Genomic DNA, 72089 nt, shown 5'->3' on the forward strand with positions numbered 1-72089 from the left:
AGATTTGCTCCCAAACTCGAAAAAGGAAAGCAACACTGGTCCTCTTACCAGGACACCGCGAACTTGGTTTGCTTTCTTGAGCTCCTTACCATGAACAAGGCTCTAATACCATGTGAAGATAGTGGGAGAGAGGGAAGGAGTCTCACTTGCGGCTTTCTCACATACACAATGGGGAAATACACACACAGGTGGAGGCTGAAAACAATTTTGCTCTTCTTAGTTGTGAAAAGCCAAAAGAACTCAAGTACAAAGAAATAGAAGAACCCTATATGTGGGTCTCAAACCAAACTCAACTAACTAAGGTGGCATACTAACTGAGCCACGAACTAGAGTAAAGCCAAAAGAACTCAAGTACAAAGAAATAGAAGAACCCTATATGTGGGTCTCAAACCAAACTCAACTAACTAAGGTGGCATACTAACTGAGCCACGAACTAGAGTAGATAAGGATAGCTGTCATCTAGCTATTATTCATGGGCGGTGTACCAACCGCATCTGTAGCTAACAAGTCGGTGACATAAATGCACAACGATGGAGCTCGATATCTCAACACTTAGATGGTCCACCCCAATGATGCCGATGGGGATGTCAAGCTTTATTTATGTTTGTTTTGGGACCTTATTTTTCATGGGACAATCCATGCAGACATGTCCTATGCCACAATCTCTGCAGAGTGGTTGGAAAGTAGCTGGGCTACCACGATGAGGGCACTCTACGATTCGGTGATTTTCTCCACAACCGTAGCACTTGATTGGTGTGCGATATGTGTTGGGATGTATTTGATTTGCATAAACTGGTATTAGATCCTATGCACCTTCTACATAGTACACTGGGTACTCTGCTTCATACTCAAATGGCGACTCTACTTCCTTGGCTTGTAATTGATATATTGGAACTGCCTGAGGAGCTGGATTTGGTGCTCTTGGATATGATCGTGGATTCGGATTCCTGAGTAGTTGTGAGGCTTGTGTTCAAACGGGAACAGGATTTAGCCTCGGAGCTAGGGGCGCTTGTGCAAGTGCCGGTTGCCTGTACACTGGCATGGGTGCCACTTGGTATTGTTGCGCATGTTGAAGATGCAACTATTTTCATCATGGCCGCCGACGACGCAGATATGGCACCACAACCTTGGTGGTGGATTTGCTTGTGCAGTGATCCTGGCTCTGAGGACCGGGCACTCATTTGCTATATGGTTTGCCATGCAATGTGAATACCATACATTTATTTTCTCGCCGTGGATATGTCTGAGTTGGCGGCTGAGACAAGTGAAGTTTTTGTTCCATGGCCTGCATCATTTCTTCTTTCAGCTTCATGGTCATGGCCTCTAGGCGATCTTCATTTGATGTTTCGGCAACAGACTTGGATTTATCTTTTTTGGAGTGCTTATCTCGGGTACTAGATCTACCGTCATCATTGCTAGTGTCTGAGTTTGTCATGCCATCCTCGATGTCAATGGCTGCCGCATGAGCAACATTGAACGTTGCATAGCTGCTTATCTTTTTCATATCCTTTCGGATTTTCTTTCTAAGTCCTACAATGAACCATGCCGTGAGGTACTTTGCATCTGGGTGTGGGTCACATTTGGCGATTAATCGTTTCATATGTGCATACATCTTCTCTCCGGCCTTGTTCGATCTTGCTGAGTTGGAGAGTGGGATCATCTTGTAGCCTCTCCGTTTGAAAGCATCGTTTGAATTCTGTTTGAAGTAGGTCCCATGTGGTGCGTTCTTCCACGAGAAGATCTAGGTACCATTCAGACGCTTCATCAATTAAGGCCATGGGAAACCAAGCCACCTTGGTTTCATGGGATTGATCTCCACCTGCGCGGTATGCGGCATCAAAATGCTGGAGAAATCAGGGTGGATCTCCCAGACCATTATATTTGGAAAGTTCCAGTTTTCCCAAGGGGCATCAGCCTTGATTGTTATTATTTCTTCGATTGAAGAAATTGTCAGCCTCGGCATCGAGGTCGATATCCCCATCATTGTCATGACGACGTCCAGCCATGTTGGGGCATGGAGGAGTTAGAGGGAGTGGTTAAATCTCGGGGGGGCTTCGAGGTAGAGGATTGGCAAGGGCGGTTATTGCAGCAGAGTTATATGCAGATGTGGTGAGCATTGGAGTCGAAGGCGTTGGCCGAAACGTAGCTACATGCAGATTGGGTGAGATTTGCCAAGGGTGTCTCTGCCACAAGTGCGGGTGTGGATGTAGCTTTGTTAGGAGGATTAGATTGGTGTTAGTTTGTGTAGGGACCATCGTGTTAATAATGTGCCTAAGATTGTCCTACATGTGTAGAGAAATGTGATGGTGCAGACGGATCATTAATTGGAGGTCACGGCGTGAAGATATGAGCGAATTTATGTGAAATGAGACCCACACGGGGGCACGAATGAGCGAGTGCTAGGGATGCCGAAATGGTGTGCAATGGGTTGGAAAAATACCCCGTAGTGTGGTGTTTTCGTGTGTGAAATCTAGGTTCAAACGGGGTTTAGTTTGAGTCCCAAACGGATGAGTTACGAGGGGTTAAAGAAGGGGTAAAATTTGGGGTTTAGGAGGGATCCTAAGGGTGGTGTGAATGGACTTTAGGTCCAACTGAGGGATTGGAACCAAGTTAATCTAGTTAGGTTGACTAACTATTTGTCTAGTGAGATGCCTAACTGCAAGCTGCCTCTTCTTCTGTACCAGCACTACGATTTAATCTTCAAGTCAATGGACTTCTTGTCAACGTGTATTCTTAGCGAATGACTCATTTTTGTTCATTTTTTATGTGGAATAACTTTTGATCCCCTTTGCTCACTTTCGTCCACTTTTCCTCTTCCCTTGTCCTTGTCTTCAGGTCTCCTTGCAGCATCCAATCCAATTCATTCTTCCACATATTTCTTAATTCTAATTTTGTCTTCTTTGCCCCTCCCTTCCCGGCCCCTCTTTGTGTCTTGTGTCTATATTCAATATTCGTTTCTTCTTATGCTTGTAGGATCTCTTTATCTCATTTCTTGAAGTCTTTTGTATCACTCTTCCTTTTTCAAACTTTGAAGAACTCTCACTATGCTTCCGATTTCTCTAGGTGGTCCTAATTTCAATAGGAGTTTTGTCTCCTTGCTTCCCATCCTGTAAAAATTTTTAAGTTCTTTGTTTGTTCCAACCTTTCTGCTTTCTTATTCCTTTCTTCTTTGCACTTGCTATTTTCATGCTTTCTTTTCTAGATTCTTATTCTTATCTTTGCTTTTTGCGAACTTGTTATTCCTTTTCTTCTCTTTTTTCGATATTATACACCTATGTTTAACCATATTTCTTTGCTATCTTAATGCACTTCTTCTCACTTACTTGATCTTTTTGCTTCTTTTCACGTATCCTTTTACTTACTATGCTATGACAGTTTGTAATTCATGCTTTAATGATGATATATTCACATGTATTTCAGATGCAATCGAGGTTGCTTGCCATGTTTCAAGAGAGGGGTTATGTCACGAGGACGTGATTTCTGGCACTTGCATGTGGGCAGGAAATAAGGGGCAAGGCCTGGGTTGTTTTGTGTGAAAAAGGGGGCTCCTAGGCATTAATTATGCCTTGGGGCAAGTGAAGGGCTAATAGACCCTAGGAGGGGTCCAAAGAGGGCCTTAGGGAGCAAAAGCCCCAACTTGACGTGGGTCTGCCACGTGGCAAGTTGCATGCATCCACCTCTAGGAGGTTCCAATTTGGTTGGAACATGGGAAGCACCTAGGCTACACTGGTCACAGGGGGCAAACGGGTGATCATAAGAGCTCACAGTTGGGTCAACGTACGAGGTGGTATGGATTGCCTACGCCATCGGGGGGGCTCACGGACCTACTGCCAGGATTGGTGAGAGTAGTGAATAGTAGAGGCCATGCAGGGTATGTGAATGACTTACGGGATGTGGATTGCCCTAGATGCAAGAAAGAATGTATCCCTATATGTAGCCTAGATTTCATGACCTCTCACTTAATTAAAGAAACACCGAAAGGGGCAACAAGGTTTGGGGCCAATCCGTGTCTTTGTCTTGGAGCAGGGGCACTCTAGCTCCCAATCTACCAGTTATACTTTTGCAGAATTGTTGATGTAAAAGTGTTGGCTGGTTACTTGTTAGCTTTACTGCCCTTTAACTTATCGAAGGCCAGTTTCATCACCAGCAAATAGGCCTTCATGCTGTCCTCATTGATAGATATTAATGAGCCACAATAGGGCTGCCATTCACAAAGACAAGAATTCAACAACCTCCATCTCAAGGTGCCCCCTCTCGCTAGCCTCCTTCATGTGTGGGGTGCAGTGGGATCCAATTGAGTGGTTTTGGACATCTAGTGCAGGGCGCAAGGCACTCAGAGCACGTGGTAGAGGTGCCCTCCTCCTACACCACCCACATTGGTACACAGCTTCAACTCAATACATGGGCATGGGCCCCCTCTAAGGAGTGGCACTAGCTTGAGCAACAGGTCCCGTACCAAGCTCTGGACCCACCTCTAGATGAACCTCCAAGATCTCATATTTCTTTTGGCTGGAGGGCTGCCCATAGGCCCATGGTTGGAGCGAGTGAGGTGGACGCGGTCTATCATTCCTATGATGCCGAGGACCTTGAGACAATAGCTCTCTGCCTATGGAGTTGTCTAGGGGCTTAGGGGATTCAGCAATGCTCCCTTGAGATGGTGACCAGGATGCAGCATACCAAACGGGGCACAACGGGATGACATGCTTTCTGCATTGAGACGGTCTCTCTATCCTACATGATAGATGGTTTGAGTGTCCTTTGCTTGGATATCCAGGATGCAGCCCGGCCTCTCACTAGAGACAAGTTCTCTCCAAAGAATGTGTTTGGGAGATAGTGGCCAACATTATAGCTTGGAATATCTGGGCAATGTGCTACAGTTTAGAGATGAGGGGACAAATATTTCAGCATGCAGCCCCACCTGTCAATATATGGCATGATATCATTTACACCTTGCGGGCCACTTGGGAGCAGGGCATGGAGGGATCTAACAAGACTGCCGAAAGGCACAGCATTTTTGCAGGGCATGGCCTGCAATTATTTTTACACACTCATAGATCAAGGAATCCTGGTTGTTGGCACCGGCTTCTAGGACACCCTTGGCAATAAGTTTAGATCTTGAGAAGCAGGTTACATAGCATCCGGTTCCCCTCTAGATTGGTCAAGCAACCCATAGATTGCTGATCTGTATCATCTTCTCAAGTTTTCTAATAGAAGGTTCTTTTCTTTGAGGAAAAAGAAGTATATAGATGTAGAGGTGATTCTAATGCTCTCAAACACAGAGGAGAGATTGCCCTCGCAGTGTAAATTCTTGCATTTTCTTTCATAGTTATCCTACTAGCTTTTTCTAGATCCTTATTGGAATTAGACTTGTGTTCAGACCCACCCTCATTGTCTCTTCCACCCATTGGATTTTATCTCTTTCCTCATGTCTGAGTTGAATTAATATGTGTATGATCTCACTTCTTTGATAATATCTCTACTGCACAGTAGTCATAGCTTCTTCACGGTCTAAAACCCAAGGAAATACATCTCACACTTTAACATGCACTAATCATTGAGATATTCATAACCACGATATATAACAATATTACATAGGCAATGACCACCAACATACTAAGAAACCATAACAACAATTATATTACACAATGGGTGCTGAATTGAAATTCTTTACATGACTCATCATAAAGTAAAACGAATTCTGTCATCAAAAGCTATATTTCAATAGAAGCTTGTATTTCAAATCTAGCATCACCAACATAAATCTTAAGCCTAGTTTTGTGTTTCATGAAAACTAAGGACTTTGGAGCTAGAAGAGAGAATAGATGGTTGTTGCCAACCTGGACTAAGAAGCACCTTAAACAAAGCCAAAAATGAGCTAGAATCTCAAAATAATCTTACTAATACAAAACTTTGCAATAATTTAATCAAGCACAAATCATAAAAATTCTATAAGGATGGTGGAGTGTTCGAACAATCAATGGATGAACATGAGCACACACAGATAAAATATAACAAACAAGATAAGCATCACTGATTTTGGAATATTCTATCTTACATTTGGCTGAAGTCGTCCCAGCAGTTCAGCAGCTAATTTTCGAACATCATAAGACTCTAAATGGCCACAGCCCTGCAAAGGCCAAGCCACGGCCGGCATAGCACATGATTTTACACAAGACCACAAACATGATCTTTTGGCATCATAAGAACCGCCTCATTAACTAAACAAAGCAGAACATTTAAAGAATTAAAGAAAAGATATTCAACACATCAACACTCGTGAGAAGGCTCCTAAACTTGTTAACGTAACTACCACTAGCTTATGCCTAACACATCCTAATTCTGAATAAGCCATCACTAATACTTGAGAAAAGGTCGTGTTCCAATAAAACGAATAAAACCCTATAGGATGAAGAGGCATAAGCAAGTAATTCTGTACATATGTATGAAATAGACATGCATGCATGTATGTATGTATGTATGTATGCATGCATGCAAGTAAATGTATAGTATGTTGAAGAAAGTGCAAACCTTGGTAGTCGTTTAGTTATCATGCAACAAAGGGGTTAGTAAGTTGTGGGCACATGGCAGATTGCATGGGCTGCATGATAGAGGTTTGTGTTCACAGCGAGATTCTCTGATTTATCAATCATCGGCTGGCATTTCAACCTTCCTTCTGCGATTTTCTGCTGATGATTAACACCTGCGGCTGTTCCAAGTTCCATATAGATGGCATGTTGGAATATGGAAGCAAGAACTAGAAACTAGAAATGAAATAACAAGATTGAAAGACAAGAAATACCTTGAGAAGAGTGTAGACAAGACACAAGCTAGACAGGTAGATTGCAATGATGTGACCCATGAATATATGGGCCAAAGTACAAGACATAAAGCAAGAGTGCTTATGGGATAATTGTAGAAGTGCCACATGGCACACAGTCAAGACATAAAGACTAGACTAGACTTAGACAAATGTAGACTAGGAAATAGTACACTTAGTGTGCACTTATCTCCAACACCCTCCTTAAGTGGACACTAGGAGTAAGACAGAAAGACAAGACTAGAAGACAGACATAAAGACTGATAGACTGAGAGACAAGATAGAAGACATGACAGACAAAGATCCTGAGACACCCCTCCTCAAGTGATATCCTCATATGGGTCCACAAGGGTAGGGACAAGATGGATCTAAAACAAAACATAGTCAGATTAAAAGACATATAGATAAGACTAGATAGACAGAAGACTGACTGTAGTCAAACAGAAAGACCAAGACACTAGAACCCCTTGACCTACATCATCGGTGGTCAAGGTGGTAGACAAGACATAGAAGTAATCAGAAAGCCCACTTCTCATCATATGAGGAAGGAACAACAGGATCTGTTGATGGAGATGCTACAGCAACATGGGCTGAGGTAGATGCAGGGGCTGATGTAGAGGGTTTGGAGTAGCAGTCCCTCTCCCGGTGATTATCACGGCCACAAATGGTGCATGGATGAGCCTTGAAACAGTCCTTCTCCATATGATTAGTTTTGCCACAATGGGTGCAAGGCTTTCTTACCTTAGAACTTCCTTTCTTTGCTAAAAATGCAGTGTCAGTTACCTTTCGTTGTTGAGTTCTTTCTTCCTCTTGGAGAGCATTGATGATACCCTCAAGAGAAGGATTATTATGATACTTGAAGGTAGTGACAAGAGTAGCATAGGTGTCAGGTAAGCTTTTGAGAAGCACAGCAATAGCAATATCTTCGGAGATGGGAGACTTGACTGACGCAAGCTGAACCATAAGACTGCGAAGATAATTGACATGAGAGGCTATAGTAGCTCCTTCCTGCATATGTAGATCAAAGAATGAGATCGTAAGTGCAATCTTAGAGTTTTTAGATCTGGGTCCAAAAAGGGTATCCAAAGTGATCCATGCTTGAGAAGCAAACTGTATGTCGGTGAATGTAATCATCTCCAAGACCGAGCAAGATGATAGCATAGACTTTGTCGTTTTTGGCATTGGGAACATAAGTGACAACTTGCTCAACGTCGGACTCTTCGGGAGCAGCACGGTGAACAATGTCCCAAAGACCTTCTTTCATAAGATGGCACTTGATTTTGATTTGCCAAGTATGAAAGTTGGACCCATTGAATTTGTCGATAGATATGAGAGAATGAGAGGAAGATGCCATGTGGGAAGGTCTTACCTCTTGCTAGGATGCAAGGGCAGTGTCTATTCCCTTACAATATTGCAAAAATAAATGAAAGGAGAGATCCAAGAAGCCGGTTCTCTCACCACTTTGTCAAGGCCATAGCATATGACAGCCCATCGAAGTAGGAGAAACCAGCAAAAAAGAGAGACCGCTCAACAAACTGAAAGAGGCAAAGCACAGTACCTTAATCCCAGGCAGAGGCAGAGGTGCAAAAAGGGGCGCAGTCCAGGAGGTCGAACAGATGACACAGATCTCCGTGAAGATGGAGCAGATCTCGAACAGCAGCTGGAGAAGTGCGGCCTGTGCAGGTACGGATTCTGTACAGTTGTACGAAACTGCACGGACAGCAGAGTACGGAGTACGGACGGCATGCGGACGACAAGGTATGGAGTACGGCGTACGGACGGCGCTGATCTGTACGGACAGCATGTACGGATTCCGTACAGTCGTACGGAGTGTACGGACACTCTTGTACGTTGATGCAAGAGCGGGTGCAGGAGCGGGAGCTGATGGGCGCAGATCTGTGGCTGAACTACGCAGATCTAGCGCTCAGATCTGGCAGAAATGGTGCGCAAATCTGGAGCGAAGATCTGGCGCAGATCTGGAGCGGAAATACACAGATCTGGCGCGCAGATCTGGTGCGCAATGGCGGGTGAGAAAGAGGCGGGCAGATCTGCAGCGGGGGAGAAATCTGAGAAGAGGCAGACTGAGGGGAGAGAAGAGGGATCAACCTAGCTCTGATACCATGTTGGAATATGGAAGCAAGAACTAGAAACTAGAAATGAAATAACAAGATTGAAAGACAAGAAATACCTTGAGAAGAGTGTAGACAAGACACAAGCTAGACAGGTAGATTGCAATGATGTGACCCATGAATATATGGGCCAAAGTACAAGACATAAAGCAAGAGTGCTTATGGGATAATTGTAGAAGTGCCACATGGCACACACTCAAGACATAAAGACTAGACTAGACTTAGACAAATGTAGACTAGGAAATAGTACACTTAGTGTGCACTTATCTCCAACATGGCATGCTGCCATTGTAAGTTTGATCACACTAGTCTTCATAATCTAACACTCCAACAAGCCCAGTAGAGATCAGGAGCTTCCGTCTTGGAGTCGTTGTTAGCTTTCCTTTGCAATATAGAACTCTTTAGCGCTTTGCATGAGTTGTCTCCTTCTTTCTTTCACTTCAGCTTCTAGTATCTAAGTCATTTTTCTATTATTTTATGAGGTAGCATCTATGCTTGTATGTATATATAAAGGCATTGATCTATCCATCCGTGCATTGCATGCATTCATCATCCTTCCCTCTCTCCAGGCCTCAATGTGCCAGTCCATCACCGTGCACACAATCTAGCAAGGATGGCTGGGAGGCAGATCCTGTCTTGAACATTGAAATATCATGTGATCATTCCTCATGGGGTGCACCAAAAAACCAATATCCAAGGCGCTCCTAAATCCAAGCATCTGTAGGTCGTTTCTGCTCTTCCCTCCGAACGGCTACCAACGGTCGACAAATCCCAAACTCTTGTCTCAAAATCTCTTGCCTTCTGGCACTAGCGACTAAGTGATAGAAGTCACTAATAACATAGAGGGTTGCTACCACATGGGAAGCGGAACTGCCATGGTGAGGTCCTCCTCTGAATATAAGGCATCCGAAATCCTGAGACTAGCAGGGCGACCTCTCCTATGAGGCTCGGAGATCATCTAAACCACAGAAAAGTGGTCTAGGGTAGCAGCCCCAGTAGAAATGCATATCGCACCACCTCTATCCAAAGCCCAATCGTCAACATAGAATTTGTCAATGCGTGCATGAATTGGCATCTAAGGTCTCCTGTTCAACTAGGAAAACTGGAGAGACTGTGACGAGTGTAAAGACACCATCCAAACCAAACATCTCTGCCACTGAACTGAACAAAAAGGCATCCTAGGCTGCTCTCTCCAAAGAGTGAGTACCTCTTTCTCTACCCCCCTTCTCGTCATAAGGCAACTCCACCATGTTGAAGTCAACTCCGATGATCCATGAATCTACAATGGGGGCCCAAGAGATTGGTTTCTTTCATAAAAGGACACAATCCCCTCGATCGTTAGGGGCATAAAGGTTGAGAAAACCAACCTTATGTCCCCTAATTAAAAAAATGACCCACTGAGCTCTGGAGGGAATGATGATACCGTGTCCAACCACTAGGGAGAGAATAGAGTTTGAGACTGAAATGCATGTCCCACCCCAGGCAAGTGACCAGAATGCGTGACCTAAAAGCAATTTACCTGAGTTAGCACAATCTCTGGCATCTAGCTTGTGTTCCTGAATAAAAAGAATGTCAATGGAGTCCCCCGTAACACCTGGATGGAGTTGAGTACGGATAAGCTACTTATGCCGGCGATGTGGTATGCCACCAAGGCCATGTATGTTCCAACTAACAATGCTCATTGGCGGGAGGAAGTAGCATGGAATGCCTTGCCCTGCCTAGTAGTAGAAACAAACCCCTCGATGGGGGAAGACCTCTTGCTCGAAGAGCGAGGAAGAGAGCCAAGTGGAGGAAAATGTATGGGTGAAAGAACTCGTCCACCTGAGAAGGAAGCCACCTTGGGATCAAAAGGAATACCAACCATTGCCTCACCAAAGGTAGAATGCACGAATTCCTCATCAGGAAAGTCCACTAGATCTGCAAGGGACAAAAAGGAGAGACGGGGGGTTTGAGATAGGTACGTTCAAGTATGGGCTGCTAGAAGTGTCATCGTTGGGATGTGTGTTGTTTTTTCCCTGTGTCTTTCCCCTAGGGGATTGTTGATTGGGGACGGTTCTATAACGACTTAGTGTTGGACAGTGGTTGTCTCTGCGAGTTCCTCCACATGGACTTCGTGGTATGGAAGGATAGACATGTTGTGTATTGATTTCGAGTGGCCTCGGCCGCTTGATTCAACGTGAACGATCCTGAGAGATGGAGACGACTTGCTGTTTTCATATGAAGAGTCATGGATTAAGACGATTTTTATTCCTAGATCCTCCTTCAGGCTGAGTGTTGATGTTGTGGAGGTGTTCCTTGCTGTGGTAGGCTGACGGAAAATTCTAGGAAGATGGCCGTTTTTCCTGATAGAGCTAGGCAACCCAATCTAGGATAATTTCTGCCTATATAAACAATATGAGGCGCTCGCTTCCGTCTTGACGTTCAGCTTTATCTCAGCCTCCCCCTTGACATTTTGCGCTCCATCATTGCTGATTCAGCCACATCATCTCCATCCCTTTTGACTTCCCTATTGCTTTGCCTACTTTCAGCCATCCTTCCCTTCACTTGCAACGATCTTCCTCTCTCCTCTACTACTTCTACGCACAAGATATCAGTTATGGCTGAAAGTTTCACAAGCTAGGGAGCAGCTTCACCTTGAGCAAGCTCAAAGACGGGTTGAGAATGATAACATGGAAGGATTTGATGCAAACTTGGATAGATTTACTACCCAATATGATGTGATAAACCAATCAGATGAGGTGGCACAGCTGCTGCAGAATTTCCAAGCATTGTTCAAGAAGCAAATCCAAGACATCGAGGGACTCATTACCACAATTGAGATGAGACAACAATCCCAAAGCCATTCAATGATAATGTTGCACACTGCGGTTGCTGGCTTGACAACCGGTACGTTAGAAAGTGGGACGAATGTAGCTTTGGCAATGATCCTTTTGCAAGGGAAAAGAAAGATCGCACGCCTAAAAGCATGGAGACTTGGTTAAATCAATGTGGCAAGTACACTTCTCCTTTCATGCCTTCTCTCATGCGCATAACATTCAAATGGCCCAAGATTTGTTGAAGGGTAAATCCTTACTGTGATGGCATGAACTTAAAAATAAACCAATAAGGTGGGAAGAATTCCAAGTAGTCTTCAAATCTGAAATTCTTAACTCTGAGGATGAGGTTGTTGTATATCCGCGGAGTCCTAGTGTGAGTAGAGTCATGTGTCCTACAGTTGTGTGGGTGTGAAGTGTCCTAAAGTCAACTTATCCTTTGGGTGGTTCTAGGGTCATTTGACCTTAGATTTGATTCCTTTTGTGTGTGACATCACATGTGAGGTCAGGAGATATTCCTCCACTGACCTCACCTATGATGCAATGAGTGAGGCTTGCCCAGCTTATAAATGAGCATTGTACTTGCAGGATCTTATCAATCACATCAGTGACTTTTGCTTTGGGGAATAGCATCTTTAGTTGAGCCTTATCTTATTGGAGCCTTTTCATTAGTTGGCATGCTTTACCCTAAAGCCTAGGACAGTTTGGCAATCCTGCTGGGGAGGGGCTGAGTTCTTACTCCCCCTCCCCAAATTCCTTATCCTCTTCATTTCCCCTCTACCTTGTGCTGGTCGACCTTACCCTCCACCTCTCCCTCTCCACCTCAGCCTTCTATTCCCACCTTATCCTCCCGTACGTTTGGTGATGCTGCAGCAGGGTGGGCAGGAGCAGCCCTTCCCCCTTTTTGATTTTATGATATGGTAATAGGGTCACCCTTGCTTTTGCTCAGGCAAAGGGGCTAGGAGGGCGAGATCTACGTGCTTGTATTAGAGGGGTTGGGAAGGCACAGCCCCCCTTTGTTGCTGTAACATAAGGACTGCGGGGGCAGGAGCTTGTCTTGGTTCACTGTTGAGCACACAGGTCTGCGGTGAATTACCCCTCAGGCTGTTGTAAGCGCTTGGGGCTGTGGGGATAGGAGCACCCCTCCCCTTGTGGTTACAGCAAGGCTGTGGAGGCAGGAGCATAGAAGCCTTGATTCACTTGAGCCTCAGGAGTCAATGGAGCGGTGTACAGGCACCTCTTTGGCAGCTCGTGGGAGACTTATATCCTTCATGAGGACATGGGACTGCTCTTTATTTTTTCACTTGACCCCTTTTGGGATGTCATGGCATTTTAGACCACCTCCATGGCTTTTTTGCCACATTGTTGAGGCTAGGGATAGAGTACTTTCTCTCCCACCTGTTGTATGATCTGTTTTGAATGGAATATATCACTCTTTTATTTATTTGATTCACTTGAGCCAGCTCCTCCAGCATCAAGAAGCATTGGCTGATGCCTGCAATCTCAGCATAGCTGGCCTTGCATCCGCTCAATTCCAGCTTCATCAGACAGTCGCAGCTGCGAGGTAGGATAAGATGCAGTCATAGAATCAATTCATTGAGCCTAGAGATGAAGCAAGAATCGTCGATGCACTGCTAGAGCTCCAGATCCTTCAGGTGACGTAGGAGAGAGTCCCCCCTCCACCCCCCTCTTCCCGCGCGCCCTTCTTCTTCTTCTGGTGGCAACGGTGGAAAGGCAGCTGGGAATCACCTTGAATGGACTAAAACCAGTTGTACAATGTTTGGCTCTAATATAGATAGATGATTATTTTACCTATTTTAAAGTTATTTTATGTTAATTGCACATTATCTTGTTTAGGCTTTGTTCTTTGAAACACCAACACACAATTGGAAGTAATTTGTTTCAACTATGAACCAGTGTATGCTTTGGTCATCGTGGACTTTATTTGCACTTGTTTGTAGCTTTATTGTTTGCATTGCACATGTTTGATGCTAGTCGTGCATACTTCTATTTGCAAGCCTTGCCTGCAATTATTTTACCACACTTGGTTATATTCTGTTTGTGCAATTTTGAACCTGAGCTATGACTTGGCACTACAAATTTGAAGGGTTTTTCTTCCCTCTGTCAAGGCTTGCAGGGGTTCCCTCTAGGGGTTCCAATACCCTTGCCAAGTTATGCGTCGACTTGCTTGAAGATTGCTCAATTGGGTCTTTACCAGTCTAACAAGATGGCTCTGATACCATGAGAAGAATGGGACAGAGGCTCCTAGACCGTGATGCCCTAAAACATACAGATAATCAAATGCGAACATGCACACGCGCACACACACAATTGTTAGGAGTGTGAAAATGCTGATCGCTAGCTGTAGGACTCTCTTGAACAAGAGAGATGAATTCAAGCAACTGAATACTCTAGCCTGACAGTGTCCCACATCACGAAGTCACGTAAGATTGACCAATAGAATGGTGCTATGTTGGCACATGCCACCTAATGTGGCCCCTGCGAAATCTGTAATCCTGCCAATGATAAACAATCATAGAACGTTCTACCAAGCTGGATGTATGTGGGAGTATGCCACCCAATGTGGCCCTTCAAAAGCTTTAAGCTTGCCAATTACAAACAGTCGCAATATGTTCTACCGACGCCCTAAGGTCTAACCTACAACTCTAAGAGCCAGGATAATCCCAACCATCTAATCACTCCAAGATGAATTAAATCCATTAACTCTATAGTTCATCACTCACTTTTCCAATATTGCCAGTCAATTTTCCAACTCATGTCCAAGTACTAGCAGGTGAACCGGCAACGGTATTGCCCTTGAATCTTGTAGTATTTAGGGCATCTCAGCAACGCATCCCCTCCATCTCCACCTTACGGATGTGGGTGCATAGTCTGGAATCTCTGTTGTGTCATGTGGCTGCAATCTCATGCCTTGCGTCCATCCAAGACCAACGAGGTCCGAAGCTGACCCATGACGATCCGTACTATGTGAGAAAGGTGGATTTACACATGCCTAATCAAAATCATCCTTGCTCAAGTAGAGGAAATGCTCTTTGTAGAAGGCCATTTTGGTGGCATCTAGCTGTGGTGGGGATATCCATGTTTGCTTAAAGTATACCCACCAAAGGTCATCCATATAGTTGTCTTTTTCTTGTTTGTATTGGGGGAGCTGTTGACAGGGATCGGAACATCAAGTGTCTCCAAGATCAAAAGGCAAAGAAGCAATCCCTCATTAGGCCCGTCCCCATATCCCCATCACAAACACTAGGTGGTAGACACAGCCAGAAAAAAGGCTTGAAAGCAAACATGTTAGCATCATCTGCAAAGATCCAAGGTCAAAAAGATTGCGCTGTTTATCAATTAAGAATGAAAGGAGAGGGACATTGGACTGCTAAATTAGTCTGGCCATTGGTAAAAGCAAACTGAGACGGTCTGGGTGAGGACCATCCCGGACGCAGGGAGGCCAAAGGGATCTGAAAGGTGCAAACTTTATGACAGAGAAAGGAATAGCCAGAATTGCAGATAGGGGAGGACCACAGTGCAGCACTGAGAAGAAAGGGAGCTGGCAGCAGCTTTGACAGTGAATTTGCAACCTAGCCAAGTTAAGTCATGAACACAGGTTTGCAGTTGTGGATTGTATTGTAACTAGAATTGCCTGTCGATCAGAAATTGTGTAATGCATGTCTCTTCAATCAAGCTTCGGCCCATGGTCCCTGTGGTGAGAATTGTGTATTGTCAAAATATAATCCAAAACAGTTCAGCCGGTGACTCCTGTCTAATAAATGAGACTAAAGAAGCACAAACCTGTGAACAATACCGTCAACTTCATGAAATACTAGCGTTCTGAGACATATAAGAGATACCTGATTTTAGCCCATAAAGCTCTTTGCAGCTTGCATCATCAAACGACTTCAAGGGAAGAACTCTTAAAACTAGCAATGGGCTTAATCACTGAAAAATGACATTGTCTAAACTTTGTCCTGGTTGACCTAAGTCTCCTTTCCCAAGGTTTTGAACCAAATCTTGACTCAACCTGTGAAACAATAAGAAAGAAAAATAGAGAAAAGCCATCATTACAGCTTCTAGCCTTCATGTCGTATGTAATAATTTGACACAATAAAAAGCATCCTGCATCAAAAGACAACTTCAGTGCTGCCCAAAAAAATCAATGTATATGTGGTCACAAGAGAACTTAGTGAAAATGGCACACCAAATGTCCTTCGAAATGAGAATAACATGAGACGAGACTCCAAACTATTAGACTATGCCGCAAAAAAAAGGTTCATGCACATACAGTTATGCGAAGAAGGGATATTCCTCTCTAATTACTGTGTCATAGATAAACGCTTGAAACATTACCAAGCAGAAATACTTGCCCTAATCATATACAACCCAAACGTATTCTGCTCTATTACCATAGCTTTGAGTTAGAGTAGCATGGCTGGGAAAAGGTAGGTTCCCATGGCAGCAACTCTACACTACGCCACAATTTCATTCTCAAAGCAACCATTGACGAGAACATGCTATCACTTGTGGATTTGAACTAAGGTATTAAACACCATGACTCAACAAATAGTATATTATTGCTCTATGGATTTCAGCAAGGTTTTTGACATCATGCCTCACTCTTGCCTCATCAAGAGGAGAGGAGCTATAGATACTAAGGAAGACCATCTACCTTTCCAAAAGGATATTATTACAACACTAATACTGTGGGGGTGTTTTTTAATTTAAAGTTGGTGATGTTTTTTTTTAAATCCTTTTGTCATTTGACTGGGCACTTTCTTTATAGGACAACAAGTGCTGACATATGTAGAGAAGTTGGTCACTGAGTACTAAAAAAGGATATCAAGAGAACTAAACAAAGGCTTTTAGTTCAAAACAAGGCAGCCCTTTGCACTTCAAAACTGCCTAGTGATCTTCTGCCCCGGCTATGCCGAAAACTAGAAAGAAGATCCAAGCTAAAACTACCTTCTAATTCCCAACGCATTAAAAAACCACTTGCTTTGGAGCCTCTCAAAGGGCCAAACATTCAACAGAAGCGGTTCACTTTCGGTGGGTCACCAGTTGAGATCGTATCCTCATACACTTACTTGGGGGTCATCTTCTCCGGCCCGCCGTTCTTCACGATGAGACCAGCGATGCAGGCCAGATTGAGTAGGGGATACGCCTCACTGGCTCGGCTAGAGAGACAATGCTTCCACTCCCACTTCCACGACCCTCGGACCAAGGCTCTTCTCTTCGAATCCTTGGTCCGACCAGCCGGTATGTATGGCAGCCCTTGTTGGGGACCTCACATGTAAGAGATAGAGTGGACACAGGTGGAGCGCCTGCAGATCCTCATGCCCTCACAGATGATCCGGGGGAAACCATCTGTACCACATCACATCATTCAGGCCGAGTTTGGTGCTTCTCCACTCCAGCTAGACGCAGCCTTTCAGACCGTCACATATCTACACCGGGTTAGATCATATGGGGACTGCACATCAGGGAGACAGAGGTTGCCATGGGGTCATTAAACTCCCCAACCAATGACCACTGTATAGTCTCTTAGTTTTATAACCCAAGGTAGCCCCTAGTAGGAATACTGGCATCAACTGGTGCAATCAGCTTTAGCCTAGTGTCCTAAGTGTATGTCTTAAGTGGACTAGTACATGAATAGTAAGTGCTGATTGGGTAGAGGGTGGGCACGATAGTGCAACCAAGGGCTCCTAGTTCGTACACCGTTGTCAATGGCTACCTATGGCTAGGTGGATATGTGTCTCCGAGCATGTGATAGGTGAGCAAACTAGCATTGTTATCAAAGCTTAATTACTATTATATAGAATAGACAAGATGTGCTACAGCACCTTTCCTCATTTTCGAGCATGCGCGGTGTTTAAGTGCCAAAAAATTATGCATCGGGATACTTATACCATAGGTGTATGTGTTCGATGGTCACATTTGCAAAGACCTTTAAATGAGTAAGGGATTTACTCTTGCAACATATTATAAGGTTAGGACATCATTTGTATGTGGGACATGCACATTTTCTCTCTTTTTTTTCAAGAAAAAGACTTCTATTAAGTATGAATGAAGCCCGCGAGAGCTACCTCAAAACAGAAATACAACATGCAGTGCATGAATTAAAGCCTTAGGATGACCAAAATTTCCTCAAAAACAGGTAAAAAAGTCAAGATTGAGGCTGAAAATGCCACCACAACCCTGTAGAAGACTCCGAGAAGAAAGGGGAGCCTCTGCATTTCCTAAGGAAAGTAACTCTCCTAGCAGAAATTGCTCGGGAAGATCCCTGCATGCCCATCGAAGTGGCCATCAATATATATATGGTATCTGTCCAAAGACTGGTTAAAGTATGAGAGGGGTGGACCTGGGAATGGTCTAAGGCCTCTATGCATCTAGCTCTCCCGATATGCCACGCTAAAATGCTAGCCAGAACCTCCTAAGAGGAATCCTCTGAAGCACGTACCGCTCTGAAAGGTAAGGCTAGAACATCATCTAGAGGGCATGACTCAACTAAGTGTCCCCAGATCGAGAAAGCAGAAGAAGAGTCATGCCTGTCGTAGAATACATGCGCACCTAAAAGGGAAAGCCCAGCCATTGAACCCCAGGTCATGAAGAAAGGGTGGTGGGAAAAGGTGCTGAAAATCCTAGCAATCCCTTCCCAAATCATCCTCGCTTGACTGCAGTCCCATAAGCAATGCTGAACTGGTTCCACCACAGAGTGGCAACGAGGACATGTAGAGTCCGCCCCAAACCTAGATCCCCACAATAAATAGAAAGCCAAAAGAATAGAGTGATTTTTATATTCACGTGGGATTTCTAGAGGCTCCTCCAAAAGATTTTCTACAAATCAGCAGAAATCTGAGAATTCTCTCAATGAGGAGCTTTAAAGGGTCTCCAACCTCTGCAACAACTGATCTGAAACCTCTTGGCATTATTTACAATGTAACAAAAGAAGGGGAGGGTCTTCTCTCGATGCCCTTCATTAATCCATTCCTAATCCCCTAGGTCGCACTGCAAATACTTTATTAGGCCTCCACCATAGAGCCATGATCTCCATGAACCCAAGGCTAAGAGAAGTGGGTTAGGGTCTAGGTACCACTGAGAATCCGAGCCATACTCTACAAAACCAATGACTCTGATAGGCTGGAATGCAATCTCTCATAAAACATCATCTAAAGATCTAGACAGCCTGCCTCCCATCTGTGGACATAAAAACCAAGGCATGCTCATGTGATCATGGCAAAGCAATAACCTAAAGTGGAATGCCCGAACCCAAGAAAGCTCCCATCCAAGTGGAACATGAAATAGGCATATCATCCTTCTCAATCCAATAAACTGGAATGGCTGCATCAATCTGCTAAATCTCCTTGCGCTTCCTTTGGGATAACTTACTACTTGCATTTTACAGTCTTCCGAAAGCTTTTTGAAGGCTTTCCAGGATCCTACAGAGAAGACAGGGCCTCTCTTCCATCTAGACCACTACATATAATGTGAATGGCCTGATGGTTTGCCATGGTCATGAAGTATGTTGTCATTCCACATGACAGGCTTCCTATCAATCTCTTCCAATAAGAAAGAAATTTTATTAGAGTCTTCGGAAGACCGATGGGTCTATGAGACTGAAAGAAAACCTGATACAAATCACATTAAGGGTGGAGCTACTAAAATGAGCATCATCACCTGTGCTAAATCCTAAGTCTGATCATACTAATCAAATACATCTGGGTGTGACAATGAAAAGAAAAAAGATTGGAGCGGAGCAGAATCCTCCGTATGTCATGTCGCCCTGGCTGGTGCGTAGCCAATGATGGGACGTTGGCATCCCTCGAGGAGAGCCGTGCGTCTCAATCTTCTGGACGAGGCTCGACGCAAGACCAGAGCCACCGTGACTCCCGTTGGACGTATCCTCGGTCTAAACAATGACGGAGGTCCCCCAGAGTGACCTGTGTGTCCTCTCGATGTCTCGTGTGTCATGCTGCGGTCGTCGAGTCGGGGTCTCTATCACTTCTGCAGCTAGAGACTGGACGATCAATGTCACTCGATGGAAAGAACTTTGTGATCCTGCTCTCAGAGATGTCTGATGATGTGGCCAAGCCCCGTCGCTTGAGTAAGTACTCTCTGTGTTGGATCCCCTCGTGAATCAAGGTTGCAAGGCATCTCTGATCTAGGTAGGCGAGGAATCTGAAAAGGAGCCCAGAGCCATCTCTGAAGAGACAGTGGAAGCGACCTCGGATCTCATAGTACACTGGGCACCTGAAAATAAAATGCTCCTCCGACTCAACCTCCTGACAGTCGCACAATATGCAAATGCAATGCTCCCTAGGGATCCCCTCTGCTCTGCCGCTCTATATGCAGAGGCGGTGTGATGATACCCGAAACTGTCTAATGGAGATCCGTAGTGAGTGGGGCATATGAAGCTCAATGTACCCCGGTGGTGTGATGAATCCCTCCTCCGAAATACGAAGACAGTAATCTCTATAGAAACTCAACTTCACTAGAAGCTCCCTCAGCTCCAACCAGGTCCTAAAGGTGTGTAGCTGCAGGAGATCCTCTCGAATGACCTGGTTGGTGTGTGGCCCGATCGGGATGGTGGGTGGGAGTACCGGAGGGGCATCTAAACTGTACTAAAAGGGAGATATCCTATCGATGTGAAACCCTAGTCTCACAAACAATCTGTGAGTCCGTGCATACCAGCATCGCTCATCTCCCTCTGCTGCGAACCTCATGAAGGAATCAAGAGCCAACCAAGGCAACCTCTGTCTCCCTGATGTGCAATCCCCATATGATCTAACCCGGTGTAGATATGTGATGGTCTGAAACGCTTGCATCTAGCTGGAGTGGAGAAGCACCAAACTCGGCCTAAATGATGTGATGTGGTACAGATGGTTTCCCTCGGATCATCCGTGAGAGCATCAGGATCTGCAGGCGCTTCACCCGTGTCCACTCTATCTCTGACATGTCAGGTCCCCAACAAGGGCTGCCATACATACGGGCTGGTCGGACCAAGGAGTCGAAGAGAAGAGCCTTGGTCCGAGGCTCCTGAAAGTGGGAGTGGAAACATTGTCTCTCTAGACGAGCCAATAAGGCGTATCCCCTACTCAATCTGGCATGCATCGTTGGTCTCATCGTGAAGATCGGGCCGAAGATGACCCCCAAGTAAGTGTATGAGAATACGATCTCAACTGGTGACCCACCGAAAGTGAACTGCTTCCGTTGCATGTTTGCTCGAGAGGTGTTAAAGATCATGACCTTGGTCTTGCCAAGGTTGACCTGCAAATCATGGGATAAACAAAAAGCTTGCAGTCCATCTAGGTGTCGCTGGAGCCCCTCGGATGTGGATGACAAGAGTTGCCACGTCCTCTGCATAAAGAAGAATCCTAATGATGATCTCGGCAAGTGAGCAACCGGTCCCTCCGGAAGCGCCCATAAAAGTCTCAAGCTCCTCGATGTAGAGGCCAAACAGGGTTGGTGATAAGGGACAATATACCTAGATGAATCCAGGAACATTCCCAAACTCATCCTCTAAAAACACAACATAGTGCAGTTTCAATCTCATGAGAGTCACTCACAAGGTTGAAAACCATAAACTCCATCATGCATAGCAGGGACTAGCTACTATGACATCCCCACTGATGTCATCAGCGCCCAACAGTGGGTGTAGACCATAGTATAAAAATATGCTCTCACACATACAAATCCACACACCCACACATACTTGAGCATCCATTTATACAAAGTCTTCGTACTAAGTTTCTGTCGGCACTCTGGAGGTGAAGGGCAGACTCAGCCATGATGAAGGCTAGCACTAAAGGAGAAGGCTAATCAAAAGGTAGTCCAAAATCTCTTCATTCAAGCTACAACTGCTTGTGAAGTCTAAACATTTTCATTTTAGTCTCTCCCAAACGAGCATCTAAATCTAAATCTAGCTGATAGGGCAATGCACCATTTAAGATAGAAAGAATTATCACAATACCAGCAGGCCGCAACTTGGACGAAAACTTCACAAGGTGAAATTTGCATGTCCGCTAATACGGCAGAAGCATATACCTAGATGAATCCAGGAACATTCCCAAACTCATCCTCTAAAAACACAACATAGTGCAGTTTCAATCTCATGAGAGTCACTCACAAGGTTGAAAACCATAAACTCCATCATGCATAGCAGGGACTAGCTACTATGACATCCCCACTGACGTCATCAGCGCCCAACAGTGGGTGTAGACCATAGTATAAAAATATGCTCTCACACATACAAATCCACACACCCACACATACTTGAGCATCCATTTATACAAAGTCTTCGTACTAAGTTTCTGTCGGCACTCCGGAGGTGAAGGGCAGACTCAGCCATGATGAAGGCTAGCACTAAAGGAGAAGGCTAATCAAAAGGTAGTCCAAAATCTCTTCATTCAAGCTACAACTGCTTGTGAAGTCTAAACATTTTCATTTTAGTCTCTCCCAAACGAGCATCTAAATCTAAATCTAGCTGATAGGGCAAAGACAGGAAGCTGAAAACTGCACAGTGATGGCCTACAACTAACTGCCTTTCATACCTGCTGATGATTCTTGATTTGCAGGAAGACCAATCTGGCCAGGATGCATAGGAGGGCTTGCTTTTCGGATCACATTACTGATAAAAATAATATGAAAAGAATTAAGAACAAAATTTTAGCAAACATAAGCACAAATACTAGAAAAAGAGCCACGTATTATATGAGCACACTCGCATAATTTTTAGGTAACTGTATCTGTATACCTCCCTTTTTAAAAACTTTCAGAGAAGCAAACACAGTGTTTAATAGGCTTGATTTCACCAATCAACAGCACAACTGAAGGGAACAGCATGAAAAGCAGCTAATGCAATCTGCATAACCCATTTTGTACAATTTTAAAGCAATAATAAGCATTTCCGTACAATTATAAAAGCAATCACAAAAATGAGATTTCATTTGCACAGCCCAATATCGATAGGAGGCAAAACTAATGGATAAAGTACACAATTTTGGCCTACTGACAGCACCGGAAAACAGCTTTGAAAGAAGTTGAACAGGCATAAAACCCCTCACAAATCTTCCTATTTGTCAGGTGAAAAACATAACTTAAATTCTGCACAGTGCAGCATCAATGCCTGCAACTAGGCACCCTGCTGCATGACTGAAACTGAGCTTAAGGCTAATGCCCTCCATGGAAGTTTGCACTCTACAAAAAAGATGTAAAGGAATTAAAAATACTTAGGCTCATTTTACGCTTTTCAAGATGAATCTAGTGCTGCAAATTATAAGATCTGGGTTCCATAAGAGTCGCCTGAGGTTCTTCAGGCTGTCGTGCTCAAAAAATCCTCTCTGATTCTGGAAGGATCCAAGAACGATTTTAAAAGTTGTAGTCCTTTTTCTACATTAAAGCAACATTTGTGCACACATACTAAAGACTCGTGCATGAGGATTGCAATTTTTTGCAGTATATGGGTGTTTAGAGGAAGTTTGTCTCATAAAGCACGAAGCTAATAAAAAGACAGTGATATAAGATTATCATGCTAACAGATGGGAAGAAAAAATGCTGCTCATTCAAGAACTAACTGCATACAAATGAGCTAACTTAAAAGTCAGACCTCTAGACATCACCCTGTCTCAACCACGCTTCACTACCTCTCACTCATATTTGGAAACGATCCTGGATGGTGTTGACTATCAGAAGGTCAAAGGAGAATTATCAAGGATCCTTGAACTTGATAGGAATGTTGACATGAGGATGATCATGTCCGGAGAACGTAGAAGGTATAGAACTACAAATAGTTGTACTCTGTAAAGGGAGAGAGCGAGAAACAGCAGGGTTGGATGAGGAGTGGGGATGGGGGTAGAGTTATGAACAATGGACGGTGCAAAGTGGGAGGGATCGATTGAACAAAAGAGGCCCATGAGGGGTGGTGAAATAAGAGAACCCAAGGTGGCAAGGAGCTTGAGGGTGGTAGAGAACCCAGGGTGGCAAGGAGCTTGAGAGATGTGGTAGAGCACGTGATGGGATGTCAAGACAACATCTTCACCTTTTGGAAGGCAATTGATTGGACGAGTCTCAACCTATCACAATCCTTCTTCTAGATTTCAAGAAGGCATATGATAAGGTAGAGTGGTCCTCTTGGAGGGAACTATGCAAAGGATGGGGTTTTCTTATAGATGAATTTGAGGGGTTTCGGCTATGTATGCAGGAAGTGCCAACCAGAGACTCATCGGCGGGTACATGGGGGACGTCTTTTCCTTTCTCGCTCAGTTCGGAAGGGCTGCCCACTTGCTCCTTTTCTTTTCCCCTTCGTAGCAGAGCTCTAGCTATTTTCTCTGTTCCTAGGCAGCAGGTCTCTCAGGGATGTGGCTCCCAATTCGCTAGGAGGAGCTATTACACTCAGAGTTTGCCAACGATATGGCACTCTCTAAAGGGCACTATAGAGAGCATGGAGGGCCCTGGGGGGCTTAGAGACTTACTGCGTGCCCTTAAGGGCCAGAATAAACTCGTCCAAGTCAGTTGTTTTCCTCACGATGACTGACTTGGTCCAAGAGATCCATGAGTGGGGGGTGGCATCTGGGTTCTCATGGATTCTAAGAGGGAAACAACAAGGTATCTAGGCTACCAGGCAAGCATTGATATTTCAATAGAAAGAAAGAAAGAAAATTTATAAAAATCTTCGGAAGACCGATGGGTCTATGAGACTGTGAAAATCCTGATACAACAAGCTATGGTAGTGGAGCTACTAAACGAGCATCCAATACCAATGCAAAATGCAAAAATGCAGAATGGCAGTACTAAGTCCTAAGTACAACATAGTCATGTCGATGGTCGACTATATATCAATCTCAGCATCATCATCATCGGCAGCAGCAAGATATCAGGATGGATGAGGCAATGGAGGCATGAAGTCGGCAATAGAGTGTTGTCGGCCACGCAAAGGTGCGGTCCTGGCACGTCTCCTGGTCATAGCTCTGCATCTGACCAGGGCTACTATGACCCCCGTCGGGCTCCGACTCTAAACAAGGAGGGGATGTCTCCAAGTGTGATCTGTGTGTCGATCCTTTGTCTGAGCTGTCGGGTCATAGGCTTCGGGTCACGGTCATGTCGAGGCCTCGTCTCGTGGGGGTCCATGTGATCTAGCTGAAAGAACTCCGTGATAGAGCTCTGAGAGGGATCGACCAAGGAAGAAGTATGCTCCTGTTTCCATGCTCGGATTATCCTCTCGCGGTGTCTAAGTGCCTCATGAATGAAACCTGCCAAACACCGCTAGTCTGGGTAGGAGAGGAAACGGGTCAAAATCCCATAACTATCCTTGAAGAGGCAGTGGAAACACCCTCGGATCTCATAGTACACAGGACACCTAGAGATGAAATGCTCCTCTGTCTCAACCTCCTACATGTCACACAGTGTGCATATGCACCTCTCCCTGGGTAGTCGCTCTACTCTGCTGCTCTTGATGCGAAATCTGTGTGAAGAGATCATGAACTGCCCAATAGAGATCCTCAACGAGTGGGGTAGGTAAATTTGCATGGATCCTGGTGGGTCAATGAAACCCTCCGCTGTTATATGTAAGAAGTAATCTCTGTACAAGCTAAACTTCACTGGGAGTTCACTCGGTCCCAACCAGGTCCGAAATGTGTGTAGCTGTACTAGATCCTCACGGATAACCTGATTGACCTTGTGTGATAGAAGGGGAGAAAACGGAGCATCCATGCTCTACTGAAAGGGAGGTAATCTATCCATGTGGAGCCCCAGTCACTCAAACCCTCTCTTTGTACGTGCATACCAATACCTCTGGTCTCCTGTTGCTGCAAGTGCCATAGAAGAGGATAGAGCTATCCATGGTAGCCTGCTACGCCCCGAGGTGTAATCCCCATATTCCCTAACTCGGTACAGATATGTGACAACCTGAAATGCAACATCTAGCTGTAAAGGGGGTGACCCAAACTCAATCTGAATGATCTGGTGAGGAATGGATGGCTTACCACGAATCATCCATGATAACATGAGAACTTGTAGCCACTCCACACGGGCCCACTCTGTATCCGACAAGTCTGGCCCCCAACAAGGGCTGCCGTACATCCCCGCTGGGCGAACCAAGGAGTCAAAAAGCAACCCCTTGGTGCATGGATCCTAAAAGCACGAGCGGAAGCACTGCCTCTATAGTTTGGCCAGTGAAGCATACCCTCTGCTCAAGCGTGCCTGCATCACGGGTCTCATAGTGAAGCTGGGTCTGGAGAAGATAACCCCAAGATAAGTGTATGATGAAACTATCTCAACAGGTGACCCCTCAAATGTGAACTGCTCCTAACGCATGATGGCTCAAGATGTATTGAAGATCATGACCTTGGTTTTACCTAGGTTGACCTTCAAATGATGAAACTATCTCAACAGGTGACCCCTCAAATGTGAACTGCTCCTAACGCATGATGGCTCAAGATGTATTGAAGATCATGACCTTGGTTTTACCTAGGTTGACCTTCAAATCATGAGACTCACAAAAGGACTGTAGTGCGTCTAGGTGTCTTTGGAGCCCCTCTGCTGAGGAAGACAAGAGAGCCACGTCATCTGCGTAGAGCAATATCTGGATCAACGTGCCCGCAAGAGAGCAACCTATACCCCCCTATGTCTGCATCACTGTCTCAAGCTCGTCAATGTAGAGGCCAAACAAGGTAGGCGACAAAGGACACCCTTGTTTCTTTTTTTCCCCCAAAAAAGAGACTTCTATTAAGTATTAAAGAAAACCGTTAGAGCAAGCTCCATACGGGAATACGGGATACACCATTCAATGCATGAAAAGCTCAAGAGCCAAAAAGAAAGGATTGGGGCTGATAGTGCCATCTCAATCCGGTAGCAACCTCTGAGGAAAAGGGAGAACCCCTCCAAACTCGAAGAAATACAGTCCTCCTAGAAGAGGCTGCCTGTGAAGGGCCCTGCATGCTAGCCCATATGGCTATCAAAGTGTGAGCCGTGTCACTCCAAATACCCGTGAACACCTGTGATGGGTGTATCCGGGTGTCATCCAAGGCCTCTGTGCATCTGGCTCTCCAAATGTGCCAAGAGAAAATGCTAGCCAAAATCTCCCAAGAGGTGTCCACTGAAACATATGAAGCTCTGAAAGGAATATGTAGTACATCCTGAAGAGAGCAGGGCTCTATCACCTGTCGGCGGATCGAGAGGCCCAAGAAGAAGGCTCACCCTCATAAAACACCTGGGGCCCAGTAAGGGATAACCATGCGACCGAGCCCCAACTCATGAAGAAAGGGTAAGTATGAAAAATGCTGAGTATCCGAGCAACTCCTTTCCAAACAATTATTGCTTGATTGCAGTCCCAAAGGAAATGTCGCACTGACTCCTCTGCAGAATGGCAGCGAGGGCAAGTGGGATCAGCCCCAAATCGTGATCTCCACACGTTCTCTCCACACGTTCACTGCAATCCCTCAATGAATAGAAAGCCAAAAGAAAAGAGTGATCTTTCTAGGGATTTCCAAAGCCTCATCCAGAAATTCCTGCGCAAATCTGCGGTGATGAAGAAGCTATCCCAATGGGGGGCTCTCGAGGGAATCCAACCTCTACTGCTCAGCTGAAATCTCCTGGCATTACCAACCGTGAAACGAAAGAAGGGAATCCCCCTCTCTCGGTGCCCATGATCTATCCACTCCCACTCTCCTGGGTCCCACTGCAAGCACCTAATAGGTGCACCTCCATATAACCACAACCTCCAGGATCCTAGGGCCAAGAGCAGAGGGTCGGGGTCTAAGTACCACTGCAAGCCCGCTCCATGGTCCACAAAACCAACAAACCTGATAGGCTAAAAGGCAACCTCTAGAAGAATATCATCCGTGGATCTAGAGAGTATACCTCCATCCCCAACGTCAAAGACCAGAGCATCTTCCCCAAGACCTCGAAGAGCGATCACCTGTAGAGGAACTGCTGTCCTCGAAAAAGCTCCCATCCAAGTGGTGGAAGTAATAGGCATCTCAACTATCCAATCCACTGGGATGGCTACATCTATCTGCTGAATCCTGCGTGCTACCCCTCTGAGGTGACTCACAGACTATAGCCTCTAATCCTCAGGTAGCCTGATAAAAGCCTTCCAAGTGCCTACTGTGTAGGCGGGGCCTCTCTCCCATCCAAACCACTGCATATAATGGGAAGTGCCCAGAGGCCTGCCATGCTCGTCAAGTATACTATCGTTCCAAATGATCGGCTGCCTATCAATCTCTTCAAGGGTAGAGGGCGAAACCCTTCGAAGAGTGTTCCTAAAGCTCCCCCAAGCTTTGAGGATGGCAGTCATGAGAGGAGAGGCAAGAGACCTGAGAGAGGCGGAAGTAAAAATCCAGCAAGGGCTGTCCACCCAATCATCTCCTACGGTAGGTGTGCAAGCCTGAATGCGTCCAAAAAAGAAATCCTTCCAAGGTTCTTGCCCAAGCATGAGTCCCCTCACCACCACCTTACAAAGCAATGCCCTGCACTGTAAGTCCGGGTCAATGACATTAAGGCCTCCTTCCCAAGTAGGGAGAATAATGGTCTCCCAAGCCACCCACGCTGCAACATCTGCCGTGCCATCAAGTCCACTCCATAAAAAATTCATGACTGGTCTAATGAGCTGAGTGATGCAATCCCTAGACCGTAGACCGGCACTAGCAAGAACACACAAACCAGGCGGTGGCCAAGAGAACCTGGTTCACTACCACAACTCTAGAGGCAAGGTCGAGTTTGGCTGAGCTCCAAAAAATGAGCTTTTACCTTATACTCTGTAGTACTGGGGCAAACTGCTGTACTAGAGAGATGCCCAATCCTACTTGGCATCCCAAATATCTGATAGGAACACCCCTCTGAATCCAAGAAAAGCCAATGTCAACTCCCCAGCCTGGAGTGTCCTCATCACTGATCCAAAAGCCAAAGGATTTATGCCAATTAATGTGTGCCCCTGCAGCTGAGCAAAAAATATCCAAGGCTGTCCAGAAAGAATCAAGTGACTGCGAAGAGGCCTCACTAAAAATAGCAGTGTCATCAGCCAACTCATATTCAAGAAGCTCCTACTCCTGTCTCAAGGGCAATCTCAACCCATAAAGCTCAGCCTGAGATCTAAGGAAGATACTCATAGCTTCTACCACAAAGAGAAAGAGGAAGGGGGCTAAAGGACATCCCTGACGAACTCATCTAGAAATCTGAAACCTATCAATGCATCATCTGACCAAACATCTCTGCCACTGAATCTGAACAAGAAGGCATCCCAAGCTGCTCTCTCGAGGGAATGAATACCGCCTTCTGTGCCCCCTTGCTTATCACAAGGTGCCTCAACCATGTTAAAGTCACCTCCAATAATCCACGAATTTGAAATGTCAGCCCACGAGAGCAACTCTTTCCAAAACAGAACATGGTCGCCTCTGTTGTTCGAAGCATAGAGGTTAAGGAAACCAACCTTACATCCGTCAATCAGAAGTAGAACCCACTGGACCCTGGAGGGGGTTATGGTACCGTGTCCAATTATCAAAGGGAGAATAGAATCTGAAACTGATATGCATGTACCTCCTCTGGTTCCCAAGGCAGGAAGCCAAAAAGTCCAGCCTGAAAGCAGCTTACCTGACTTGGAGCAATCTCTGACATCCAGTTTGTGTTTCTGAAGAAAAAGCATATCTAGGGAACCACCTGAAAAACCTGGATGGAGCTGATTCCTGATCAGCTGTCTACAACGGCGATGAGGGATGCCGCCCAATCCCTGTATATTCCAACTGGCTATCCTCATCGGCGGGAGGAAGCAGGTTGGAATACCTTACCCAACCTGGTGGGAAAAAAGAACCCTCCACCGGAGCTAACCTCCTGCCATACACACGAGATCCAAGGAGAGGAAAGTCCACAGGTGAGAGAGAGAAAGATCTCTCAAAAGGGATGCCGATAATTGGCTCTCTGAAAGTGGAAGGTACAAAATCATCATCTGGGAGGTTAGAGGGGTCCTCCAGAGCAGAAAAGGAGTTCCGCTGAGCCAGTGCTGGGGAGGGGGTACGAAGGATTCCTACCGAAGCAAGGAGAGAATGTAAGACCCCCTTCCCTCTATCCAGCGTGGGGGAGGGAGACCTAGGGCAGGATGTGCCCAAGAGGGAAGAAAAAGAGGGGGCTGCCACATGGGCAGCACCTCATACGATTGCAACCTGCAGATGGCGTCAGCATGGCGAGGGTAGTGGGCAGGTGAAGGGCCTGCAACAGACCCTGATGATGGCGCGGTACAAGCGGGTCAGGAAAGCAAGAAGTACGGATCTGTACGGGCTGCTGTAGGGCAGCGTACGGAAGAGGTACGGCCAGGACAAGGCACCGGCAAAGGGCTGCAGCAAGGCGCAGTATAGTGGGGGTCTATGGGCAGGTCTATGGCTTGCAAGGAGAACTGGCAGGTGGTAGGATAGCAGCAACAAAGGAGCTGGACCCTGCATGGAACAAAGGGCCAAAAAAGGGGCCTTATATAGGGCTGGTTGGGCCAGGGTTTTAGAAGGAGTGAAATTGATCATTGCCTCTACACTAAAAGGGCTAAGGATAATAGCCTGATAATCTTGGCACTATACGTGGATGGTATGCTATTGGCTAGCAAGAATACTTATGAGCTAGATGCATTAAAAGCCAAGTTGCATGAGGCCTTTGATATGAAGGATTTGGGACTTGCAGGTCATATTCTTGGTATGCGCATCACGCGTGATCGGAGTAGGAAATTCCTTTGGCTTTCACAAAAAGAGTACGTTACAAAAGTATTGCAGCATTTCAATATGGAGGGGGGAAGGCAGTGAGTACTCCATTGCCTCCATATGTGAAACTGAGTCATACAGATAGTCCCAAATCAGATGAGGAAAGGGCCATGAACCAACCAGGTCGGTTGGGCCAGCCAACCTGGTCTGTCCAGTCGGCCCAGTCAGGGTAGACTGGTCAGTAATTTTGCCAGGCCTTAGGGCCTATAAAAGGAGAGGCTCAGGCCTCATTTCATTATCCAGCGAGTGCTGCAGACTTAGCTCCAGGGAGAGGCTGAACCTAGACTATCTTCTAGGGCAGAGGGTTGCTGAGATCATCATCTTCTGGAGCAGCCATTCACAAGCACGTTGGAGTAGTGGAACTGTTATCTTGGGGCCTACATTCAGGAGGACCAAGGGGACCTGTGTGCTGCAGACAAAGCTTGGCAGGAGCTACCCACCTAGGCTGATTCACAGGCAGTAAGGTGGAGAAGAACACACTGGACGGAAAGTCTACAGACGCTCAGGGTGGAGCACGCGGGCTCGAGTCTAGAGATAGCCAGCAGATAGGAGGAGGACCTTGTGGTTAGATCAGAGGACCACACCATTGGTGGGACTCTGGATCTATCTCTTTTGTATTGTGTCCATAGTTTTGGACGGAAATATATATTTTGGTGGTTTCTCTATCTGGCTGGTCTATTGATGAGTCTGCACACCTACTTTATGCACATTAAGTAAAGAAGTTTGTGATTCCACACCCCACACGCACACTGTGTGAGCTCCTAGGCATTACTATAAGTCTTCCGCTGCGTGTACCCTCTGTTGGGTATTTTCTGTGCGTACCCTCTGTTGGTCAATTTCTAACAAAGAGAGCATACTACAAAAAGTTTTAACATTCAGTGTCTATAAACACAAGTCCCTATAAATATTTGGGGGCAAAATCAAATGGGTTTAGCCTATGTGACTAGAAATGTTCCAAATTTTCTAAATTAGCTACAGAAACCCAACAAAGTAGGTCTACTCACAAGATCTATTCCATAACTCTGCAAAATTATAGCATGGGTCACTATGCTGCGGCATCCTATGTCACCACGTTAGACCCAATGTGTAACTTCAGAGACATTTTCAGTACGTCCCATATACAAAGTTTACTTGTCACAAAAGCTGACTTTGGCATTTGTCTTCGAACTTTCTTTTTCCCAGGAACTGAGATACTATTGTCAGGTGGAAGCCACATTAGTCCAATCATACTCTTATCGAATAAAAAGAGAGCTTAATATCATAACTTTTAAGACAATTCTTGGATGACACATTTGCCACTGGAATGTAGACCAAATTTCACATTTCATGACTGGTCTTGAAATATTCCACTGAGAATGAACAGAATGAAATATTCCGCTGTTTTGAGGCATGGCATAAAATAAATAGTTGAGCATAGTCACCCGTTGGATCCATGGACCTACAATATTAAAATTGTAGCATGTTCATGATCTAATCGGTGGGTGCAATTGGTATTTTTCACATTAGTAATGTTTTCAGATAAACTGACTTGCTTAGGAGTGTGCCAATGACTAAAATGGCTCCCATTGAGCAACAGTCAACGTGTAAGTTTCTTGAAGGCTGTGGCAATCAACCCCCATCAGGTCAGCAAAACCAACAAGTTTAAAGCAATCCTAAGGTTGACTATGCATCCCTACAAATTACAATACACTTTTAAAAAACAAAATGCTCAAGAAAGTCAACCCATGTAGATAGGAATTTTACATAATCTTGGCTAACAAGAACTTTGCTAAGAAAGAGCATAAAAGAAAACCGTTCCCAAAAATGGAAGAAAATATTAATTGTTTGCTCTCAGACCAAATAGGGACTCTACATAAGACATGCAAAGGCCCCAACTAGAGGTTCCTCCTGGAACTGCATTTAGTGTAGTGAGCAGCAGAACACAACTTAAAAGACGAGTCAAATGAAGCTCACTCAGACCAGTGCCCTAGATTAAATCTATATCCGTGTATAGAACATTTTTATTGAGAAAAACCAGAATTACCACCCAAACAAAATGTACTCATTCACATCCACTTTCGACAGGCTTCTGGTGAGATCTGTAACATGCACCTTATGTTTTGCTGCTTTCTAGGTCAACATGTGCAAACACGGGTGGAATCTCCCAATATTTCTCTCTTTGTAGAATTTAGCATCGTTCGCCATCAAAGATCCTTCTGGCTTATGACCTCACTATGAAATTGTATGCCATTTGAATGTCTCACATTCAAATGGTGAATAGAGCTGAAGAGAGTTATAGCTTAGGCAGAAGCATAAGCTGGAACCATGAGATTAGATCTTTAACCAAAGACTCAGGGCTCGAACATGTGTATGAAAGTGCTCAAAAACTTGCACAAGATGGAGGCTTAAAGCTGAATGTGCAGCAGCAAAATAGGATACGAGTAAAGTAAGGAGCTTGTCCTGTTATTTACGTGCTAGGCAGAGAAAAGATTGGGAAAAGCATCAAAAGGTCAACTGCTTAAGTCTTAAAAGAGAAACATCAAACTTGCATCCCCAAGTAACTCACAGAAAAGTGTGAAAAGGTCGATTTCTACAATCTGAAAGAGAGACATTACAAAATGCACGTCCTCAAGTCAATTTGCTCAAGGTAAGTTTCTGAGAAACTAAGAAGGAATCCTTCACAATTGCCATAATTATATTCCTTCAAAGTATCCTACTACGTTTCTTATTGGAACTGATTGTGATCGTAGGCAATATGTTAGATCATGATTGTGTTGACCGCCTTATGTTTTAATGTAGTTAAATTGTTTTGATCATAGACCCCGGGACCTTCATAAGACTTTCTTGCTTCCAAAAAAATATTTTCAGTGCTTGGAAGGAGCCGTAGGCCCTCCGGTTATCTTCTGTCCTTGCATGGTATAGATACTAGCTTCCATTAATTTAATTATTTTATGTACATGTTAGTCTCATAAGACCTTGCTGGTTTAAATAAAAGGTCTCCTTTGTTGGTCCATTGGCGCTTAATTCGTTTCCTTTGTTCGTTTCGTCCACACTCTTTCTTCTTGAGGATCCCGATAAACACGCTTCAAAAGTTTGCCAAACTTATACAAATCGAACAATTTGTATAATGAACAACTTTGTCCAGACTGCAAAATGTGATGGGCCAATGAATTTGAAATTTTGCAGAAATGGGGTAATTTGGCGTACATGCTCCAATAAGGGTACCACCAATTTCTCCAAGGTCATCCCTCTTTCTGTTGCAATTTCTGCATGCTGAAGAAAGGCCGCGACTGACAAATCCGATGACACAAAAAACTGACAGAGAAAGTGCACTTGTTTCGTGATAAGCATCATCGTAGGAGGTAAGCCGTTGTAGCTCCTGATGTTTAGGAGAAAGCAAAGTGTTGAGGACGCGACCATGACAATCGTAGTCCATGACAAGAGTCTAAATGTGTAAAAGCATACTGTAGCTAGCTAGCTGTATAGACTCACACACTATATAGCTAGTACACACACTCTCCTTTTTTTTTCATTTTGGTTTAAATCCACTTGTTTTTGGCATGCCGCATAGCGTTTATAGCATAGGTAAATGAGTGAAAAGCGAGGAGAGGAGAGAGGTTAAAGAGGGGATGAAGTGTGAGTGCGGACATGAGTAAAGACTCTGATTTAAATAAAGGTTGTGTCATACACTCTAAAAGACAACAGCATTGCATACCTCTCATATAAGGCCAAAAGCTTAACTCTAAACATCATTATTATCAACTAAATTGCATGCTCCTCATATAAGGCCAAAAGCTTACCTCTAAACATCATTAGTATCAACTAAATTACCACTATTCTAAATTGAAACCAAGATTATCATGCACTTAAAAAGTCAGCTTGACTTCTTGAAGTGAAAACTGAACATTGGCTTTCATGAGCCAACAATTAGTGCACTTTCCATAGACCCTTTTTGAAGGTCCAAAAAGCAATCCCCAAGGAGGGGGCTTACTGCCATACAACATCAAAAGATCTCAATATATGACAAATAAGAAAGATAGTTCAAACCAAGCATGCAAACAATCAAAGAACGATTACCGTAAAGGTGCCCATAAGGAAACTTGCTAAGGGGTGGTTCAACAAAACCCTATGGTTTTGGTCCTTTCATAGTTCCATAGTGCCCAATATCATAGCCAAGTAAAGAAAAGGAAAGCTTACCAAAGCAAGCACTAGAAAAGTGTGCCTGAAGATGCTGTTGTTGATAAAACAAGAACTCACGAGTCTTAGGGCAATGTCAAAACAAATGAGGCATAGACTAGCATTGAGACAGACAGAGACAGACACTGGTGATAAATATTTGGACTGGGTGCGATTTGCATGAGCAGAAATCCAAGGCAGAGGCAACAAAACCTTATACAAAACTATGAGATCTACCCACAACAAGCAAGATCATCTAAGTGAAGGGACCAATCCTTGAGACACTATATAATCTCAAGATGTGGTACTTGCTAAATATCATGAAACATCACTGACAATATTTGTGATACACACACACGCACGCATGCATGGACGCACACACTCATTCTTCATGGCAGTTTGATGGTTGGATTTTCTAGCAAAGGCTTCCCCTTAACTCTAAAAATCACCTTGTGTTTGATATTTGTCAATGAGCCTCCCCCCCCATTCAAAAGATAATATGCATGCGGTTGTTGTATTTGGGAATCCTAATTCACATCCCAAGATAGTTGTGTAAACTCAATGGCCAATAAGCTTGGGGGTGAATGTGTTGAAATAATAATTAGGAGCACCTAAAGTGGCTGGGTTGGCTTTTTGAAATAGAGCTCATTGACGTGAAGTCATGGGTTTCAATCTTAAAATCGGTTTAGCATATGAAAACCCCCCTAACTTTGGAGACCTCCCATCATGATATTCCTCTTCAATGATAAAACTCCTATTCAACACGAGCTTGTTCTTTAGCAAAAGCTTGGAAGTCACTTCTTTGGATTTCCTTGTAGAGCCTTGGAAGTTGCTTGGTGTGATTTTCAAGGTGTATTTTGTCTTTTTTAATCTTTGGCTACCAAATTTGAAGCATTGCCTCATTTTTCAATGTCTCTAGTCTTGATGAACAATCTTGATCTCCTATCATGATGTCCCCTTTTGGATCAAAAATCCCACTTGGATTGGTATCACATGCTTTAGCGAAGACTTGGGAGTTGCTTCTTAGTGATGCCTTGCTAGATGAGTGCCTTGGTAGAGGAGTGGAACAACAAAAACAAGAAGCAATATGGCAAATAAAAAGCAATATGCTAAACAAAGAGAAAGGAGAAAAGAAAGAAGAGAAGACAAAATACTACTAGCTCCAACAATCACCAAAGGGAAGCTAGAGGTTGATGACATCAACAATAGCCACAATCGCAACAGATAGTATGGCCATGCAAAACATTGCTCCTACAACAACAACCTTAGCCTTGGCACCAACATTGGCTCTAGCCTTTTGTCCAACATCATCTTAGTAGCAATATCAACTTGATCATCATTAGCACTAGCGTCCATTTTGGCATTGGCATTGGTATTGGTGTTGATAGCAGAGCTAATCTTGACATGCAATCCAAATCCCACCTTGCCCCCTTATGTCCCCTTAAAATATTCCACTTTCTTGTCCCCTTTATTTGTTAGTCATCCACCCTTTCCATCTATAGTTGGCTTCTCACCTTAGGCATCTCCCAGCTGTCCCCACACCCCTCTCGGTCTTCTATCATCTCCACTCTCTGTCCCTATCCCCTATCCCACTCACACTACCCCCTATCATACCCTATCCATAACAATTGCATCTTTCACACTAGACTCCATAATAATTGCATCACTCACACTAGACTCCACCCCAAGGCCTGGGAGCAGCTTTTCACCGAGGTTTAAAACCTACGTGCACGAGAGATGGAGCAGGGTGGATTCATCCATAGCCTTAGTCAAGAGGTGTTAAAACTTTAGCTTACCATCGTAGTGACAGCCCTCAGGCATGCACAAGTAGTGGAGGCACAAATAGCCATCATGCAGTCATGCATCAAGGGGACCTCTAGATGAGTGGACATTGCAAAATGGAAGCTTGCAAAGGCCACCATTCTTGAGCAATAACAACGAGCTTGCAAGGCTCTCAATATTAGAGTAAAGGGGATCCCTTGTACCTTCACCATTGCCATGATGAATGATGTGATCAACTTTGTGGCTTCCACCTTGGGAGTCCTAGAGCATGGGCTTGAGGATGCATGGCACATACGATGGGTCCCCACTCTAAAAAAGCCTCTTATTGTCCAATTCAAGGACATTCAAATTTGCCTTGTAGCACTAAACATGAGGATAGTTCTATGGGACCACTCACAAATCCACTTAGATGAGGACCTCACACCCTTATAGGTAGAGCAGAGGCACACCCTCTTACATCAACAAGACATGGCTCCCAAGCAGGGGAAGTTGGAAGTGGTTCAAGATGGGAGGCATTTGATAGGCCCCCCTCAATGGGAATCTGGGGGTCCACTTGCATAGGGGGATGGAATCTATGACACTCAGAGCACTGAGACCTTCACCTGCACTATTTAAAACTATAATGGTACCTTATGGTCAGATCTAGGGAATTTCTCAAAATCATAGACAATATGAGATATAGCTTTCTCTACAGAGAACCACTAGATCCCAAAGCATCCTTTGCCTATAGTCAATGGATACACATGGGAGAGAACGTGTTGGGATAAGACAAGGATAGGTAGAGTGTGTGGATCGGGAGGAATGGTGATACTATACATGTCATCTCTGATTGGGGATGATCTCTATAAAAATGCATGAGAAACATTCCAATTTGTCCCACTTGAGACCTCACAAATTGCTAGAGATCTCCATGAGGAGGCAAAAACTTCATTATGTGTAGCAGTACATTTAGACATCATGGATTTCTCATGCTGCCAAGAAGTCCTCCTTGTTGGGGACTTTAATGCAAGGATGGATAGGCATTGGTTATCACTTCTTGAGTTTTTAGATGATTCTATTTTATTAATAGATATTGATCTAGATGAGGCAGGTATGTCCCAAGTATCCACAAACATGCAAGCCCTCTTACGGGCATAGTCTCTTGGACATGGGCAAGATACATGACTTTGTCATGTAAATGGTCTAAACTGATGGCCTTCTTTGTGTGGATCCACTTTCTTTCCACATAGGGGGGTTCTAGCATAGTTAACTACCTCATGGGATCCTCTGGTTACTTTCGCCCTGATATCACTGACTTCTCTGTCTCTAGACCACCACCAGGAGTTGACCACACCTATCTTTTCTTTAGTATATCCATCCCTCACCACACACGCTACATATCATGACATCCACTTCTGCCATAGCCTCTTCCTTGAGTACTCCACATGTCTTTTCACCTTATAGATCTCAAGGACGTTTGTAGACAAATGCTACTTGGGTACTCGTGATATATTTCTATTTTGCTAAGTAATAGAAGGACTATGCAAAACCTTAGTAGCAGTAGTTAGAAAGTAACCACTTCTAGAGCGTGTATGCTAGGAGTTGCAACCGATATATGGATGAGGGAATAATTCTCTGATCTATCTTGGTTTAGAAGTTTAGAAGGTCCGAATGAGGAAACATTCTCTATCTGTTGCTGCAAATCCCTATTTTGTCTAGTTTTGACTATGTTTCCTATATGATGTACTGAGTTTGCAACAGTAATGAAATGGATATCAAGCAGTATTACTTATTTTGATCTTTGCTTGTTCCGAATTTAGAATTGAAATGCCCATTGTCGAAAGTTCTTACTATGTTTTCAATGGTACTTTGTTTATTCTAATAGGTAGTTTTTTCCTAAATATGTCTCTACCTATTACATTGGCGATCCTGCAAATCAATTGGGCACCTGGATTGTGAGAGATGTGTGAAGAACACGCATGGTTGCTCTGTGCAAGCATTGCGGTGACAATGTGCATGCTGTGAAGCGTAGCAAGATGCCATCAAAATCAAAGAGGGAGAGAGTCCAATGTTTACAATAGCAAATCCAAGTCTCGTGAGGCAATGTTCAGTGCTCAAGTCCATGCAATAAACATCGGATGTCAAGAGTGCATGCAATAGAATTCAGTTCACCATTGCAAGTTTTAAACAGTGGATTCATAATTTTTAGCAGATTATACGTGAATTTGTTGAAGGTGGAAATCAGGATTGAGTTGCATCCAATTCGTGGCGGAAGACCACAAATTACGGGAGCAGTGAAATCTTATAGCATGTTCATGGAAGCATTGGTAGTGGATGTCTGACGCAAAAGAATCTGAGACATCTCCTCGACGTATTGACCATCCATACTTCACCAGAGCTCCAAGTAAGTGCCTCCGAAGAGGTTCCGAGGGAGCAGGCACAAGATCATGAAGAGGTCAGAGAAGCATCCAAACGCCAACAAGGTGGGACCAAAATCACTAGTAGTTTAAAGGATGAAGATTGGGTTCTTGGCTACACAGCATCAGGTGAAGAACCTTCGACCAGTTCGGGTGGTAGTTCTGAGTACCACGATGCAGATAGTCCTGGAGTCCTTTGAAATTCATGGTCTCCTTCGGTAGCTTTCATTTGTGCAACTTATGGTTATCATGTAGCATTTCGACTGTACGTAGGAGCCCGAAGGCCGTTGTATGATTCACTCCCACCCTGACCTCGTCCAAGGATAATATGACTAGTTGTTCCAAACTTCCCTACAGGCCAACATCCAAAACCCTTGAGTCTGCTCTGCTAAATTCAGTGGCAAATCCAAACAAGACCCTGACAATCACATTGGGCAATTTGAGACTTGATGGGTAGCAAGTGGTTTTGAAGGATAACTTGATGACGCCGTGAAGAAGGAATAGTTGGCAGCCACTTTGGTGGGTAAGGTAATGAGTTGGTTCATTTAGTATGGCATGGGACATTTTGCAGATTATGAGACTTTAAAGAAGGCTTTTCTTGCACGGTTTTGGCAAGAGAAAATACTAGAAGCTATTCTTAAAAACTCTGGTAGTTGAAACATAAAGATATGTTGGTAGAAGACTACACCCAGAAGTTCCACAATTTGAACTGGAGGCTTCTAGCTGCTCCTCAGAGATCGACTCAAGAGCAATTGGGAGATTACTTTTGTAAGGGACTGAATACCAAATTGAGAAATCATGTTACTGGGAGGGACACCCTAGGAGGACCTAATGACTTTGACAATATGGTCGAAGCCGCACAGTGAGCCGAACGAAGAGTTGGTATGACCAATAGAAAATCCAAAAAGAATAGAAGGAAGGAAACAAGGAATTCTGATTCAAACACAGATTCATATGGAGACTTTGGCACAGGCAGTGAAAATGAAGATACGGATTTTGAGTCTGATGATGATGATTCGGATGATTTCGATAATGAAGACAAGAAGAGCAAACGTAAATGAAAGAAGCAATCGAAGAAAGGGAAATCTAAGGAGATCCCGGGCGAAGTCCAAGAAAAAAGTCAAATCCTCTTCAAGAGATGAGAAGTCGGAGAAAAAGATCAAACAGCATTTGAAAAGCATGGTATTGTCAGAAGTCGCTTTCTCAGAGAAGCCTAAATGTGAGTTCTGTGGTAAAAGAAATCATGAGAGCACCAATTGTTGTTATAATTGTTTACAAAAGATGTTGATGTGCTCAAGGAGTAGCATGACGAACCAAAGCTTGAAGATCTCAAGTGAAAGACTCCTTCTAGAGGGTGTTATCCGGTTGGTGAAATACGCAACAGACCCAAACTTAGAGATGCAGTGAACCATGGGAAATTGTTTCACAGTTTGCTGAAGGCTCAAATAAATATCACATTAGGCCAGCTTCTTAATTTGGTACCAGAATTCAAAGCACAACTCTTGCTGAAGAATTTAACAAATGGTGTGAGCAGAGGAGGATGAGGAGGTTTGAGAAGTTGACCCCAAAGTTGATGCAGCACAAATTGAAGATGTAGATTATACTGTTCCACTAATCTAGGTGGAATATAAATCATAGATCATATTGGACTTCCTTTTGGATGGCGGGTTTGGTGTGAACATTCTGTCAGAGGATCTTTACAAAAACATTTGTCTCAATGAGTTAGAGCCAACTCCTTTTCAGGTCAAAATGGCCGATCAACAAAGGGTCCAACCTCTCGGGATACTAAGAAATCAACAGATCGGAGTTTGTGGTCTTACTTTCATGGTCAATTTTTTTGTTCTTCGAATGGAAGGAAATGATAGATCTTATTCCAGGCAGGCCGTGGTTTTGGGTAGCCAAGATTAAGTAGGATTGGGGAGCTGATAGGGTAACTGTTCATAAGGGAAAGAAGAAATTTAAAATGGCCATGGTTCCAACAAGGAGTGTTCCAAAAAGTGTTCAACCCTTGGCAACTGAAGGCATTAAAATGGTGGTCAAAGTTGAATATGATGAGGAAGAGTATTTTCTAAAAAGAAATACCTCTTTAATTCCAATTTTTGAAGTGGATGTGCATGCCATAGTGGACCAATACAAGAAAAATGAAGGGAGCAGTTCTTCATCAAAGAAGGTTCCTGCAGTTTCAAATTTAGAAGGAGACAGCCCGAAAGCAAAACAAAGGAAATACAAAGAACAAAAGTCAAATGAAGTAACTTCAGAACAATGGAATGCTTATTCAGGCAATCATTGAAGGAGAAACAGCATTTGAAGATCACCTAAGAAGGTGTGCAAGAGTTCAGGAGGATGACCTCAAAGAGATGAATCTCAGAATAGAACAAGATCTGAAGGTGGTGCATGTTAGTGCTTTGTTGGATGGAAATTTTCATGAAAATTTGAGACACTTGTTGCTGGAATTCAAGGATGTATTTGCTTGGCGTTATACAAAAATGAAGGGGGTTGATCCATATTTTTGTCAACATAGGATCAACTTAAAGAAGGATGTTGTCCGCGTGATCCAAAAAAGATACAGAATGAACCCAAATTATGCTCAAAAAGTGAAGGAAGAAATGGACAAATTGCTCAAGGTGAGGTTTATTTCCCTAGTGGATAAGGTAACATGGCTTTCACCCATAGTTATAGTACCTAAAAAGAATGGTAAAGTCAGGGTGTGTGTTGATTACAGAAAGCTCAATGCAACAACAATAACAGATCCTTTTCCATTACCTTTCTGTGACACAATGCTTGATGCTGTGGCTGGTCATGAGATGTATATCTTTCTTGATGGTTTTAGTGGGTATAATGAAATAAGGATGGCTCCGGAAGATAGAGACAAAACTGCTTTCATTACAGGGTGGGGAGCTTTTGCTAGCAATGTCATGACTTTTGGTCTAAAAAATGCACCTCCCACATTGTAGAAGTGGATTCAAGAAGTCTTTGCTCCATACCTGACAACCTTTATCATAGTTTTTCTTGATGATTTCTCTATGTTTGGAAGGAAGGAGGAGCATTTGCAACATCTTAGATTATGCCTTGAGAGATGCAAAATTGCACGGCTTAGTCTTAATCCAGAGAAGTGTGCTTTTGCAGTTAAGAGGGGTGTTCTGTTGGGTCATATAATCTTGGAAGAGGACATGGCCATAGATCCAAGAAAGGTGGAAGTTATTCAAAATGCCCCTACACCAAGAACTCTTAAGCAGTTATTACGCTTTATTGGGCATATCAAATGGCATATCAAGTTTTTGTGCTATCTTTCCCATGTTTGTGCACCATCGACAAAACTTACCAGGAAGGAAGAAGCTTATAGATGGGAGGAGGAGCAACAGAAGGCTTTCATTTTATTGAAGAAGATGTTAGTGGTGGCACCAATTCTCAAACCACCTAACCGGAAACTACCATTTCATATTTTTGTTGATGCTTCAGATATGGACATAGGTGCAGTATTAATGCAGAAATTTGTTGTAGGGTGGTTTTAGCCAATATATTATGCCAGTAGAAGATTGGCAAAGGCAAAGCAGAATTATAGTGTTACTCATAGTGAAGCATTGGGAATGGTTTATGCTCTCAAAAAATTTAGACAATATTTGTTGGGGAATAAAGATCTTACATGTGGACCATCAAGCTCTTATCTATTTGGTGAACAACCACAATTGTCTGGTAGGCTAGCTAGATAGATATAACTCCTCCAAGAATATGATTATGACATTGTTCATACACCTAGATTATTTAAGCCGATTGATGAATGGTGAGGCACCTTTGGGAGTTCAGGATGATTTACCTGATGCACATTTGTTTTCTGTCAACTTGGATGGTGGGCAAGATTGGTATGATAGAATGCTTCTTTTTTTGATAGAAGGGATGGTACCTTAGCCATTATCAAGAGATTAGAGGAAGAAATTTGTGTTGTAGAGTAAACCATTTTTGGTGAGAGCTGGAGTTTTGCACAGGAGGGGTATTAATTAGATTATCCGAAGATGTGTGCAAGATCATGAAAGGAAGGCAATCCTCATGGAAGCACATGCTGGAAATTCAGGAGGTCCCTTTTCTGGTGATATTACTATAAAAAAAGATACTGCAGGTAAATTCCTGGTGGCCCATTGTATTGAGATATGCTCATCAATTTGCTAAAACGTGTTCACCATGTCAAAGATATGGCAGGCCAATAGATGTAGATCAGATGCCACATCAGCCTTTCTTACCTTTGGGTCCATTCCAAAAATGGGGACTCGATTTTATGGGACCGATCAAACCTGTGGCTAGGTATACTGGCAATAAATATATTTTGGCGGCTATCGACTATTGCACAAAGCGGGTGGAGGCAGTTGCCTTGAGAGATAATACAATAGCTAGCATAGCTAAGTTTATCTATCACAATATCATAACCCGGTTTGGTTGTCCAATAGAGATAGTTTTTGATCAAGGGGCTCATTTCATGAATAAAGTTATGAAGAAACTAACACACACACACACACACACACACATGATTGTGCATAAGAAGTTAGCTACTTACTATCCATTGGCCAATGGTCAGGCTGAGAATTCCAAAAAAACATTCAAGAAAATTATGAGAAGGACAGTTTCGGAAAATCAGACTAATTGGGATCAAAAATTCCATTTAGCATTATGGGCATTTTGTACAATCTATAACTATTGGAATGACACCATTTCGCCTTGTTTATGGATGTGAAGTAGTAGTACCAATGGAGTTTATTGTACCTAGTCTTTCAATAACAGCTGAGCATAGATTGTCTCCAGAGGAATCAATTAATTATAGGATTCAACACTTGTTGAAGTTGGAAGAAGATGGATGATGTGTCTTCTTTAAATTATGGGTGTGAATGGTCTTAGGACCTCCTTGTATATGTGTGTAGAAGTGAAGAGTGAAAGGTCTTAGGACCTCCTTGTATATGTGTGTAGAAGTGAAGAGTGAAAGTATAGAAGATCAGACATCCTGCAATGGAGAATGGAGTTTCATGTACATCTCCTCTCTTCCCTTGTGTGATGTTTGCTTCTTTAGCTTGGTATGAAAGACAATGAAGATCCCCATGTAGTCATGACAGCTAGTTAGTGCTGAAGGCTAGGAGAACCATGAAGAGCCTATGGGGAAGAACTGGAAAGATGCTGCTGGAGCATCAATGACTCATACGTAAAAAATTGCATTGGGGTGGAATCTTATGGTCTTTGCAGGAGTTTTGTGAGGTCACCCAAGTTTGGAAGGAAGTAGGATGAATTGAAACAATGCTTCATAGACCGGTTGGAGAGAAAAGAGTAAGGAATGCGCACCAACACTGAGGACTTGTGTGAGAATGTAGCACCATGAATGGTCAACTCTAAGAGCCTGTCATGAGCTCATTACAAATGTTAGAATAATTTTCTTGATAGTAGCCTGGGCTCCTCTAATGAGCACATAGCATGCAAAGATCCACAACGAGCCATCATACTCTAGCACACAGCAAATGTGATAGATTTTTGGCTTTTTGGCAGCTCACCTACCATTTGCATTGGTTCATCTAATTTAGAATGGCTATTAGATCATTCAGATATGAGGTCTTCACAGTGATAAAAGGAAAATTAGGGACAACAACTCGATGGAATGGCTACAATAAGGAAATGACAAGAACTAGAGCAATGCGTGGCTAGTTTAACTTAACGATGACAGATGAGTCTTTAGCTCACGCTTCTGGTGTTGATGAGGCTACAAAACTCAAGTCTATTGGATCAAGGTAGTCCGTTGTGCTATAGATTGAGTCAATGTCACAACTATTAAGAGATTAATGGGTAGACATTGCAAGAAGACAAAGAGGAGCTTGGGAAACTCAATGTAGTGTGCTTACTTCTAGGTCTTTTAATCCCCAAGAATACTGATATAAAAATGCATTGCTATTGATCAGAAGAAAATGAGTTTGATAATGCATAGGATATAAGTTGGGTCTCATGGTCGGAGCATAGTCAAATCACGGTCAGACCATAATTTGACTCTAAGTGTCCTACAAAATAGATTGAGAGCAAATTGTGGAGTAGATTGTTGATTCTAACCCACTTGTCAATAGCAAGTACGAGTTTATTGTCGACATACTCATAGTCTTATTCATCATGGTGTGAAACTCGAAATAGGGAAGCTGAGCCACAACACAAAAGGAAAGCAGAGTTGAAGATCTCTCTAGCTATAGAGCACAAAGAGCCATGAAGATACAAGTGTAGCCTGACTTGAACAAAAATAGAGAGGGTCAAATTTGTGTCCTAATAAATTTGCAGAGTTTTTGTCTCTAATGTTTTAGCATTGCCCTCTTATGTGCCAAAGCAGAGTTGAAGATCTCTTTAGCTATAGAGCACAAAGAGCCATGAAGATACAAGTGTAGCCTTAGCTGGCTTGAACAAAAATAGACAGGGTCAAATTTGTGTCCCAATAAATTTGCAGAGTTTTTGTCTCTAATGTTTTAGCATTGCCCTCTTATGTGCCACATGTGGATGATGCAATTTTCACCCCTTGTGATCGTATTTAATGGCCATAGCTATGTGGGATGAACCACTTAATGTCTCAAGAAAGATAGAGCCCTGTTGGTTATTTTTTTGAGAGAGATCATGTAAGTGTTCATTGCTCAGAAATGCACTTTTTTGGTCACTTATTGCTGTTTCTCTTTGCAAGAAAAGTGGCATAGTACACGTGGGTAGCATGGTGGAAGGAATTGCCATTTGGGATAGCATTTGTTGTGGGAAATGCATGCCAAAATCAGAGAATTACACATTAGGAGAAAAAAAGAGTTGAGACTGGAGGTTACAGGCATGGTTGATGAAGTGTTGATGCATTAGAACACTTGGAATAAAGTTTTGCCAATAAATTTGAATTGGAGGATGCATTTGAGGGTGTGAATGCCAAAATTGGATGTATTTGATGCCCAAAAGAGTTGGATAAATTTGGGATTGATAAATCCTTGCAAGTACAAGATTTGGAAGTACTTGAGGGTGGTTTGATGCCTAAATATGCTCATTTACAAAAAGTGGGAGATGTTATAAGTGCATTGGTACATGCTTGAATTGATGCCCAAAAATGGTGCTCAAATTTGATGCTCTTGGATGCCTAAAATTCAAGCAAGTGTAAGCACTTGAAAAGAGGGTGAATTCTCAGATTTGGATGCCATTTACCTCACTTTAAGTGAGTGTGTTTAGAAAAATAAAAGAGGTGCCATTGACTTGAGTTGCATTTGCAAGTAAGTATTGTTAATCAAGCACTCAAGTAGCCCAAGTAGTGGGTGAAAATTTGACAAAATAATTATAGCGCTTGGTTGAATAGATTTATTCATGGGAAAAGGTGCTGGGGATTGATCGCGGGCGAAGAAAATGCCTGGAGTTGCCATGGGATGTGAACCATCGGATGAGCTAAAATTGGAGTACAAAACATGGGTGGAAAAATCAAGAAAAGTATTGCATTAGATATCTTTATGCATTTTCAATACACTCATCCCTCACACCAAGAAGGCTAGCATGCCTAAAGAAGCTTGGGATATCACTCACAAATTATATGGCACAAGCACGGAGGCAAGGAAATTTCAACTCAAGTAGCGACTCCACGGAATGTGGAAAGGAAATAGAAGCATCACCGTCTATGTGGCTGAGATAAGGCAAATAACGGAAGACTTAACCTCATAAATTGTAATGTGGAAGATGATGATTTGGTGTCTATCACCTTGAAGGGTGTAGGCCCTCAATACAAATCTTTGGACACTCCTATTTCCATGCATTGCACTATGCCCGATTTTGAGGAGCTGGTTGCATTATGCATGACAGAAGAGGTAAAGATTGGTCTCAAAGCCTCCACAAGTAGTGACCACGAGTAGGCCATGCCTCTGAAGCTCGTGGGCAATGAGGAAAACCTCATGAATGCTGACACCAACACTTAGGATATAACCGTCCTGAATAAGCTCTTGTTCGCTACAGTCCACTACATATTATCATCAGCATGATAATATGTTGGACAATATTCTTGACCTGGGAGCTCCCAAACATAGCTACGGAGCCTCCTATGTACTGCATTGCAATTGTGGCTGCTGAGTATGATCATAAGCTTACACAGTCAGAGATTTGTGATTGTATTGTGAGCTGACCTTCCCTATATTTGTGGCTCTATAATGGCCAACCTTCACTCAAGCCCTTATGCTTGCCTTTGTTGAATAGCTCGACATGGTGTATATGCAATGTACATGGGGTGGTACATAGTTTCTTGATACGGCTATGGGAGAAGGCATGAGGAGCTGGTAGCTTACTGCTTGCAACTTTGCATGATGTTAGCCTAACTACGCTTTTGCATGATGTTAGCCTAACTACGCTTTGGCATAGTTTCTTGCTCGGCTTCTTACTGCTTGCAGCTTTGCATGATGTTAGTAACTGCGCTTTGGTCACGTTGGTATACTTGCTTGGGTATCTCTATGACTTTGAAAACACTGTGCGTGATTGAGTAGATTCAATTGCCTCCCTCTCACCGGCAGCATGAAGATATGGTTGTTGCAGTAAATTAAGAGTTTAGAGATGAGAGTTGCATTGTCTCCTTAGCTTTTTGTCAGGTTCATTCTAAATTGGAAATTGAAAAGCCTTATCACATTGCACACCCGGTGCTAGTTGCTTCATGGTTTTGGACCAGCATGGCTGTTACCTCATCCTGGTGTTAGTTGCTCCATGGTTTTAGACCAACACGGCTGTTACCTTTTCTCTACATTTCATTTTAAACAAGTTGCGATAGCTTGTCCATTTCCTTACTTCCGTGTGTTACACTGCATCTAGATTGTCGCTACAAAAGGAAAGACTATGATCTGCCCTTTCCTTGATCTTTCCCATTGTGATATTAAATGTCGTTGCACTTTGGTGAAGGTTTTGGGCATACTAGAGACTAGCACTTTGCCTTACTGGTGGATCTACTCAAATTGAGGACTATGGGCAATTTGTGTGAAAGGAGTTCAAGTACTATAACTTTTATCAATTTACCTTACTTGATCTGCTCAAACTAAGGACGATGGGTAGTTTGAGCATGCAAGTAGATGGTGTAATCATATGCTCATGATTTGGATATCCCCTACCCACAACTGGTGCATGTAATTCACGTACACAAGCTTGGACAGATGCTTAGAATTGCATTGTTGAAGGATATGCTTATGTTTGATATGCTTTAAGCGTGCTCTATTTCTACATTGTCATGCCTAGTAGTATGCTAGAACTACTATATACTTTTAGTAGTGTAGCTTTATACTTTATGTGGCATGGCTCTTATCATGATTACTAGACTGTTATGGCGTGGAGTTACACTTAAGAGGATTTTGAGCTCCTAATCCTTCTGGTTATGTTTCTCATAATCTTTTACTTTACTCTAGATGAAAGAGAAAGGATGCTAGTAGAGCAAGCACTAATTCTCTTTAGTCGGTTTCATTGTTTACACTTCACTTTTGCGAACTGGCTAATTGCAGTAATTTACTGGCTGTAACAATAGCAACTTTTAGCTATTTTGTAGAGAGTATAACTTCTGCTATGAATGTCTGATTGATACGCTCCCAAAATAAAAATTATAGCTTGTCCAAAGATCTAAAACTTCTCCGTTCAAAGTAGAATATGATTCCTTATGTATTGGAAGATATGCAGCTTGCAATATGGCTATCCACAAATTTTCATCACTAGCAATAATTTACTTGTATTTTGTCATGTTGCCGAATCTCTTGGCTACCCATCCTGCATTTTCTTTCTCCCACTCTTCACTTTTTGCCTTTTCTTTCCTCCATTCTTCCTACATTTTTCCTCCATGTTTCTTGAATTCACTAAGTGTCTTGTCCAGGTGGGCCTTCTCAGCCATCAAGGCCACATTTGTGGCCTCCAAACTATTAGTCATTTCAATCAATGCGAAGGCATACCTTGTTGAGGCAAGCCAATACATATGTTGTTGGTTTGTGAGTAGTTCCTGGCAAGGAGAGGGCTATCATGGCATTATCTAGAGCTTGTTTTCCCCATGTATCTTCTATAAACCCACGTGTAGGCATTGTGACTAACTAATTTCAAGAAAGCATCTAGCAATTTACTGATTTTTATCCCCTTCTTGATCTGTACTAATGAGATATGTTGATTTGCCAATAGGAGAGACCTACAGCAAGCCTAGAGTTATCTCTAAGGGGGGTTTGGCTCCGATGTTGAGGAAATTGTGGGCGTTTTTGAAAGTTGTCTTGTAGGAAGAGGGGACCAAGAGAGCCCTAAAGGGCTGTGAGGGCTGCTCTTGTCATCCAAGAAGGTTGCAAGAAGTGCCACAATGGGGGGGCCATAGCTGTGCTAGCACTAGCCACAACTAGCAATAGCTAGTCCGACTGGTAGGGGACAACCCACAGCAGAGCCAGGAGGCACCAAAAGCCCAAGCATGAGCAGTAAGGCACCATCAGCTAAGGTTCCTACAACAAGCAATGTGACCAGCAATGAGCAAAATGGCACCAACATAGGAGCCTATGCGGGAAAACACACGCGACACGTGGGAGATAGGCAACATGCCACGCATGTGTAAGGGAGAGAGGAGAGAGAGAGAGAGAGAGAGAGAGAGAGAGAGAGAGAGAGAGAGAGAGAGAGAGAGAGAGAGAGAGAGAATTCCCATTTGTCATGCTAATCCCTCAAGTAACTACACCAAGGTGACAAAAAAATATGTCCAAAAGCAACGACGTGTCTAGCAAAAACAATGAAACATTTGTAACTCAAATGTTTCATTAAAATGCACCACCATCAAACAAAATAATTGGGGATTTCCTTTCTTAGAAATTACTGCCACGACTCTTTTTGCATGATGTTAATGACTTGAACCTCCCCTATCTTTGCTCTTTCAACTTACTCTCCTTCCTTATCATATCAATCACTATTGAGCTTGTCCTTTCTAGAAATTTCAACCCTTGTGCATTATAGATGGGACTTTTGTAAGTATGGGCTGGATCTCCTTATTGATACCCTCTCCATTTCGGGCCATTATGTGTGTGTGTGTGCATGCATGCGTGCACACACATGCATAGATTATGTATATAGTATTTTATATATTCAGAAATTATGTATTTTACATATATAAATAGAGTAAATGGCCGGCACAAAGATAGCATGAGCCCGAAATAGATCAAGCATCCCAAGAGGACCCAAGATAAAACATTTTAGACCACCTACCTAGAAACTCATGCTGATACTGAAACATCATTAAAACAACCATCAATGCGTAGTCAAATAGGTGCTAGACCAAAGGCTTGCTATAACATGGCTATTTGCCTAGCATATATACTTGCCTTACTAAAGCCAAGATGGAAGAAAGAGTTCCATTTACCTTATTCAGTAGTACTTGCTATAGACGACATTTTTTTTTCCAATCTATGACAACACAAAACATAATAAATAGGCCCGATTGTCCTCTGATTGAATGCACTGTATAGGAATATGTTCAATTAGCTTCAAAAACATCATCTTAGGTATCCTGCCACACTAACCTTAACAATGTGAATGAAGAGGCATTATTCTGAATGCAAATTTACGTAACAAGCTTTTGAAACCCACCATAATATTGTTGGACAGGGTACTCCTTACCAAGAGAAATCAACTAACAGCTCAAGACAACATTACTCGTAAGAACCCAAAAATAATCCAATTTTTGACACTGAGTTCATGGCACCATGCCTTCAAAGATGCAATACACAAATATGAATGTGGGAGTGAAATGCTATTAAATCCAGCATGAGAAATTGAAGGCACAAAATTCCCACAAGAGAAGAATAGTTAAAAGAAAGGAGTAACATTATTTCAAGAGGAAAAAATGCTTGAAGGGTAGCAACATCCATATCCTTGTGCTTTCAAAATAACATCCTTCAAAACCAAGAAAACATTCACACGATTTCACAATTTCATGTCTTGTAATAGTTCTGATGTGAAATATTTAGAATTCGACCAACAAAGGGTACACACAGTGGAACACTAATAGAATAGCCCATGAGCTCACATAGTGTGTGCCAAGGTGTGGAATCACAAACTTCTTAAACTTATGTGCATAGGATAGATGTGTAGACTCATCAATAGTAGACAATGAACCAAACAGATATAGAAAACACCAAAATAATATATTTCCATCCAAAGCTATGGACACAATACAAAAGAGATAGCTAGTTTCCCTATATAGGCCTGTCCTCTCCATCCATGGACTGTCACATGGCATTGTTGTACCATTTTGCCACCATGGCAGCCCTGATCTGCCAAGTACTTCCTCTCTCTATGAGCATACTTTGCCCTAGGTATCCCTCCCCCGTGATCTCCTCATTTGGGGTCTTACAGATGGAGAGGTGACCATTACAACACCCCCTCTCACCAACACATCTTGGCCCAATGCTAACACATTGATGACGATGCTCTAGTAACTCCCTAGTCGTAGTCCTCTAGAACATTGCGATGTCAAAATCTTTTCCTGGCTTTTCATCTAGTAGCTCTTGCTCCACCAAGTCTGGTTCCGCTTTCGTACACCATCCTGGTACACAGGTCGATCTCTACTAGCACATCCTAGCTCCACCACCCTCAGTCACGTTCCTACCTTCGAAATCAAGCAATCCAGCCACCACGATCTTCCAGTTGTCCCCCTCTTAATGAGTGAACAACCTGGAAACTTCTAGACATCATGCTCTGAGGGTTAGTCTCAACCTATCCTTCCTTTGGCAAGGTCTACAACCAATGAATATCTTTAGATAACTTGGACCATGAACTCGCATTGAGCTCTCAAGCGGGTACTCTTCTGGCTTCAGTACACCTTGTCCATAACCTTCTAGCAATCTGTGTCCGAGATTTGAAGAAGCACCCACACTTCCACTTTTGCCTTTGAAGAAGGCCAATCCACTCTTGCATTACCTGAGACAAATGAAGAGCAGAGTCTCCCCATAACATGCTAAAAGGCTCAAATGAAGAACATCAAGTACATACTAGATCATTGTACTACCTGTGTGCCTGTGGCACATACCAATAGCCTGTGTAATCCTGTACTGTCCCCTTCTTAAGTACAACAGCCATCTGAACATGAAACCCTAGGGTACTTCATGGAATCCACCCTCATGTCAGTATTAATGGATCACACACCTGGAGGATACCAAGCACTCCATGCTGTCCTTCACCTTCAAAAAGGTCTCTGACTCCTCATTGACCCACATCTCAATGTCAAACATCATCACTATGGTTTCTAGGTTGGCATATCTAACCTCAGTAACACACGGAGATGTCACCAAGAATAACTATTTGATTACCACATTTGGTTTGGCTTTTGTATCACCCTCCGGACTTCTTCCTCTTGTTTTTTTGATCCGCCTTCTTCTTTTTGCAGTCCTTCACAAAATGGTCTGGTGTGTCACAATAGAAGCACTTCTTCTTCTGCTTCCTCTTGGAAGTGTCCTCATCATCAGAGTTGCCCTCCTTAGACTTGCCACTATTAGGCTTTCCGTTCCCTTTTCCAACGTAATCCTTTACCTACAGTGCCTTGTCATCTTTTTTGTTGTTGCAGAGCTTTTCCTAGCTTCTTCCTATAGTAGTAATGAACCCAAATCCTCAAAAGTACAAGGTTTTGTCCTTTGTCCTACTGTCACAGTCGTTACAAATCTTTTGAAACTCTGAGGTAGCCTCCGCAGTACCTCAAGGCCAAATGGCATGAGTCCACCTTCCGACCAATTGATGCCAGTCATCCCTCACCACCTTGACCTTTGTCAAGTGGTCACGTACCGAATTTCGAGGATTACCAAAAAGCAAGCGACAAAAAGCGAGCGAGCCAAAAAAAGCGAGCCATTAAAAAACAATAAAATTTTTATAAATCCCCCATTTTAGTAGAAAAAAATAACAACTTATTCAAAAGTGCATATGTTCCTCAGTGCTAGAAGGTTAAGCATGCATATAACTTTAAAGCCATTAACACTAATTTCACATCATCCATGAGACCATTTGTATGTTTAATTTCCAAGTCATTGTTTGTATCAAAGACAAACCCTACTGCAATCAAGTTCTCTCTTTCCACTAGAGTAATTAATATCATCTTTCCAAGGACTCCTTGCATGGATTAGTCTAGATTCCATGCATATGTAAATGCTTAGCATTTTTAACTCTGTTCACTCTTGAAATAAAACCCATGTTTCTTTGTTACTGCAAAAATATCCTTCCCTAATGATTTATTCTTACCTCCCACTAATCTTACCAATGCAGCAAATTGACCACAAATTCATATTTTGGTGGTTTAAATTTTACTAGATGGTGCACAAAGACATGATAATCATCTAAAGTACGCCTTGCCATTTGATTTGATATGTAACATGACCCCGTTTGGACTTATAAATCAAAAGATACAGGGATGTGAAAATGTCCTCTTTTGGGCCAAAACAGGGAACGCGTCCCTGTGAAAATGTCCTCTTTTGGGCCAAAACAGGGAATGCGTCCCTGTGAAAATGTCCTCTTTTGGGCCAAAACAGGGAGCGCGTTAACGCGCTCCTTGTTTTGGCCCAAAAGAGGACATTTTCACATCCCTATATTTTGGCAAGATGTCAACATTTGATTGTTTTCGCCCAAAAGATGAGTTTTTAGCATCCCTACATCTTTTGATTATCAAATATAAATGGCATAATGTTACATATTAAATCAAATGACAAGGCATGATTTAGATGAATATCATGCCTTTTTGCACCATCTAAAAAACTCGTGTGCATCATAATATAAATTTTGTGACACATAGCCACCTTTTTGAATACTTTGCACTTCAAGCCATTATTTTATCAAAAACTTAGATTCTTTCTTTTTTTGCTTGATTTTCCAACCACTTCAACTAATTGTCGCTCGCTGTTTTGGCCTCGCTCGCTTTTTCTCACTCGCTCTATTAATTGCCTCCCGAATTTCCCTCATCCATATCAAGGTTGTAGAGTTGATGCTGAAGAAGCAAGATCCAAGATGTATATCTCATACAGTTCCTTCATAATGGTCCATGCCTCTACTTATGTCTTAGCCATTTGAATGTGAGGAACACAGAGTCTACCATAGTCCCTATGATCAATGCCAAGGCATGGGCATCTCTGTCTTTCCAAGCTTTGAGATCCTGTCCATCTACAGCCTGAGTATCTTCCCTTATCTATCCACCATATCCTCCGGCTTCACCTCCAATCCCATTGTCAATTTCCATAGCCTTTGAGCCACTAGATAAATCTAGATTTTCACCTTCTTGAGGTTAATTTGTCCCATCCAGTTTCCCAGACTCTCCAAAGTTAGGGATGGTGAAAGAAAGAAATATGGGGGAGGAGGAAAAGAGAGCAGGGGATGAAGAGGCTAAAGAGATTGCCATCTCTTTTAATAAACTGCACAACAAAGCTGAACAAACTCAACCTTTAGTAGACCAAAACTTTGAATGCACCTGACTGAACCTGAGTCACTGTCCTTTTCGTAAGGGCACTGCCCTCTAGTCGTGGAAGTCGATTCCCAAGAGCTTTCAAATCAGAATTGTCATTCAGCAACGTCCTTGCCTTTAGGCTCCCACACCTCTGAGCCTCCTATTTTGACTCTGATACCATGTTAGAAATCGACCAACAGAGGTTACACACAGTAGAAGACTGATAGAATAGCTCAAGAGCTCACACTGTGTGTGTGAGGTGTGGAATCACAAACTTAAACTTCAAGAGGGAGAGCCAGAAGAGAGAGCCTCATTTCCACATCCCTCATCAGTGTCTTATGCATCTTCCTCTCATTGAAGATCACATCATGGCTTCATATGATATTCTTTGCTTCTGGATCCTAGAGACGATAGCCTATCTCTCCACTTTCACCATAACCCAGAAAGATGCATTTCCTAGACTTAGGATCTAGCTTCTTCTGAAGCTCTTTTGGCACATGTGCATATGCCTCACACCCAAATATACGCAAATGAGAGTAAGAGGGCCTCTTGCCACTCCATGCCTCTTTAGGATACCACCATCCAAACTCTTACTAAGTGATCTATTGATCACATGCACTGCAATCTTCATTGCCTCAGCCCAAAAACCACCAGAAAGACTTGCATTGGAAAGCATACATTGCAACCTTTCCTGAATAGTGAGGTTCATGTGTTTTGCAATTGGATTCTGCTCTAGAGTATGAGGAGATGTGAGCTCCCTCTTGATCCCATGTGTATCACAGAAATGTCATGAGAGATATACTCTCCACCATTATCAGTCCTTAGGCATTTAAGTGTTCTACGTGGCTGATTTTCAACCAAAGCCAACCATTTTTGAGATACCTGGAACACATTGATCTTTTGAGCTATAGCATAAGCCCAAACTTTCCTAGTTTCATCATCAATGAATGTCACATAGTACTTAGCCCCACCTAATAATAATTGCATAGGCATGGGATCACATACGTATGAATGCACCAAATGAATTCTTTCAAGCTCTTTCTTTCCTTTCTTTTATGGGCTGATTCACTCTACTTCCCATAGAGATAGTGCTAGCAAAATTCAAAATAAAAAAAACTCATATGCGGTACATAACCCAAATGGCATAAGAGTTTCATTCCATTCTGGCTCATGTACCCCAACCTACAATGCCACAAAGATGTACTTGGCTACTCAGTTATTTGCAACAACATGATCAGACACCACTAATACATGTAAGGGATACAATTTCCCACACTTGGCACCCCTTTCCAAAACCATACAGCCCTTATGAAGTAGGTGGAGAGTTATTGACAGTTATACAGAAGGTATCCCATGAGGATGGCAATGAGCACAAGAGAAATATTACCTTAGTCTCTGCATCAAAATTCATCTTCTAAGCTTGAAGCTGGCTAAAAATAATATTGAATTTATACAAGTGAGAAGAAATGAGACCGCTTCCTTCATCTGCAGCTCAAACAACCTCTTCATGAGGTAAACTTTATTAGAAGCAGGTTCCTTCTCATAACTGGCACATAATTTTCTTCCACAGTTCTTTTGTAGTCTGCTCATTTACTACTATGAAATAAACTGACTTGCACGATGAAGTCTAATAGTAGACTTTGCTAATGCATCCAAGTCATTTCTGCATGCTTAGCTCCAATCCTTGCCAAGGGTTTAATCTACTTCTTTTGAATAAGCACATCCCTTATTTGTTCTTTCCAGACTTTTTAATGTTGAAAAGCTCATTTTTAGACGTGGAAGAGGATGCCATGATGCAAATGAAACAAAATCCCAAATGCTAGTACTTGCAAGAGAGAAATCATACCAAATACCAGGTGCACCCAAATATGTCTGCCTTAATGAAGGACAGTGTCACCAAAACTCAAGGCTTAGAGCATCAAAATGCATCTGACTCATGTTCATATACTATGCATCCATATGAGCAAATTTGGCCCAAAAGAAAATGCCAACTACAATGGCAAAACAATGGCAATCCCAATGCCAATAAGTGCCAAAATTCCTCACTCATAAATGTTGTCCATGAGCATATACATCAATAGAGTCTCATCCAAGAGATCATAGCACAACCTGTGCATCCACTCCACTGCATTATGTCAAAGCTGTGCGTCAACATAAAATAGCATCTGTGTGCTAAACATTCATAAATAAAGCATCCCACAAGGCAATATGGGCCTATCATAGTGCATCCACAAGGATTGCAATGCATCCAAATGGCATGTAAAGCATCCACTACAACCCAATGCAAACCACGAATGAGCGCACACACGGCTTAGATTGCAATGAGAGCGATTTGCATAAGGTATATCCAATCCCATGGCAATGATTGCTAGTGAAAATAGAACCTGGGATGCCTCAAAACATGGGCGTCACTGCATAATCAGACTCAAAAAGATAATCTGCAAATATCTCTCTTCTACTGGAACTCCAAAATCCCAATTGATGAATGGGAAATGGGGAGCCAACCCTTGCAATTGACCTATAATCCAAAACTCAAAGGTTTGAACCTTTGAATGGATTTTTGATAGAGAAACATACGATTCGGTGCCTCAGAGAGATGGAACTTCTCCAAATCTCCACGGTATCATGCAAAAGCGAGCAGGTAGGGGTTTTTGAGCCTCTGGAATGCAATGGAACATATGGTTTTGAAAACTGTGGTCCCAATCACCAGGTCCAACACACGGACCAAAAATTGTTTTTGCAAACAGACCTGTCTATAAACACCACTGGAGTGCAAATGATGAGCAACATAGAATTTTTAGGACCTCCTAAGAGTCCACCGAAACTTATAGATCTATGAATGGTTGCTTCAAACTCAAGTTCCAATACACTGGCAGAAAAACGTTGAAGCAAAGATAGTGAGTCAAAAATCCAACAAAATGATACCAAATTCAAGAATGAAGGTGCTTTTGAACTCCCAAAGTGCAATGGACATCAAAAGCAGGTAATGGTTGCCTCTACAAGTCATTCGAGACTCTCAGTAGTCAAAAGGAATAGGGGAATCATAAAAAAACGTCATTTTCCTCCAAAACCACCTACTGGCTTGCAAAAAACCACTCAGAGAACTTTTCGAAGGTTTCTGCACACTAGGATGCAGGTAAAGACAACAATGAAGCTTCTCCTTCCTTCTTGAGAGCTATAGCAATAGCATACTTTGGGCTCCAGGCTCACACTCGAGCTCAGCTAGAATACCCACACTCTGATACCATTTGAGAGATCTCAACAACATAAGCGGAATGGAAGAAGGTGAGAGAGAGGGAGAGCCATAAGAGAGATCCACACAAGTTTTGGTGGGTGGTGCAAAACACCCTAATCTTCTATGTCATCCATATATATATGTGTTTGAGTATTGTACATAGCCGAGGTTTAGGTACGGTGGCCTTTAACCCCCACACATACTATTGTTGTTGAGATCAACCGCCCTGTCCACACAACCCTTCTTGCTAGTTTCCCTATACATGCCTCTCCACTCCATCCATGGACAACCAAATGGCGCTACTGTACCATTTCTTCCCACCATGGGCCTTGATCTATAGCCAAGTACTTCCTCCTCTCTCTAGGCATATTTTGCCCTAGGTATCCCTCCCCCATGCTCTCCTTATTTGGGGGATTATAGATAAGGAGGTGACTATTCCAACAAAATAGGATTCATAGCAACCAGTGGCCCAACCACACGAGACCAGTTTCTCATTTTCCTGTCAGTATCCTCTTGCCACTCTTTTGTCTATATTATTCTTAGACTTAGACTGTACCTATAACTATGCAGTGTCTTTAGTAAAATGTCTATCTTGGAATTCAAATTAGACACTCTTTTTTTCGCTTACAACCCTGTGCCAAAAAAAAAAAAAAAGGACATTGACAGAAAATACACTTCCATTGAAGGGAAAACTACAAAAAATAGAGTACACAAAGAGCACTGAAATGACTCAAATGAGTGTGAAGGGAGATTAAAACCAACACAAACATGATAGCGAAAGTGAGAGAGGGAGAGAGAGAGAGGAGTGCACATGATATAGCTACCTGTACACTAAGTGTATTGACAATGAACATGAAGATATACATGTGAACCCCTTAGGGTTAGGTTTAGGGTTTGCCCCTATGCCCTATGTGGATAGTGCAATTTACACTATCTTTAACACCCCCTCTTAAATTGCACGAGGGAAGGAAGTAGAGTAGGGTGCATGTACCAGACTTGTTTGTGGATTTTGTTTGGTGCATATGATAGCATCCAAAAATGAAAAAGAAAACTGAAAAGAAATCAGAGTAGTGTGTGCATATGTGAGCACAGTGACTACGTAGCGAAAGCATGTACAATGCGTACAACTTCTGTGATCTTGTACAAGATGTGCATTTCACCCTCTTAAGTTGTGGTTCATCCTTTGCCTTTGGGAACAAAACTCAGAAGATAGGCCGAAAGGAAGAGGAAGGAAATATGCAGAAAGTAAAGTCCACCTGGATTAAAGACTGGTCGATCAAAAGATAACTGCATGAATGGTTGTGCATTGAACATGTCATAAGTCACCATGGACTGTGCAGCTGATTTGTAGAAGAGGCGTCCGGATGTGAGGCTAGTCGATGTAGCGATGGAGAAATAATCCAATATGTTGTGACATACGAGGGTGTCACTAACCCAAAAGAACTGACAGCAATGTCGGATGTATGTTGCAGTAGTGTAATCTATGTCAAGTGATGCGGGGTCAAAGAAGACTGCATTGTCGGTGTGGATAGAGTGATCCAGGGGCTGAAAATATGGGCCAAAGGTGCAAGTATGATAAGCTTATTTACTGAAGAAGAGGCCCATAAAGCTGACAAGGTATGGTGGCCTACCAAACTTGTATGCTCAACTGTCATGAGCTGAAGGTTGTCTGATGTGTGCATGGATAATCATCCATCGGCATGAAATGTAGCATATGTCATAGGTTCGTCTCGAGAAAGAGTTCATAGTAGAAAAGTTTAGAAGCATGAAATAACACTGAGAATGCATAAGATGTCCATGAGGCATATGAGGTGCTGAATGCTGATGTAGGGACCGTCAATCTGAAGTCATGGATCCAACCCCAAATCTGCATCAAGTATGGACTGTATACAACAGCCACAAGTGCATGATGAAACACTGAGTATCCCTAGGTTGCGCTATGGCTGAAGCTGATGATGTCCACTGCATTGTAATAGAACCACACAGATGCATAGGTATCCTCATGTTGAGGAATGATCTGTTGAGCAAAAGTGGTGGTGATGATTGTATCCAAGGGTGGTGCAATGCGACATGACTCAGCCGATGCTAGAATGTCTTGAAGACTAATTTGCTAATCTGAAGTGCTAAAGGGAACTATGTCCATGGTATGCTCCATGTCAGAGGTGAAAACATTAGTGATGGTTGAAGATGTGAGTGCCTCGTACTGAGGACTTACCTGTTGTAAATCTGCATGATCACTAAAATCTTGCTAAGTATCTGCATCTGTGGCAAAATATGGAGTCAGATCCATGCATGAGAATGATGGCTGTGCATCGCAAGAATCAGTCTGAGCTGATGTCGATGGGAGTGCTTCATACTGAGGACTTACCATCAAATATGCCTCATGTTGAGGGCTTACTACCAATTGTGCCTTGTGTTGAGGGCTTAACAACAAGTTTGTATGATCAGGAGATGCGGGATGGTCCATGCTAGCATGTGGAGAATCTACAACAGATCTCTCAAGGCCAATGACGCTCGAGTCGACATCATGCATTGGTACATACCCTATGGCAATAAACGGTCAAAGAGGGTTCTCTTTCCACTCATAGATCTTGTCCGGTGTCATGACTGGTGTATCATCGGTTGTGTGATGAGAATAACTCCATGCTAGAGGCGGTCTTGTGCTCTGTGCAAGAGGCTTACCCGTGTATAGGCAAGAGGGTCTACCCATGAGAATACTGTGTGTGAGTTGCCACTGGGGGGGCTTATGCTAAACTATCAAAACCAAGTCATGGGAGAATTGTTGTGTGCCAAGGATCAAGCTTGTAAAATGAAGATGACAACTAAGTGTCGCGGTAGCCAAGAGGCTGTAAAAGGCTAATGTATGTGTGTGGAAACCAATGACAAAAATAGTCAACAAATGTGATTGTACATGGGTGGCATATGTGCACGCAAAGGTGCAACAATACTATATCCAAGGAGGAAGATCACACGAACATGAAGATATACATGTGAACCCCTTAGGGTTAGGGTTTGCACCTATGCCCTATGTGGATAATAGTTCAATTCCTATTATCTTTAACAAAACAATCATAGTAGCGCAGGCAAGCATAAACAAGGATAGCATAACCCTTAAAAACATCATATAAAATGATGGAACTTGCTCTCACAAAGGATATACTATGGACCAACACTAGGGCTAAAATAGAGGGCCTTTCAACTTAACCAAGGAGTCGGCTCCCCTGATAGTGTTTCCAATTGTGGCAAGCATGAACTAGCTATTAGTGCCAATTATGTGCACAACTGCACAACAAAAAAAACAACTCTGTCCTCATTATCTTGAGGATAAAAGTGAACAATTATCCAGCTTCATGATCCACTCTTCAAGCTCATTAGGAACACGAGTCTCCCCTTCAAACTGAAGTACCAAGAGCTTGTCTTGACACCTTTTGCAACATAGCTCCCAAGTTGACCCCCTCCAAAACCGTGGGCATTATCCCTCTTACATGTCCTTTGGTAGAGTATGATATACCCACAAGGTGGTGTTAGATAAAATGCCATCAATGTCTAGCTAGCTAACTGTATCCTTCTGTAAATGAAATAAGGTACCTCCCATCTGGTAAATGGGCTCCAATGAACTATGAATGCTCACATACCATGAGATAAGGTTGGTTCTTTGCCCAAGGCATCACAACATCGCAATAGCAACCCAAAAGATTAGGTAGAGCAATGGCCTCTCTACAAAATTACAATATAAACCCATTGCCTCTACAAGTATGTGTTGATGGGGTAAATAAGTTGACTGAAGTCATGGCTTGACTCATAGTCATTCTCAAAGAAAGTTGTGCATTATCATGTTCTGTCTAATGTAGAAAAGGCGGTAGGGAAGATTTGGATAAACGAGGATAGAGGAGCAAAAGGGAGAGAGAGAGAGAGGGGGGGAGAAGGGAGGAGAAGGGGTAGGGGGGGAGAGAGATAGAGGGAGAGGGATAGAGAGAGAGGGGTAGGGGGGGATATGCGAGGATAAGGGGTAGGGGGGGAGGGGGGAGGAGAGAGAGAGAGAGAGAGAGAGAGAGAGAGAGAGAGAGAGAGAGAGAGAGAGAGAGAGAGAGAGAGAGAGCTTTTTACATCGTAGGAACAATCCCAAGGAGCCAGTCTGACTCATCCGACGCGATCCCGGGGGATCGAACACACACACCCAACGACACGAGCCAGAGCCTTAACCACCAAGACCCACGCGGGTTTTACAAAACTTGATGGGGAAGGATGGCTTATACACGGTGAGATAGATAGCTTTTTACGTCGTAGGAACAATCCCAAGGAGCCAGTCTGACTCATCCGACGCGATCCCGAGGGATCGAACACACACCCAACGACACGAGCCAGAGCCTTAACCACCAAGACCCACGCGGGTTTTACAAAACTTGATGGGGAAGGATGGCTTATACACGGTGAGATAGAGGGAGAGAGAGAGAGAGAGGGAGAGAGAGAGAGAGAGAGAGAGAGAGAGAGAGAGAGAGAGAGAGAGAGAATATATATATTATAGTATACAAAAGACCAAAGGGCCTATGAGACTAAAGAAACCACAATCAATTAAGGAGGATTGGAGTCCATCCTAGTGCCTTATAGGACTTATGTATTACATCAATTATGAATGTCTCCACATCTATGGTGGTGTCTAAGCCAATTTGAAATTTTTAATGAGAGCAAAGCCTTCCTAGTATAGTACCCACTTGCCATTCTTTTGAGCTTCTCGTACTTTTTGAAGTTCATTAGCCTTACATTAGCCTTCATCTTAAGTTGTTGAGGGCTAAGATCTTCTGCTATCCATATCTTAATGCCTTTCAAGGCTTTTGTTTGTAGAAGAATTGTCAACCTATCCTCTTATGTCTTGAATGTGATGATGGCATGATTTTGCGGTGTGCGTTGGAATGCCCCAACTACCGCAGTGTCCCAAGTGATCACTGGCATGACATTTGCTATTTAAATCCTTGCTTTGCCAGTGCTCTCATAAGCCCCCAGCCCGTAGATTAGTTGTTGCAAGTTTCTCCCTAGATTTCTCCTCCTTGAATGCTAAGTCCACATGTTTCTTGAGTTTTGATTTGATTTCATGTGAAATCATATTATCAAGCTTGGAAATGAGATGTTAAGGGGATCACTCACACATTGGTGTACATCTTCTTGAAAGTGTTCTTGGCTGAATTGTTCTCGAGTTGAGTATCCAATGTGGCTAGGCATTTGAGTATTGCATCTTCAACTCACGGTTCTCCCTTTCGAGGATCTTGAGCTATTGTTGCGGACTCAAAGTATGCTTGAGCTCACGCCATCTTGTTCGAGTTGTGACCAAAGATGTCTCTACAAAGGAATCCACAACTTGTGCGAAATACTTGATTCTTGGTTTGGTCAAAGTGAATTCCGTTAACTGTAATTTTTTGACAAAAAAGCAGCCTCCAGTTTCGTCAATAGAAATCATGTTCCGTCGATATTCTTCCATTGAGGTGCACATGATTGTGGAATGCCCCATTCAACTAGCTTGTCCAAGACACCACACGTTCCAATGCACCATCGAACTAGTGAGGTGGTTCCGAGTGCATTACGATAAGTTAATGATGACCAAAACTAGGTTGTCAAACTACTATACTTTGATGTGTTTGAGCTAGGCGATGTGTAAAAGCAGGTGGCCGGACGCATTTGGAGATGCCAAGTTTGGAGCTTAGGACTTCTTCCGTTTAGTCGACAAATGCAGCGAGTAGGGTTCCCTTGAATCGAGTTGTTTCACGTTTCATTGGGTCTTTGTGGTGGCTAGGATTTCGTCAAGCACTGCAACCCAGAATACATTCATCAAACAATAGCAAAGGGCACTACTTGGGTCTGCTTTGAGAGAGACGTGTAGCATGATCCATCTACGACGAGTTAGAGACCTGCTCCGCTGGGTCTCAAGGTGGGATGTATAGAATGTCAAATTTCAATTTTAGGTAGATGGGATCTCCTTATTTGTAGGGGGTTTCCATTTTCCAAGTAGAAATCCCTGAGCAGCGAGTGGCATGTCAGAGAATATGGCTAAAAACATTGTTCTTGGACCTAAATGTAGTACATCACATCACCAATATTCCAAGGAATATGTATATTTAGTATTTAATTATTCAATGTGAGGGAGACTCTGATCGTAATATGTTTAAAACACATGTACCAAACCCAAAAATATTACAAGATAACAAAAATATCAAAGAACCAGCAGTTAAAAATGTTAGGGAATCTTTCATTGTTATATGTTTAAAACACATTTACCAAACCGAGCTATATTATAAAATGACAAAACGGTAAAAAATTACACCATGTAGACACTAACTCAATCGCACCATCTACATAGTGACAATTTGAGGTGCAGCATATAGCCACAAAATGGTAGCACAAAACTGTAGCAGAGCGAAAGACCCATGCAGACATGTCATGACCACAAAGAGTACACAAAACCACAATGTGGTGAGCAGTGCCTCGGCACAAAATGTTTTCTATCCATAGAAGACTACCATAGTAGGTACGCATGTCCACATCACGGGATTCTTGAAAGTGCATTGTAAAGCTCTTATTTTGTCATTGATGGTTGGTGGATCTCTCTGTGATTTTCTGCATCTAGACCCAAGTACTGCAATAGTATGTAGTAAATGTGCTTGCAAGGAATGTAACGATCCAATCTTCCAGACCTAAATAGGAAGTCTTTGCAAGTGCAAGATGGAAAAACAGATATGGTCAGTGTATATTGAAGCCCCCTCATGCGAGACCCAGTTGTACCAACAATAAACTCCACATGCTCCTTAGGCTCCACCTCATTCACATGAAGCACCTCACATTCCATAGCCCTTGCTGAATCCATCCTTGCCTGCATATCTTTACTTTTTTTTTTCTAAAGACAACTCTCTGGCCCTCTCAAAATTCAGGCCTTGCTTGATTCTCCAAATGTTTTTTATGGCCCTGCTCAAATTTCCTTGACCCTTTTTAAAGTGGTTCTTCCAGAACAAATCCTCCTTCTATAAGAATATGCAACTCTTCCAAGCTGATATTAGTTCCTTCAGCAACCTTCCACTTTGCTGGCGTTGGTTCTTGCAATGCCTCAATTGTTGTTGTTGGATTCCAAGAGTGGTCCACGCTATCCCCACAGAACCAGATCATTTGTGACTTTACACCTATTGGTGTTCTGATCCTCCCAAAAAATGAAGGTGCAGGGACTCCCAAATCTCCTTTTCTTCCCTTTGAGTCAATTAACTTGTTACACTTCCCCCCCCCTTCGATGTAGATACCCTTGGCAGTGGACTTGGCTCCCTGCCTGCGTACATCGAATCGCCCACTTTGTATGATGTATTTGCACCTCTGCCACACCTTGTTCACAACCATCAAGATTGTTATTGTCAATCACAATTGAACCTGAATGTCTTCTTCTTGGCACTGGTGTGCTAACTGTTTGATACTCAGGTCTGTGGGAGTCATCTTTATGGATTGCAGAGGACATGGATCGGTCTTTTCTTCCGTACTGTTCTAATATCTCCAAGGTCAATCCCACCTTCGTGTGCCACTCCAAGTTTTGTAGCCACATCATTTGTAAGGTCAATGAAATTTCTTTTCGAATAGGATTTTTTACTCCACATAGATTCTCTTCTTCTCAGTTTTTGCACTGTAGGACCTTCACCAATATGTTTGCCTCTCATGTAGGATCCTTGTTTACTACTTTGCAAGATTGCTACAGTCATGTCAGTGATGCATGCATCATACAACGACACATACTTGATGCCATTGTTTGTGCTCAACCAACTACCATGGATTGATTCAGATAGGTTAGTCCTAGGAACAAGGTAATGTTCTTCCACCTCCATCTCCTACAAAGAATAAGAAATCAACTTTGGTAAGGAGGAAGCAGTGATGCAAGATTTTAATGGATTAACAATGTTAAAATTTTCAAGTCACTCACTTTCAAAATGTATTCTCCCCAATGGTAAACTCTTGAGTGCCACCACATAAGCCATGTCTGAATAAAGTGGATGTTGCCCTCGATTGCATGACCATTTTCAAGCCATTCACACAATGATTTGAATGCATGCATGGCAGCCTCCTTGGTTGGAGAATTCTTCCATTGTCTACATCTCATCTTGAAGTCCTCTTGGTCATGAGGTGGGATGCATTTTGTAGCATGCTTATGAAGATTATCCTCCCAACACCACAAACAAGTGCGCTCCTTTCCCATCATCACATTCTCTAGGCCCCCATTAAAGACAATCCTAACAGCCCTCCAATTTGCCTGAGCTTCATCCCCCATGAAACCATGAAACTGTGCTTTATGAAAACCCTCTTTCCCCATGACTTGGTTCAACAATTCCCAAAAAATCACCTGACTCTCTGTGTCCTCACCTTTGAAATCCCCAATGGCTATTGTTTGGAGTTCTTGAAGACGAGGGTTGTAAACATGACAAGCCATGGTTGACCAACCTCGAATCCTCTTCACATGATCAAAGCAAACCTAGCACTACCCAAGCTCTCCATTGGGTCGCATCTTGTTGACTAGGTCCACACCAGAACTAGGACCCTTTGTAGACATCTTGAAAATGTGGCATCTATTGAAGGATGAAAATGATAACTGTCCTGAGAAAACAATACTTTGGATGTATTCGTATCTACTTGACTTCAATTCCAAAATACTATCAAGGCTTTGTTCACCTCCACCCTTTTGTTCATCCACATCCTTCTTCCATCTAGACACCCTACACATAGGCACAAAACTGAACTCGTTAAAATCAAAGGTAGGAACTGTGCATTCAAGAAGAAGAGTAATGAAAAAGTACTGAACACCTCACCTCTTATTGTCAAGCAAAGGCTCCATCTTTTTTAGCAACGAATCCAGTTCAATATCAGTCAAAGGATTGGATTGATCATTATTTGGAATGATAGCTTCCAACACCATCTCTTCTACCACCATCTTTTGCAAAGCCTTAGGCCTAGAAGGATGCTTACTTTCCACCATTTTAGAAACCTTTCCTTTCAACTCATCCAACTCACTCCTAGATGATCCTCTGCCACCAAATGCATATGAAAACCAATGTGAATCGCACATCTACTCACTGGATGCTCCATGGTGTCTCTTGGAAGTCATATGTACAATTTGCAAGGACAGCTGGCAATGCAAAGTGGACTAGTCTTGCAATGATAGCATTTGAGAGTACCACCTGTGACTTGGTGGATCTCTAGAATATTGATTAATCGTCCCTTCCAATGACTCTCATTTCTAACACCCGATCTCAGAAAGAAAGGACACATCTTACTATCACATTGCAATCGACCTGCACATTTCCTCAATCTAACTATCCCATTGAAGCTAGCAATATTTGTTGTAACATCCTCACTCCAGACATGACCATCAAACTTGTTTTCCAATCCTACTGTCTTTTGCTCCTGGAATGTTGGAGGCAGCTCGAACAGAATATTTCCATCATATGACTTAGGTAGCTCCTTGACAAATTTAATTGAAGAGACCATTTGGAAAGAAATAAAAAGAGAATTAGAAGGTGGCAATTTACGTAACAAGTTAATGACACTGTGGAATGGCTTATATTTGTCTCTTTTTGTTGAAGGCAATCTATCCCCAGTCACAATGAACTTATTCCCGAATTGAATGTCCAAGGTATACATGGGCCGCATCATATGTGGTAAAATAGTTTATTGCATACTTTGCCAACCAGTGTGCTACCTTACCAACTAAAGTTGACTCAAAAACTGTCTCTTGGTGGAGCAGTACCATGGCTTCTGGATTGTTGATCCCATACACCTATTCAAACATCCGGACATGTGCATCGGGGTCGTCTGACTTTTTTTTCTGAAAACTTAGCATATTTGATGTTACTCGCTGCAATCGCAGGAGCTGCCGCAGCCATCACAATGCCTCCAATGTTTGGTGCCCCTTCACACAGCCTTCCTTGATCGAAGAGATTGCGAGAAGCCTCTGAAACCGCAGTTGGAGACAAAGATGCACTTAGCACCCGGCGTGCCTCGTACCTATAGCCTTGGCAGTGAAACTGACTGAGCAGGTGGACCCTGATGCCAATCGACCCCTCTCGGAGCTTCTTGTGGAGGACTGCTATCTCCATGCTTAGAATCACTATTATGTCACCGTAGTCGCGTCATCGGTGTCAAGGGATCAGGAGGTCCTTGTGAGCGTGTGCACATGCATGCTTACTGGGAAGATAACAACTGTAATTTGCACTGCCATGACCTCCAGATGAGGTTCTTCACTGGAATTTCCACACGCGCATGACCATAAGCAAGGTGTTGGGGGTCAGATCATATCCAATCGAATTCATCTTGAAGTCCATGGATGTGCCTCCTTACCGGAGCAATCTCCTCCTGAATCTCCTCCGAAAAAAGTGCAACTGCATGCAAACCTCCATGTGAAGTGCCTCCACATTGACGGCAAGGAGTGGATGACATGAGTGCTCAATTGCTCGATCACGAATTCCTTGCATGATGGTAAGAATGTGCATCATGATCGCCAATGTGTAGTGTCATAAATGTGCACATATGCTAATTGAAACAACAGACAAACGATATGTGTAGCATCCACAAGAATGGAATACAGATATGCAAGAGAATGACAAGACATTGAAGAACACTGTATTCCAGAGCAATAGCTTGCACAACATATGTGTACATAATGACATCAGAATGCTAGTAATAACATGCATAGAGAACCATCTAATAGTTAGAGAAGTAGCCGTTGAAGACCCCAACCGGTTGGAGATTCGAACCATCAACCCTTGCAGCTAACCTACCCTCGCACACCCTTCTAGGTCACTGCTACTAATAACCCGCATGGTTATGCAATAATAGGGCAACTCGACACATGCATGGCTCATGCTCGACAGTCACTTAGCTCGACAAGAAGACCCATGCATAACCCAACAAACAACACCATCTCGCCAACTTGACATGTGCTTGTACATGCATAGTTGACCAAAGTTTCATGCTCGCAACTCTACAAATGTGCTCCACTCAACATTGCTATGCTCGACAAAGACTATAGCTAGACACACATACTGCCAACTCGATAAGCCCTCGCATCCTGACTAGCATGACTAGGCTCAGTTTTGGCATAAAATAATAGGACATATCAATTTTTAAAGGTTGAAGCATATACAAATTGTTGAGATATCGAGCTCCACTCGTGATATGCCAGAAAGACCGTTGTGCATTTATGTGATCGACTTGTTAGTTGCAGATGTGGTTGGTACACCGCCCATGAATAATAGCTAGATGATAGCTATCTTTATGTACTCTAGTTAGTGGCTCAGTTAGTATGCCACCTAGGTTAGTTGAGTTTGTTTTGAGACCCACATATAGGGTTCATCTATTCCTTTTTGTAAGAGAGACAGTTTTTTGGCTTTCACAACTAAGAAGAGGAAAACTATTTTCAGCCTCCACCTTTGTGTGTATTGTAAGATCCTGTGAGATAGAATAGATGCATCTTGCAAGAGGTGTGAGAACACAATGAAATCTCTATTATATTTTGTGAGAGAGAAGAATCTCTTTTATAGAATGGGGGAGAAGGTAATACCTTCCCTACATAGTCGCAATCAGTCCCTACATCAATGGGGATCAATCCCTACATTAGTGGGATTCCCTTTGTCTTACATCATCACTTAGGTCACACACTAGACACATCATAGCACTTGATGTGCCTTTACAACACACACAAACACACATGTGACTCCCCTAGATGCACACATGCACCCTAGAGCAAGCCCTTGATCATACTTACCCCAACAAACCCCCCTCAAGGGATTGCCTCTTGCAGTGTCAAGGATTCATCTAGTCTCATAGTTTCTCATGCCATCTCATGGTGGTCAAGGATTAATCTATGGCTAGGATCTCATGCTAGCAAGGGTTCCCAAGGGTGTGAGTTTTACAAAAATGGGATAGTCAAAACACATATCACATCGCCTACATCATATGGTGACCAGAGGTGATTTACATATTCTTTTTGGAGTACTACTCCAGGCAGAGAACCTCAAAATTTAACCAAGTGATGATAAACAAAAAAGACAAAGTGCCTAAAAAGCATAGCCTTCATCATGTAGAGACTCATCAAATGAAAGTAGATTGGCAATTTCTGACTTTGTAGCTTCTTCCTTTTTGGCTCTACAAAAATTTTCATGGTGATTGTTTTTGCCACAATGTTTGCATGGATTGATCTTGAAGCAATCTTTTGAGAGGTGATTAGTCTTCTGACAATGTTTGCAAGGTGAAAACTTGCCCTTTTGAATTTTTATGGCATAGGCTGTGTCATTGCCTCTCTGATATGTTGTGTCATTGCCTTTCCGGAGTTCCATGTGCCTTTCTTCTTCTTGAAGAGTAGAAATAAGACCTTCAAGATTAGGATTAGGAAGATTTTTCAAAGTGGTAACAACATGATCATAATCTTCAGGCATACTCTTGAGCAACACTACCGTTGCATCATCTGTAGTGATTGGAGAGTTGATAGAAGCAAGTTGAGTCATGAGACTCCACATATGATTGACATGGGCAGCCAAAGGAGTGCCACTAACCATCTTCAATTCAAAGAAAGAAATCTTAAGTGACAATTTTGAGATGTGAGAGCTAGCACCAAAAATAATGTCAAGCTTCTGCCAAGCTTCTGAAGGAGACTCTAAGTCAGAGATGTGATGAATATAGTCATCTCCTAAGGCAAGAGCAATGATGCCATAGGCTTTCTCCTCTCTAGCAGGATCTCTTGTCGGGCATGTCGGAGCTGAGGATTCTCTAGCATTAGAGGCTGTTGAAGAAGAAATTGAAGCCGATTTGACAAACCCCCAGAGGTTTTCCCTCATCAATGCAAACTTAACCTTCATCTGCCATGTGTGAAAGCCTTTACCATTGAACTTATCCATATTCAAGATGGTAGCCATGAGAGGGTCTAACCCAGAATGGGCAGTGTCTACTCTCTTACAAGGCTAGAAAAAATTGAAGAGCTTCAAAAATACAAGCATTTAGAGTAGCAAAGGCTTGCAACAAAATTCCATACTACAAAACATAATGGAAATGATGTTTTCACTTGCATGCTTTATAGAGGTGGCTAAATGAAAGCATTCCAAGCAAATACAAGTGTAGCAACTTAAAGCAAAGCTATAGCCATAGTTGTATCGAAGCTATTCAACACTGTAAAACATCAGAAATGCTAGAGTAGCATTAAACTCACAACATTGTCAAAACTATCCAAAACAGAGACCTGAACTTGGAGGGTGCAATTCTCACAGCTCATAGCTCTATTCAAGGGGGTTTTTATGCAAGAAGAAGGTCCTTATACCAGAGAAGGGCTACCAAGAAGGAGAGGTGCAATGTTGCATCAGGTTGCCATAGCCAGTAGCTTGAAAGTCGACTGGTTTTTTGTCATTTTCTCCTCCATCTTTTGTCCAAATGAGCTCAGATTTCAGTAGCAGCTTGCCCTCAGTGTTGTCTAGCATGAGCTCAGAGGAATTTGTAGATAGGTAGGTACAGAGGCGGAATTGTGCAAATGTTTGTCGAGGAGTGTGAGTGTTGGCATTTCACGTACAGTCAAAATTTCACCAAATGCTTGCTGCTAGAAGTTTGCCCATACAAGAGGAAATTGGAGCTCAAAGGGTTTGGGCAATGGCCATTTGTAGGTAGAGAACAAAGCTCTCAAAGATTTGGGGAAGAAGGAGGAAAATGGAGAAGATGAAGAAACTTGTAGTTTATGCTTGAGATAACATCTAATGCTAGGCTAGGCTAGATCTAGAACCTAAACCTCTGATACCAATTGTAAGAACCTGTAGGATAGAATAGATGGATCTTGCAAGAGGTGTGAGAACACAATGAAATCTCCATTATATTTTGTGAGAGAGAAGACTCTCTTTTATAGAATGGGGGAGAAGGTAATACCTTCCCTACATAGTGGCAATCAGTCCCTACATCAGTGGGGATCAATCCCTATGTTAGTGGGATTCCCTTTGTCTTACATCATCACTTAGGTCACACACTAGACACATCATAGCTCTTGATGTGCCTTTACAACACACACAAACACACATGTGACTCCCCTAGATGCACACATGCACCCTAGAGAAAGCCCTTGATCATACTTACCCCAACATGTATTCCCCCATTGTGTATGTGAGAAAGCTGCAAGTGAGACTCCTTACCTCTCTCCCGCTCTCTTCACATGGTATCAGAGCTCGGTTCATGGTAAGGAGCTCAAGGAAGCAAACCAAGTTCGCAGTGTCTTGGTAAGTGGATCAGTGTTGCTTTCCTTTTCGAGTTTGGGAGCAAATCTCTGTAGGTAGCACAGCCAAAAAGTGCAAGAGTGCACTGTCTCAGATTGAGACACCCTTCGTGGTGTGGCGAGAGGCCAATATATGCTGCGGGCAAGGGCGACACCCTTGGTGACATTATTTTTTTGATTTGAGGCCATTTCGGGGAACGTTTTGGTGGCAGAATTTTTTCTGCAGGCACACAGAAAAGTGGATTGTTTTGGCTGTGCGACCATTGTTCTACAGGTTCATGAAAAGTTGCCACAGAAATTGCATCATATGCCTATGTGCAGAGATATTGGGAGTGACAGTATCATTATTATTGCCTGTT

At 43.0% G+C, this 72089-nt stretch overlaps 1 long non-coding RNA gene across 2 annotated transcripts; it reads right to left on the bottom strand.

Annotated features, from left to right (window-relative positions):
- Positions 1-5973: 5973 nt before the first annotated feature.
- On the bottom strand, positions 5974-34151 carry LOC147878133 (uncharacterized). Of its 2 annotated transcripts, none has more exons than XR_015540754.1 (3): positions 33683-34151; positions 15623-15792; positions 5974-6127 (listed from the first exon to the last, which is right to left on the bottom strand). It is a non-coding gene; the product is annotated as an uncharacterized LOC147878133 (long non-coding RNA). The 2 variants fall into 2 exon arrangements; XR_015540753.1 differs by lacking the exon at positions 5974-6127 and adding an exon at positions 15113-15472.
- Positions 34152-72089: the final 37938 nt, after the last annotated feature.

Source organism: Dipteris shenzhenensis, unplaced genomic scaffold (genome assembly GCF_047967505.1).
Source record: "Dipteris shenzhenensis isolate YYH24624 ecotype China unplaced genomic scaffold, Dip_SZ_1.0 scaf0541, whole genome shotgun sequence".
In the NCBI taxonomy this organism is placed as follows: Eukaryota; Viridiplantae; Streptophyta; class Polypodiopsida; order Gleicheniales; family Dipteridaceae; genus Dipteris; species Dipteris shenzhenensis.